The following is a 56,088-nucleotide window of genomic DNA, read 5'->3' as shown; positions in this document are numbered from 1 at the left end:
CTAAGGATCGTCGTGGATTTTCATCGGGGGTGATCCCTAATCAGGTATGTGAGTCTTTAGTGTGGGTTTATCCTTCCCCCCCACATACCAAGCTCGTTTTTATGATTTGAGAAGAGATTGGATTTGTTGTTGAAGTTGTTGAAGTTGTTAGTTGTTGTTGATGTTGTTAGTTGTGTTGTTGAAGTTATTGTTGGTTGTGGGACAGGATTGGGCTGTGTATTTGAGTTGTGATCTATTGTATGTTGAGAGATTGATGATCCTTAGTGTTGGTTGGTTCATACCCCCACACACCAACTCGTTTTCAATTCCAAGAGAAGATTTATTGGTTGTTGAAGTTGTAGTGGTGTTGTGTTGAAGTTCTTGCTGATTTAGTACAGATTTCTGGCTGTGATTTTTGAGTTGAATCTATTGTATAATAAGGGTCTTTATGATTCTAAGTATTGCTGCTGAAACCTTGAGGTTGAGAGGGTTTAGAATTGGAAAGAAACAAGGGGAAAAAGAAGGATTTTTGGGGAAAAAGGGGCTGGGCTGTCGCACCTCTCCTAGTGCCAAGGACACCAATCCTTCCCTTTCATTTACCATTTTTTTCATACATGTTCCTAGGTATTATACCTATGTTTCCTAGTTGTTTCCAACACTCCAAGGTACTTCTAAAAGTCAAGAACTCATCCGTAACATGTGATCAATCCAAATTTCAAATTCAAGTGAAGTTAGTTTCCAATTCAAGTGAAGTTAGATTCCAATTCAAGTGAAGTTAGTTTCTAATTCAAGTGAAGTTAGATTCCAATTCAAGTGAAGTTAGTTTCCAATTCAAGTGAAGTTAGTTTCCAATTCAAGTGAAGTTAGATTCCAATTCAAGTGAAGTTAGTTTCCAATTCAAGTGAAGTTAGATTCCAATTCAAGTGAAGTTAGTTTCCAATTCAAGTGAAGTTAGATTCCAATTCAAGTGAAGTTAGTTTCCAAGTCAAGTGAAGTTAGTTTCCAAGTCAAGTGAAGTTAGAAGTTAAGCTTAGAGAAGTTAAGTAAGTCAAAGCAAGTCTTCAAACTTTTCACGAGTCTTCATTGAACGTTTTAACTTCATTCTAAGGCTTAAGTTCCAAGTTAGTATAGAGTTCCAAGTTAAGTATAGAGTTTCAAGTCGAGTGAAAAGTATTGAGTTTCAAGTCAAGTCAAAAGTTAAGAGTTTCATGTTAAGTTAAGAATTTCACATCAAGCCAAGAGTTCAAGTAAAGTAAATAGTAAAGAGTTGAGTTCATTTTCTCAAAGTTATTAGGGAACTATGTATTCCCAAAGAAGTTTTAAAGAAATGTTTTTACATTTAAACAAGGTTGAAAACTGAGATTTCCAAAAGAGCCTTCGGGCTAGTTTTTGAGTAATTATCTCATATCAGCAGGAAAACATATGTTTTAAAAATATAAGAGCCAGTACATTTTTGGGAGTAGTATTGAGCACCGAATTGGGGGAGCGTTCAAAGAACCCACAGCCCCCATAGAACCATGTTAGCCACCATGGGTAGAAAATGATCATACTTTTTAGATGAATCCTTTTCAGATTAGACTAGTGGATCCATTAGGCAGTTCAGGTCTTATACCTTTGGCCGGGTATAAGATGCTCTGGCAGCGTGAGGTCGATCGCTGTATCATCACTATAGCTCTTATGTGATGGTTGTCGGTTAGAGAAACTCCCACAACAGTTATTGTATTTTTATACACAGAAATTATTGTATTTTATATACATCAGTTCATTTGTATTTCTATATACATCTCAGGCTTATTGTATCCTTGTATACACACAGAGTTTATAGCATGTTTTAAACAGTCTTTCTTTATATCGCACTTGTTTTAAATTACCTTATATTGAAAGAAGTCAGTCAGGTTGAGTTCAGTTATTCAAGAGTCGAGTATCCTTGAGTTAAGTATCTTTGAGTTAAGTATATATCTTGAGTTGAGTATATATCTTTGAGTTGAGTATCTGTCTTTGAGTCCAGTATCTATCTTTTGAGTTGAGTAAGTTTGAGTAGTTTTGAGTATTCCTTGAGTTGAGAAAGTTTGAAAAAGAGGTAAGTTATTCAGTTTATTCCAGTGTTTCTTCTAGCCTATGTTGTTTAGATTTCCAGCTTACATACTCGTACATTCCACGTACTGAGCCATTTGGCCTGCATCTTTTTATGATGCAGACACAGGTATTCAAGATCATCAACAGGAGATTCGTTGATACATCCGGGAGTTCCAGTTAGCTATGACAAGCCTCTTTGCTTCCGGAGGATTTCATTTACCTTTCAGTTGTATCAGTTGTTAGGAGGTCGTGGGTCTTGTCCCGGCTTCCATCTTTATCAGTTAGAGGCTTCATAGATAGACAATAGAGTTTCAAAAGTCTCTTCATTTATTTTGTTAAATGTTTTGAAGACTAAAGTTTCCTTTTATGGCGAGTTGTATATATATTCTATTATCAGAGTTTTCTTTTGAGTTAAAGATTTGTAAAGTTGAGTTTATAAACTTTTTTTTTCAGTTTTAAGCTCTTGTATGCTTAAGTTAGTATTCCGCTTGGAGTCAGCCAGGATGAGGGTTCGCTTGGGGACCAGCAATGGTCTTCGAGTGCCGGCCACGTCTAGGGTGTAGTCTCGGGGCGTGACAAACTTGGTATCAGAGCACAGAGTTCAAGTGTCCTAGGGTGTCTATGAAGCCGTGTCAGTAAGATCTTGTTTATGGTTGTGAGGGCCCCACTTCTATAAATGAGGGACTACAGACATTTAAGAAAAGTCTCCCTTCTTTCACACTCTTAATCGTGCAATAGAGCTAAGTCATAGAGATCTATTCTAACTCGTGTGTTCTCAGAATCTTTCGACTACCCATTATACTAGAGGTGGTTGAAAATCAGAGTCAATTCTTTGTCGATGAGTTGTTCTTAGCAAGAGTCTTGAGAAAGTCATGAGAATTCTGAGGGGCTTAAGAGAAGCCCAAAAGTAAGTTAAGTGTTCAGTTTCGGAGTAATGCCTTCATGTGAATCGTGCATTTGAGATAAAAGTGAGTTGTACTTTCTTCTCTAAGTATTGTTTCAGCTGAGATCCTTACGAGGAGGTACGTTTAGAGCTTGGGTATGATTTTCACCTGAAAGAGTAGCATGAGTTACGAGATCATGAGCAGTAGTAGAGAAAGAGCCCAGAGTTAGAGAGAAAAATATACAGAAGTTTAGTAATTTAAGTAAGGGAGATAGTGATGAGGCAAGTTATGTTATTGTAGTCATGCACCCAGTAAGTTATGAATGAGGAGTTGTCCCTTATGGGTAGACTAAGAAGTGATGAGTTGTGAAGATTACATCATAAGAGGAAGAGTGTGTTGTAGCTAGAAATGAGTTAGTGATGAAGTGTTATTGTGTAGAAAATGACCAAGTGAGAGTGTTGAAAAAGAAAGTAGAGTATTCATGAGGTGTTAGATCTAAGCTAGGCTTATGATTTTGAGAGAGGTCCCATAACATTCAAAGTGGTATAGAATTATTGGGCATTGATGTATAGTGAATGAGTGAATGGTACTCAAGTTGTGAAGGGAAATGTGATAGTAAATTGTGAGTATGAATACTAAGAGGTGAGGTTTGACTATTGGCCATAAGGTCCTAGTGGACGAGAGTTTCTGAATTTGTACCTAGTATTTGTAAGTTAGTATAGTAAGCGAGCAATCATATTAATATTCGGGTTTAGTCATAAACCTTAAGCTTGAATTTGAGATGAGTGTCATGACCAAAGAAATGACAACATGAGAGTGATGATGCTAGTCTTGAGATTTGATCCAGTAGACTTGACATAGAGTAGGTGAGGAATTAAGGTGATTAGTTGCAATAAATATGAGTGGTACAAGTGAGAGACCCTAACCTTTAGATAAGGGCAATGAAGTGTGATTAAGTCACCAGAGTAACAAAAGCGTTAAGAGGTGTACCGAGAGTGTATGTAACCAGAAGAAGTTAAAGGAAACACCTTTGAAAGAGGTCTTAGCACCGCTTATAGAGAGTTTGGTAGGCATGAGATAAATTTCTCCCAAGTGTTAGATTAAAAGAAGAGGTAAACAAGTTAAAGATGTGGAATAGGTCCATAGCTTTCAAGTGTTAGCTTTAGACCTAAGGGGGAGATGTCAAGATGAGAAATGGAGTCAAGTGTTTTAGATTAAGATGGTAATGAATTCAAAGAGTTTGCGAGATATCTTTTCAGAGGTCATTTTAGAAATGGAGTGGTGTTAAAAAGAGGAAGTTGATGTTCTTATCGTGTTGTGATGGTGGGATAGTTCCATTTAAGGTTTTTTAACAATGAGGAAGAAAAGGATGAGGTTTTACTATGAGAAATATTCAAATGAGAGCCCTTAGTTGGATCTAAAGGAGTGGTTAGTAAGAGTCCATGGAGTTGTTAGAATACTAAGCTTTAATGTGGTGTTAAAGAGTTATAGTCTTGGGATAAGATTCCCTATAGAGAGGTATAGGATCCGAACCTAAGGATTTGGGTTAAACTTGAATATGGTAAGAGCAAACCATTAGACGCAGACCTTAGTAAGAGTAGACCTTTCCATACCAAGACTAGCCGTCATTCGAGGACGAATGATTCCAAGGGGGAGATATTGTAACACCCTAGAGAATTTTCGAACTAAGACTCGAGCCGTCCTTTATGTGGAGTGAGATTTTACCGAGGAATAAAATTTCTTGAGTGTTAAGTTAAGATCCCTAGATGTAGCACATTGAGTTCCAAGAAGAGTTGAATTGGAAATAGTCATTTTGGAAAGAATCTGGAAAATTTGGCTATGGAAAAAAAGTGAGTTTTTGGTCAACTTTGAGCAGTCGTAACTCCTAGCTCAGAATGATTTAGGCGAATTTCCAGTTATTTCTGGAAAGCCCTTGGAATGATCTTTCCAACGCCGCCGAGTTTGCTTGATTCTGAGTTCGTATGAGTGAGTTATGCCCTTTGGAAGTTGGGCTGTCGGCACAGTCGCACAGTCGCACAGTGCAGTTTGTTTAGTCCGAAAATTTTAAGGGTATTTTGGTCTTTTCCCTAATAATTTCTTTGGGTTATATTGAGGTGTTAGACTGATGTTTGGATCATTTTTGTCCCATTTTAAAGAGTGAGAGTAAGAGTGAGAGTTAGGGCTTGGAAGATAAGAGAGAAAGAAGAGGAAAAGAAGAGGAGAAAGAGAAGAAGAAGCTAAGGATCGTCGTGGATTTTCATCGGGGGTGATCCCTAATCAGGTATGTGAGTCTTTAGTGTGGGTTTATCCTTCCCCCCCACATACCAAGCTCGTTTTTATGATTTGAGAAGAGATTGGATTTGTTGTTGAAGTTGTTGAAGTTGTTAGTTGTTGTTGATGTTGTTAGTTGTGTTGTTGAAGTTATTGTTGGTTGTGGGACAGGATTGGGCTGTGTATTTGAGTTGTGATCTATTGTATGTTGAGAGATTGATGATCCTTAGTGTTGGTTGGTTCATACCCCCACACACCAACTCGTTTTCAATTCCAAGAGAAGATTTATTGGTTGTTGAAGTTGTAGTGGTGTTGTGTTGAAGTTCTTGCTGATTTAGTACAGATTTCTGGCTGTGATTTTTGAGTTGAATCTATTGTATAATAAGGGTCTTTATGATTCTAAGTGTTGCTGCTGAAACCTTGAGGTTGAGAGGGTTTAGAATTGGAAAGAAACAAGGGGAAAAAGAAGGATTTTTGGGGAAAAAGGGGCTGGGCTGTCGCACCTCTCCTAGTGCCAAGGACACCAATCCTTCCCTTTCATTTACCATTTTTTTCATACATGTTCCTAGGTATTATACCTATGTTTCCTAGTTGTTTCCAACACTCCAAGGTACTTCTAAAAGTCAAGAACTCATCCGTAACATGTGATCAATCCAAATTTCAAATTCAAGTGAAGTTAGTTTCCAATTCAAGTGAAGTTAGATTCCAATTCAAGTGAAGTTAGATTCCAATTCAAGTGAAGTTAGTTTCTAATTCAAGTGAAGTTAGTTTCCAATTCAAGTGAAGTTAGATTCCAATTCAAGTGAAGTTAGTTTCTAATTCAAGTGAAGTTAGATTCCAATTCAAGTGAAGTTAGTTTCCAATTCAAGTGAAGTTAGTTTCTAATTCAAGTGAAGTTAGATTCCAATTCAAGTGAAGTTAGTTTCCAATTCAAGTGAAGTTAGTTTCCAATTCAAGTGAAGTTAGATTCCAATTCAAGTGAAGTTAGTTTCCAATTCAAGTGAAGTTAGATTCCAATTCAAGTGAAGTTAGTTTCCAAGTCAAGTGAAGTTAGTTTCCAAGTCAAGTGAAGTTAGAAGTTAAGCTTAGAGAAGTTAAGTAAGTCAAAGCAAGTCTTCAAACTTTTCACGAGTCTTCATTGAACGTTTTAACTTCATTCTAAGGCTTAAGTTCCAAGTTAGTATAGAGTTCCAAGTTAAGTATAGAGTTTCAAGTCGAGTGAAAAGTATTGAGTTTCAAGTCAAGTCAAAAGTTAAGAGTTTCATGTTAAGTTAAGAATTTCACATCAAGCCAAGAGTTCAAGTAAAGTAAATAGTAAAGAGTTGAGTTCATTTTCTCAAAGTTATTAGGGAACTATGTATTCCCAAAGAAGTTTTAAAGAAATGTTTTTACATTTAAACAAGGTTGAAAACTGAGATTTCCAAAAGAGCCTTCGGGCTAGTTTTTGAGTAATTATCTCATATCAGCAGGAAAACATATGTTTTAAAAATATAAGAGCCAGTACATTTTTGGGAGTAGTATTGAGCACCGAATTGGGGGAGCGTTCAAAGAACCCACAGCCCCCATAGAACCATGTTAGCCACCATGGGTAGAAAATGATCATACTTTTTAGATGAATCATTTTCAGATTAGACTAGTGGATCCATTAGGCAGTTCAGGTCTTATACCTTTGGCCGGGTATAAGATGCTCTGGCAGCGTGAGGTCGATCGCTGTATCATCACTATAGCTCTTATGTGATGGTTGTCGGTTAGAGAAACTCCCACAACAGTTATTGTATTTTTATACACAGAAATTATTGTATTTTATATACATCAGTTCATTTGTATTTCTATATACATCTCAGGCTTATTGTATCCTTGTATACACACAGAGTTTATAGCATGTTTTAAACAGTCTTTCTTTATATCGCACTTGTTTTAAATTACCTTATATTGAAAGAAGTCAGTCAGGTTGAGTTCAGTTATTCAAGAGTCGAGTATCCTTGAGTTAAGTATCTTTGAGTTAAGTATATATCTTGAGTTGAGTATATATCTTTGAGTTGAGTATCTGTCTTTGAGTCCAGTATCTATCTTTTGAGTTGAGTAAGTTTGAGTAGTTTTGAGTATTCCTTGAGTTGAGAAAGTTTGAAAAAGAGGTAAGTTATTCAGTTTATTCCAGTGTTTCTTCTAGCCTATGTTGTTTAGATTTCCAGCTTACATACTCGTACATTCCACGTACTGAGCCATTTGGCCTGCATCTTTTTATGATGCAGACACAGGTATTCAAGATCATCAACAGGAGATTCGTTGATACATCCGGGAGTTCCAGTTAGCTATGACAAGCCTCTTTGCTTCCGGAGGATTTCATTTACCTTTCAGTTGTATCAGTTGTTAGGAGGTCGTGGGTCTTGTCCCGGCTTCCATCTTTATCAGTTAGAGGCTTCATAGATAGACAATAGAGTTTCAAAAGTCTCTTCATTTATTTTGTTAAATGTTTTGAAGACTAAAGTTTCCTTTTATGGCGAGTTGTATATATATTCTATTATCAGAGTTTTCTTTTGAGTTAAAGATTTGTAAAGTTGAGTTTATAAACTTTTTTTTCAGTTTTAAGCTCTTGTATGCTTAAGTTAGTATTCCGCTTGGAGTCAGCCAGGATGAGGGTTCGCTTGGGGACCAGCAATGGTCTTCGAGTGCCGGCCACGTCTAGGGTGTAGTCTCGGGGCGTGACAATTTTCTTGTGAATACAGATAAGAAAGAAGGATTGTGTTACTGCAAGACTGGTTCACAAGTAAATTGCTCAATATAAAAGTCCTTGTTTCTCAGGCAATTCAGTTAGCTATAGAGATTCCTTTTAATACTTGTACTGATCCTGACTTGTCAAATGTCAATAATGAAACTTCACGGATAATATGTAATGGTCTAGCCTATTAGTCTATTAGAACTAATATTGTCCGACTAGGTCCACACAATTTTAAATGTCAATAAAGAAACTTCACCGATAATTACTAAAAAAAAATTGAAGATTCTATGCGCAAATTTCCGATCAAACTTAAACGGTTTGACTCTTGAAAAATGAAAAGTGCCACATAAATTGAGACAAAAAAATTATTAAAAACTTGACTTTAAGAAAACATCAAAATAAGAATACAACTGTAAACTCAACTAATTTCTTATAAGACATTAAACTTAAAATGGTGAGGGAGTAGTATAGAGTAATAACTTCCCTTTACACAGTAGAATATTTCCAAGAGTGTTTAATATCCCCCAACTTGATATTAATATCCCTCAACTTACATAGAAACTTCTGTCACACACTCCGTTCGTGGTTTACTGGATTCTCAATGAATTATTTATATATATTAAATAATTTTTTTCAACACAAAAATATAGAATTTGAGTGAAAGTTATATGGGAAAATTTTCAAAACAACAATATTTTAGCTTTTAGTAGGATTCCTTAACAACAGTTTCATTATTTATTAAAAATGTCATTATTTTAGTTTGTTAAGGGATTAGTTATGTATTTATTTTATTTTGATTAATTTGAAAGAATACAAATAATTAATAACAGAACAGAGAAAATCATGGAACAAAAAAATTCAAAAAAGGTAAACAAGATTTTAAATACAAATTAGTTACGTTTTGAAAAAAAGTATAAATAACCATCTTTCCGTCGAGCATTTTTTTGCTTTCTTCTTAAGAACATCAAAAAAAAATTAAAATAATTTAGTTTGTCTTTCGAATCATTCATTTGATAACTTTCAAAGCTTCTTCAAGTTGAATACGACATATTTTTGAAACAGAATTTTTCAAAATTGACAACTATAAATTTGTCGCATTCAGTGAACAATCGAAAAACAATCAGGTATTTTGTTTTCGATTTTTTTATTTGTTTGGATGAGATATTCGTATATGTCGAGTACAAGAGTGTTTTTTTTTTCTGATTGATTCAGTGAAATCTTTGTATGCATTGAGATTTATAACTTTTTTCGGATGTTTTGTATCCAAATTATGATGTATAACGAATGAATTTTTTTATGTTTTTTAGTTTAGTAGCTGTTTTTTCTGTTTGAATGCATACAATAATTTGTATCCCATTAAGTTAATGTAACTTAATCGATCATGTACTATATGTTGAATACAACAATATATGAATACAAAAGTGAGATGAAAATATAAAGTTATAAATACAAAGTGAGATTGAATATAAAATTGTGAATACAAAAGAAATACTCTCTTCATTTGAAATACAAAGTGACTTTGAAAGGTAAAATACAAACTAATGGATCATGAACTATATGTTGAATACAACAATATATGAATACAAAAGTGAGATGAAAATACAAAGTTATAAATACAAAGTGAGATTGAATGTAAAGTTGTGAATACAAAAGAAATTAAATACTCTCTTCATTTGAAATATAAAGTGACTTTGAAAGGTAAAGTAGGCACATAAAATACAAAACTTGTTGGTATACAATTAGGTTGAATACAAAACAAAAGAGAAATACAAACTTGTTCACATATAAATTGAGATTGAAATACAGAATAAATACCCAATAAAATACAAAATTGTTAGCATACAGTTAGGATGAATACAAATTAAGAAGGAAATACAAACATGTTGGTATACTAATTGAGATTGAAATACAATGTAAAAACAAAAAATGTAAAACTTGTTGATATATAGATAGAATTAATACACAAATAAACTATTGATTAGACATTGTAGACAGACATATGCTTTCCCCAGATCTAAAACCCTAAAAGCAAATATAAATGTATTAAAAATCAAACAAAATAATCATATGAATGAATTTGTAGATTCTAATAAATCTGAAATATTAAAACGAAATCAGAAAAAAATCAATTTTTTTTTGTTTAATCGACTAAAAATCTAAAATATATCAATTTTACATGAATATGTAAACGAACTTGCATAAAAATCAATATTATCAAATATTAAAATGTATTACATATCAAATAAAATAAACATATATATGAATTTCTAGATTCTACAAAATCTGAAAAATTAAAAGAAAATCACAAAAGAAATTGAAAAAATTTGAAAATCATAAATATTTGATGAATATCTAAACAAAATCACATAAAATTCAAAAAATTCGACTGAAAATCCGTAATATATAGAATCCAGAATATACACCATAATCAGTGATTTTAAACAACAAATCAAAATAAATAATGGAAATTACCTTGCCAATCGAGAAATCTGCTTGAATTAATAAAGAGATTATGTTTAACAATCGAGAAAATTTCTTGAATTAAAATATATATTTTGATGAACAATTTGTGAGCACCTTGAAGAAAGAGAATCTGGAAAAGTGAAAAAAGGGGTAGAAATGTGAAAGGTGAAGAAGGAAGGATAATGAGTATTGGTTTAATTTTTCTTTTCTTTTTAAACAGTTATTAATTTAGAATTTGGTTCAATATAAGATTGTTTTCATAAATAAAATTAATTTTAAATACTAAAATCTGAATACATATTATTTTCCAAAATATTGCCATTCTGACATTTTAAATAAATATTTTAAAGTGTTGTTATTTTGACTAATTATATTAGATATTATGACTTAATTGCTAATTTTTCCAAGTTATATTTGATTTTGCCTAAAGGTTAAATCTTGGGCTAACGATTGGCCACCGGCCCAATGTGTACCTGGGTTTGTGGCAACTACAAATAAGACAAGAAAATTCAAGTTTTTGCACCCACTGCATTTATTTTTGATAGGTCTTTTAATTTCTGTCTCTCAAATTTAAAGTTATTAATTTTTACCCATGAGTACTATTTATTTAACAAATTTTTTTGTCCGAAATATTTTTACCTATAACTTAAATTTCTTATAAGAGAATATTTCTTTTGTCTTAAGAAATTCATACTAAAGGCATAACTTGTGCGGGCATACTACTTATGCCTAGAGAGAAAACTTAATGGAGGTGTTAAACGAATGGGTTAGGCTGAGTTTCGACAGGTTAAATTGAGTTGAATTCTTAAATAAGCGTGTGAATCAAAAGCTACTTGGACTAAAATGAGATAAAATGCGGGTCATAAACAAATACTTTTTAATTGCTTCATTTATTTTTAAAATAATTTTTTAATACCAATAAAATGATTTATTTCCTTTTTAGCCTATCGACCGATATTGTCGAGCAACCCTAGCCAGGACTTACTGTTACATATGTAGAAACCTGCTGGGGTTTAAACTTGTAAGATACTAAAGATATCTCATTTAAGTTTCATAATTTTGTTGATCTCTTTTAAATTACGGAATTTATGATTTCTCCAGATTGGATTCTCCCAACCGTTTAGGAATTATAGAGCAGGCTTCTATGTACACGTATATATGTGGTATGACTTGTAAGGAGTTAATTCAAATGAGTATTTTACGGCAGGAACAATGTAACGTTGCTTGGAGGCAATAATGAACAGGCTCCTAATGATCAAGATGGAGGTGCAGATGAAGAACAGGATCATGATCAAAATGGAGGCGCAAATGCTGATCAAGATGGAGATGCTAATGAACAGGTTCCTAAAGAACAAGATTTAGGTGCTAATAGACAAAATGTTGATCAAGATGAAGATGCTAATGGACAAGAGGTAGTCGCTAATAATGATCAAAACTGATCAAGATGGAGGCTGTGATCAACAGGTTACTAATGAACAAGATTTAGGCGCTAATGAGCAAAATACTGATGAACAAAATGGAGGTTGTTGTAGTTGCCTTATGCTGATCAGAAACAGCTTACTACGATTTACGAAGACATACACTTCCACTGAGTACAGTCGCTAGAATTCATACTATACAAGTATTAATTCATAATTGTGTGAAACTCTGCTTTCTTTTTTGGTTTTGGGATTACAGTACATATGAACAGATATTACTTCATTTTTTAGAAAAGCAATTGAGAATTTTACATGTTAGAGCTGGGGTACTGCCGTTCTGTATATGCTGCTTAGTTTGCCTTTAATTTCTTGATGCAAGTCATGTGTCAAGTATTCAAGCAATTGACTATAATCTACTGAATACTGAATCAAGAAGTGACTTTTCTATATCAAAACATTTCTCTTCTCATTTCCATTTGATATTTGTCTTCCAACTCAATTTTGATAGAAAAGGAAACAATGAAAAGCCTTCTTCTTCTAATTCCAATCGAAAATTCAGAATGAGTACTTCTGATTGCACCCAATGCCATAAGTGCAGCACTCGAGTTGCATTCGTTGAGGATTTCGTTGCTCAAGTATGGATTTCTGAATTATGCTCATTTTCTTGTAATCTTGCAGGGTTAGCCAGTAGGTATCACTAATAGAATGTAAGTATCATGATTTCACTCAATTCAATATTACATATGATTTCAGAAAAATTGAACAAGATGTGCAGCACTGTGTTTTAAATGTCTTGATACAAGTCATCTGTCAAAATTGCTTATCAAGATGGAGGCATAATAAACAGAATCACGATCATGATGGAGGTGCTCCAATGAACTGAATGAAGATGTAGACCAACTGGGTGATGGATCAACTAATGATGAAAGTGCAGACATTGATAGCCTACTCTGCTTATTCTGTTTTCCATTTTTGTTTTGAGATTGCAGTACCTATTATTACTTCAAGTTGGAATAAACCAATTGACACTGAACTTTTTACATGTTTGAGCTCGGGTACTATACCGTGGTCTATATGCTGCTTACTGCTTAGTTTTTAATTTCTTGATACAAGTCATCTGTCAAGCATTTGAGTATAACCGATTGGTTAAAAATTAATACTGGATTACTTATTTACTTAGATTTTGCTTGATAGTAAATACTACTAGAATATCTAACTAAAGTGCCAGTTCTCATATTATACTACAGGTTTCCGTAGTCTGCTGTCTAATATATTGCAAATATACAACCTTCTGAAATTTGTACAATTCCTTTTGTCAGGAGGCTATTGCAATGTAGATATGCACAATTGTTGTTCTTGTATATTATACTGACCCAAACAGTCATATTTGAGGATTCTGTCTTGTTTGGCTAAGAAATGATCCTCAAAATTTAACAACTCAGTGCGTTAGACTGACGTGATAACCAACTACGCAGTCCATATAGGTTGTAAATACAGACATGTTTCAAACTGCGGAATGAAGAATCTAAGTCCAAATGAATTCAAGAGGGATGACTATTCGTTTGTTGTTGCCTTATCGCTGCCTAAACTGCCTAAAATCTTATACAAATCCTGTTTGCGTGAATTTGTATAGAGTTGGCCTTCACCACAGCAAGTCTATTTCTGAAGAATGTCAGCCTCTCAAGTTTCAACAAGAGATCCTGACTTCTTAATTAAGTTCCAGCACCAGTATATATACTGAAATTCACACAAGAAATTACACTGATAAGTTTTTACCATTGAAATTCACACAAGAAAATAGTTTTGGAGGGTAGTCTCAAAAAAAGAAAAAAAAAAAAAAAGGATAAACTGTAAAATCTTAATAAGGGGAAAAATAATAATTAATTTTTTTTTATCCCTAGTAAAAGGTTAGAAAATTTTCAGAGAGATTATATAACAGAGCTGGTGAGGCCATTTCAAAACAGAGCTCTTCTCAATTAGTTGTATACAAGAATCAAGAACTGATTTTTCTGTTATAATTCCCACCCATTTCAAAACAGAGCTCTTCTCAATTAGTAGATTCTCATTGATCAACCAACTCTTTTCAGAGCGATTATAAAACAGAGCTGGTGAAGCCATTTCAAAACAGAGCTCTTCTCAATTAGTAGTATTCAAGAATCAAGAACTGATTTTTCTGTTATAGTTTTCACCCATTTTTTGTTTCATTGGATTCTGATTGATCTACCAACTCTTTTCTCCCTGGTGAGAAGGTAGTCTCTTCTTTCCATTGATTTTTTAGCTTTTATATTTCTCTTACATTTTCTTCTTTTTTCTGTAATAGGTGAAACATGTCTTCTGATTACTTCCACTGTCGTAGCTGTGGAACTCGAGTTGCACTCGTTATGGATTACGATCACACTGTAAGGATTTCTACTCTGTATGATTTCTTGCTATCGATTTATGGTTCTTTGATACTCCAAATTTTCGATTAATTTCTTCTGAATTGTTCTATTCGCTTATAAAGAAAAAAACAAATATAACCAACTTAATGTTCTATTCGATCAGTATGATTCAATCCCTTAATTTCTACAGCTAGTTGTATCATGAATTCAGCACTACTTGTTATATTTCTTGACTAAGCTCAGAATCAACTTATTTTTTTGTGTTATGAACATTGCAGGTAGATGACTTAGTGAATGCAGGGTTCTTTACTGAAGTGTAAGTCTCGTGCAATTTCAACATCTTGAGATTTTATTTATTGCCTAATATGCATATATGCAGGTTTAATGTTGAAGAAGCACAGAACGAGCAATATATTCTAGTAGATGGCATGACCCTAGCCAAGACTTACTGTGTCAAATGTAGCATCCCGCTCGGATGGAAACTTGTAAGATACTAGTAATATTAAAGATCATTGAGTTTCATGATAACAAGAAGATTTTGTTGTTCTTTTTTTTCCCTCTTGAATTACAGAATTTATGATTTCTCCAGATTGCAGCCTCCCAACTGTCTAGGAGTCATAGAGCAGGAGGATTCTATATGAGATTGTAAGTTTCTAATCACGAATTTGCAGATTGAGACCGTCTGCACAGGATTATATGTGGTATGACTTGTAAGGTGTTAATTCAAATGAGTATTTTGTGTCAGGAAGGCGGTTAGTTTCTGGAATGATGTAACGTTGCATGATCAAAATGGAGGCGCTAATGAGCAAAATGTTGATCAAGGTGGAGGCGCTAATGAGCAAAATGTTGATCAAGGTGAAGACGCTAATGAGCAAAATGTTGATCCAGGTGGAGGCGCTAATGAGCAAAATGCTGATCAAGGTGGAGGCGCTAATGAGCAAAATGCTGATCAAGATGGAGGCGCTAATGAGCAAAATGTTGATCAACATGGAGGCGCTAATGGACAGAATCATGATCAAGATGGAGGCCGGCCAATGAAACGACCGAAGATATAAATCAACTGGCTGATGGAATAGATAATATTGATGAAAATGCAGACATTGATAGCCTACTCATTCTGATATTCTGCTTATACAAAATGCTATAATTCATAATTGTGTGATATTCTGTTTTGAGATTGCACTACATATGGTATTACTTCAGGTTGGAATAAACCAATTGACACTGAACTTTTTACATGTTTGAGCTCAGGTTCTACCGTTCTCTTTATGCTGCTTAGTTTTTAATTTCTTGATACAAGTCATCTGTCAAGCATTTGAGTATAATCGACTGGTTAAAAGTTACTAATGGATTACTTATTTCCTTAGATTTTGCTTAGTAGTAAATGCTTCTAGTATATCTAACTAAAGTGCCAGTGCACAATTGTTGTTCTTATATATAGTGGACGAAGCAATCACATTTGAGGATTCAGCTTTGGCTAAGAAATGATCCTCAAACTTTAACTACACCCTGATTATTTGTCCAACTGAAGGAGCTAATAACAGACATGTTTCAAACTGTGGAAATGGAGAAGTTAGTCAAAATGAACTCAAGAGGGATGAGTTGCTGTATGTTCAACAATTGCTGATTGAGAGCATGAAGTTTATCGCTGCCTAAAAACTAATACAAATACTGTAGGTTTGAAAAGCACGAATTTGTAGTAGAGTTTTCCTTCACCACAACAAGTCTCAACAAAAGGATCCTGCAGCACAAGTACAGTGTGGCACATAAAGGAAAACTCACTTAAGGAATTTAATCCCTAACCGGGTTTGTGGATTGTTTCCTCTCAATCTTCGTAAGGGAAAAAATAATAATAGATTTTTTTTATCCCTTGTAAAAGGTTAGAAAATTTTCAAAGCAGATTTTTTAATTCTGTAATAGGTGTGAAATGTCTATTAGGAAAAATAAAAATAAAAATTAGGTTGTAAATACAGACATGTTTCAAACTGCGGAATGGAGAATCTTGTCCAAATGAATTAAAGAGGGATGACTATTCGTTTGTTGTTGCCTTATCGCTGCCTAAAATCTTATACAAATCCTGTTTGCGTGAATTTTACCACTGCAAGTCTATTTCTGAAGATGTCAGCCTCTCAAGTCTCAACAAGAGGATCCTGACTTCTTAAGTAAGTTGCCGCACCAGTATATATACTCTGATAAGTTTTTACCATTGAAATTCACACAAGAAAATACTTTTGGAGGTAGAAAAAAAAAAGAAAGGATAAACTGTAAAATATTCAGTTTATCCCTAGTAAAAGGTTTAAAAATTTTCAGAGCTGGTGAAGCCATTTCAAAACAGAGCTCTTCTCAATTAGTAGTATTCAAGAATCAAGAACTGATTTTTCTGTTATAATTCCCACCCATTATTTGTTTTCTTGGATTCTCATTGATCAACCAACTCTTTTCTCCCTGGTAATAAGTGTTTCTCTTCTTTCCATTGATTTTTCCAGCTTTTCTATTTCTCTTACATTTTGTTCTTTATTCTGTAATAGGTGAAACATGCCTGCATACTTCCACTGTCGTACCTGCGGAACTCAAGTTGCACTCGTTCAGGATTACGATCACTCTGTAAGGATTTCTCACTCTGTATGATTTCTTGCTATTGATTTGTGGTTCTTTAATAGTCCAAATTTTCAATTAATTTCTTCTGAATTGTTCTATACGTTTAGAAAAAAAGAAGAAAAAGAACCGACTTATTGTTCTATTCGATCAGTATGTGGTATCTTTTGATGACAATATGTATCATTCGATCCCTGTTATATTTGTATCATGAATTCAGCACTACTCTGTTATATTTCTTGACTAAGCTCAGAATCAACTTATTTCTTGTGTTGTAAACATTGCAGGTAGACGACTTAGTGAATGCAAAGTTCTTCACTGAAGTGTAAGTCTCGTGCAATTTCAACATCTTAAGATTTTATTTATTGCCTAATGAGCCATATATGCAGGCTTAATGTTGAAGTAACAGAGGATGAGCGATATCATCCAGTAACAGATGGCATGAACCTAGCCGAGACTTACTGTGTCCAATGTAAAACCCTGCTCGGGTGGAAACTTGTAAGATACTAGTAATATTAAAGATCATTTGAGTTTCATGATAACAAGACGATTTTGTTGCTTTTTCCCCCTCTTAAATTACAGAATTTATGATTTCTCCAGATTGCAGCCTCCCAACCGTCTAGGAGTCATAGAGTAGGAGGATTCTATATGATATTGTAAGTTTCTAATTACGAATTTTCAGATTGAGACGTCTGTACATGTATATAGATGTGGTTTGCCTTGTAAGGTGTTCATTCAAATGCGTATTTTGTGGCAGGAAGGAGCTTAGTTTCTGGAACGATGAAACGTTGCCTAATTTTCCCTTTGGAGGCGATAATGAACAGGTTCCTAATGATCAAGATGGAGGTACAGATGAAGAACAGAATACTGATCAAGATGGAGGTACAGATGAAGAACAAAATATTGATCAGGATGGAGGTACAGATGAAGAACAAAATACTGATCAAGATAGAGGTACAGATGAAGAACAGAATACTGATCAAGATGGAGGTACAGATGAAGAACAGAATACTGATCAAGATGGAGGTACAGATGAAGAACAAAATACTGATCAAGATAGAGGGACAGATGAAGAACAGAATACTGATCAAGATGGAGGCACAGATGAAAAACAAAATACTGATCAAGATGGAGGTACAGATGAAGAACAAAATACTGATCAAGATGGAGATACAGATGAAGAACAGAATCATGATCAAGATGGAGGCGCTAATGAGAAAAATGTTGATCAAGATGGAGGCACTAATGAGCAAAATGTTGAACAAGATGGAGGCGCTAATGGGCAAAATGTTGATCAAGATGGAGGCGCTAATGAGCAAAATGTTGATCAAGATGGAGGTGCTAATGAGCAAAATGTTGATGAAGAGGGAGGCGCTAATGAACAGAATCATGATCCAGATGGAGGCCCCCCAATGAAAAGAAGGAAGAAATAGATCAAGTGGCTGATGGAATAGATAATATTGAAGAAAATGCAGACATTGATAGCCTACTCATTCTGTTATTCTGCTTATACAAAATGCTAAATTCATAATTGTGTAATATTCTGTTTTCTGTTTCTGTTTTGAGATTGCACTACATATTATTACTTCAGGTTGGAATAACCCAATTGACACTGAACTTTTTACATGTTTGAGCTCAGGTACTACCGTTCTCTATATGCTGCTCAGTTTTTAATTTCTTGATACAATCATTTGAGTATAATCGATTGGTTAAAGGTTTATAATGGATTACTTATTTCCTTAGATTTTGTTTAATAGTAAATGCTACTAGTATATCTAACTAAAGTGCCAGTGCACAATCGTTGTTCTTATATATAGTGGACGAAGCAATCACATTTGAGGATTCAGCCTTGGCTTGTTTGGCTAAGAAATGATCCTCAAACTTTAACTACTCTGTGTTTTAGACTGACGTGATAACCAACTACACCTTGATTACTTGTCCAACTGAAGACGCTTATAACAGACATGTTTCAAACTGTGGAAATGGAGAAGTGTTATTTTAAGCTGATTTGAAGTTTTGATGATCTGACAAACTTCCGGATCTAACAAGAGACCTGGTCAAGGAAAGACTGCTTACGTGAAAAAGACAAAAAAAAGAACCCCTGTCTAAAAGCTGCCACAACTGCCAACTCTGTTGTGACTGGTCATGTCTTTTCATAGCAGTAGGCTCAGGCAATGGCTTGGTCCTAGGGGTTTGTGTCCATTTGATAATATTATCTTCTCCAAAGACAAATCCAAGTTTTGGCAAACAAAGTTTTGAATTCTGAAAATTCATAAGCTTACAAAGAAAAAATCATCTTTAAGGAAGAACACTGCTCATACTCAACAAGGGACCCGATGGAGTGCTAAAGCGCCTTTGTTGTATTTTGAGCTTTGTGTCTTGTGTTCTTATTTTGTAAACTACTTCTAAGTTATAAGAGATATTCCCTCCGTTTAAAAAAAAAAAAAAACCTATTTTGACTTGTAACGGAGTTTAAGAAAAGAAAGAAGATTTTTTAATCTTGTGGTTCTAAATTAAAGTTTTGTCAAATGTACCAAAATGTCCTTTAATCTTGTGGCCTTAAACATGCCACGTGGAAAGTTGAAGTTAAAGTGTTGCCAAAAAAGGAAAGGGATCATTCTTTTTTGAAGACTAAAAAGGAAATTAGGCCATTTTTTTTTAAACGGAGGAAATAGTAGATTGGTTACTTGTCTAAGTCTTTAGGTTGAGTCGGATTAACTGGAGTTAGTTAGTCGAATGATCTATGCTTTAGTCCAGCCTTTTTACATAATTGTTTTGATGTTCTCTTGGGTAGAGTTGCCTAGGAGTGTCAACTAGAGTTAGTTGATGTGTGAGTGCAGCAAAATTGCTGCTTGTTTATGTTCTTATCTTCGAGATCTGAGTTGGTGGCTAGAGTTATCCTTGTTGGGTTCTTGAAGTCTAGATCGACTAAAGGTAGTTGGTTTAGTGGGCAATAGAGTTATTGCTTAGTTATTTTGCTTTTAGTAGAGTTGCTATAGTAAGGGGGAAGGGATTAAAGAGTTTTAATTCCTAGGTTACAAGAGTTTGTAATCTGAAGATTTGCTCTGTTTTGAGTGAAATGGAGTTTAAGTTGAAATCTTGTGATTACAGGTCGTGGTTTTCATCTCCCTTGAGCGAGGAGGTTCCACGTAAAATCATTATGCTTGGTTTATTTAAGTTATTTATTTTCCGCATTATTATTTTGTCGAGAGACCTGGTCCAGTGATAACTGGTGGACGCATGCATTCTAATAAGAAGCTAGTCCAAGTGAATTCAAGAGGGATGAGTTGCTGTATGTCCAACAATTGCTGATCGCTGCCTAAAACGCCTAAAAACTAATATAAATCCTGTAGTCCTGTTTGGCATGAATTTGTAGTAGATTATTTCCACCCAATCTTTGTAAGGGGAAAAATAGAAAATTTTCAGAGCGATTTCAAAACAGAACTCTTCTCAACTAGTAGTATTCAAGAATCAAGAATTTCAGTTTTGAGCAATTCTCCTCTGTTATAACTTTCACCCATTTTTGTTTTTCTTGATTCTCATTGATCACCAACTCTTTTGTCCCTGTTATTTGGTGAGTTGTTAGTCTGTTCATTCCATTGTTTTTTGCAGCTTTGATATTTGCCTTACACTTTGTTCTTTATTCTGTAATAGGTGAATCATGTCTATTAGGATGTGGTTCTTGATTCAACAATTTATGACAATAAACGATTTAGTTGAAAAACCTCCTTCTGATTACATCCATTGCACACTCGTCCCTGTAAGGGTTTCTCGCTCTCTCTGCATTATAGTATCGATTTGTGGTTCTGTGGACTACAGACATTTTCTTTAATACTTCAATGTTTCTATTCGTTTAGAAAATAACTATATGTATGATTCAATCCCTTATTTTCTACTGCTATTTGTATCATAATTCATGAATTAATCACTACTCTGTTATATTTCTTGGCTAAACTCAGAACCAACTTATTATATTTCTTGTATGCTTTGCAGGTTGAGTCAGGAGGGATCTTTAATAGAGTGTAAGTATCATGATTTCATGCAATTCGACATTTCAGCAACTTGAGATTTGTTATTTGCCAACACTTTTTTTCTGCATATATGCAGGTTCAATGTTGAAGTATCAGACGATGTGAATAATCATGAAACACTAAATGGAAGTACCATAGCCAATGCTAACTGTGTCCAATGTGGAACTATGCTCGGGTGGAAATTTGTAAGATACTAATATTTAAGAGCTCATCAACAAGAAGATTTTGTTGCTTTTTTAAAAATACTGAACTTTTTTATTTCTCCAGATTGCAATCCATCAACCGGAGATGTATGTCAGAGAAGGAAGATTCTTTATGAATTTGTAAGTTTCTAATTACAAATTTGCAATTTGTTAGCTGTATGACTTGTAAGGTTTAATACAAATGAGTGTGGCAGGTACAAGCTTACTTGGTCGAATGATCTACCGTTGCTTCGTTTTAACGAGGAACAAGATTTAGGCGCTAATGAGGAAAATGCAGATCAAGATAGAGATGCAAATGAGAAAAATGCTGTTCAAGATGGAGACGCTACTGATCAAGATGGAGACGATACCGACCAAGATGGAGACACAACTGATCAAGATGGAAATGCTAATGGGCAAAATGCTGATCAAGATGGAGACGCTACTGAACAAAATTTAGGCGCTAATGAAAGGCCTTCTTCTGATTATATCCACTGTCATAGGTGCAGCACTAGAGTTGCACTCGTCGAGGATTACATTCTGACTGTAAGGATTTCTCACTCTCTCTGCATTATTATAGTATCGATTTGTGGTTCCGTGGACTACAGACATTCGTATCATGAATTCTGATTAATTAAACATGTAATTCAGTACTCTGTAATATTTCTTGACTTTTTTTCTTGTGTCGTACACATTGCAGGAAAACAACTTATTGATAGCAGGGTTCTTTGATAAATTGTAAGTCTCATGCAATTTCAACATCTTGAGATTTTCTTTATTGCCTAATGAGCCGTATATGCAGGTTTAATGTTGATGTAGCAGAGGACGTACCTCAAGTAGTATATGGCAATACCATAGCCAAGACTTGCTGTGTCCATTGTAGAAACATGCTCGGGTGGAAACTTGTAAGATACTAGTAGTATTAAAAAACGACTTTGTTGTTCTTCCCTTTTCCCTCTTAAATTACAGAATCTATGATTTCTCCAGATTGCAGTCTCCCAACTGTTTAGGAATTTCAGAGAAGGATTCTATACGAGATTGTAAGTTTCTAATTACGAATTTGCAAATTGAGACTGTCTGTACATGTATATATGTGGTATGACTTGTAATGTGTTAATTCAAATGAGTATTTTGTGGCAGGGATGAGCTTACTTACTGGAATGATGTAACGTTGCTTGATTTTCTCTCTGAAGGCAATAATGATCAAGATGGAGGCGCTAATGAGGAAAATGCTGATCAAGATGGAGATGCTAATGATCAAGATTTAGATATCGCTGAGGGAATGGGCAATATTGATCTAAATGCAAACATTTGAATCAACTATTGATGAAAATACAGACATCCATACTACATAGCTTATTACGATTTATGAAGATATACACTTCCACGGAGTACAATCACTAGAGTTCATATTATACAAGTATTAATTCATAACTGTGTGATATTCTGTTTTCTTTTTTTGTTTTTTGGATTACACTACATATTGTTATTACTTCATTTTGGAGAAAAGTAATTGAATAAAGAATTCGAATAGTATCTAATTCATGTTCATGTTAACAGAAGAGCGGATCCAATACCAAGACGCTTGAGAGAAATTATCTTTTAATTTCTTGATGCAAGTCATTTGTGTTAACTACCATTATTTGTTAACTGAAATGGTATAATTGAGCCAAACTTGTAACGGATAACATAAATGAGTGAGTTTTTTTTTTTCAAAGTTTGATGACATATTTGAATGTTTCCCTTTTAAAAATAATGATTTAATTAATGGCATGGCCGAATCATTATTGACCACATGTAACAAAAGATTTTGCAAACGGAAACTATTTTTAGTTAACAAATAATGACATGGATGAGCTTTTTCTCAAATGAAAATGGTATATATGAGCCAAACTTTTAACAGATGACAAATATGAGCCTTTTGTCAAAGTTCGATGACATATTTGAGCCTTTTCCCTTCCTTAAAATATGACATAAATGAGTCTTTTCTCAAACGAAAAATAACATGAATGAGTCTTTTCTCAAACGAAAAATGGTGTGAATAAGCCTTTTCTCAAACGAAAATGACATATATGAGTTTGAGCATTTTCCCTATAATATATCAAATAAAAATGTCTATTTGAAAACCCAATTTTTTATAGGCTGAGCTAATTAATCATTTTCCATGGATTAGCTGTGTCACTTTTAATTGCATCCATAGCGTATCTTTTTTTGAGCAAAGTTTCTGATTTTTGAGATTGAAATTCACTTGACAATAACATTTGTTAATATACAATTGCTCTTTTTTTTTTTAAAAAAAAAAGCAAAACAGAAATACAAGGGTATTAAGTCGGTGCATAAATATGAATTATGATTTGGAGGGTAAATTGAAGAATCTTGTTAATGGGAAAAATAAAATAAATTGTTCAAATTTCCCTCCGTTTTGAATTAACAGTAAATTCAGGAATCAAGAAGTGGCATTTCTATATATATATATATATATATCAACATTCTCTTGTCATTTCCATTTCTATATCAATATTCTCTTGTCATTCCCATTCTATATCAATAGTTGTGTTCAACTCAATGGATTCCATCCATTGCCGTGTGTGCAGAACTCGAGTTGCATTCATCGAGAATCTCTTTGTTACTGTACGGATGCTCACTCTTTCTCTCTATGCTTCTTGAAACCAAACAATTTTGATGAATTTGCTACTGATTTCAATATTTTAGATTCTACTCTGTTATATTACTTGACAAAGCACAGAACCTGTACATTTTGCAGGTGTGGCCAGGAGGGATCTTTACTAGGCTGTAAGTCTCATAATTTCATATTACATATGATTTTAGCAAGTGACATATCTTTATATATATGCAGGGTTAATATAGAGAACGTGAATTATCATGAATCAGAAATTGGTAAAATCATAGCTGATACTCGCTGTGTCCAATGTGGAATAATGCTCGGGTGGAAATTTGTAAGATACTAATATTAAAGAGCATTTTGTTTTCATCAATAAGAAGATTTTGTTGATTTTTTTGTTTCTCCAGATTACCCCACACAGCATGCTTTTCAGAGAAGGAACATTCCTTTTGAGATTGTAAGTTTCTAATTACAAATTTGCAATCTGAGAGTGTATGACTTGTAGGGGTTGATAGAAATGAGTATTTTGTTGCAGGGACTGGCTTAGTTTCTGGAATGAACAGGTTCCTAATGAACAAGATTTGCGAATGCTACTGAGCAAGAAGGAGATAGAACTGGTCAAGAAGGAGTTAGAACTGATCAAGATGAAGAAAGAACTGATCAAGGTGAGGGAAGAACGGATCAAGAGGCAACTGATCAAGATGGAGACAACTGATCAAGATGGAGATGGTAATGAACAGGCTCCTAATGAACAAGATTTAGGAACGCTACTGATCAATATGGAGATAGAACTGACTAATAGGGAGATAGAACTGGTCAACGCAAGGGCAGAACTGATCAAGATGAAGGAAGAACTGATCAAGACGGAGACAACTGATCAAGAGGGAGACACAATTGATCAAGAGGGAGACGTTACTGATCAAGATTTAGGCGTTAATGAGCAAAACACTGATCAAGATTTAGGCGTTAATGAGCAAAACACTGATCAAGATTTAGGCGTTAATGAGCAAAACACTGATCAAGATTTAGGCACTAATGAGCAAGATGGAGGTACGGTCTAGATCAACTAATGATGAAGATGATAGCCTACTCATGCTGATGTTCTGCTTATACAAAATGCTATAACTCATAATTTCTGTGATACTCTGTTTTCCATTTCTGTTTTGTGATTGCATTGCATTACATATCATCAGTACAGTTTGGTACATAAAAGGAAAATAATGTATCAAAAATATGGCTTCGCCCGGACTCGAACCGGAGACCTTCAGTGTGTTAGACTGACGTGATAACCAACTACACCACGAAACCTTCGTTATAGAAACTACTTCAGTCTTTATATGTCTTACATGAGTTAATTTCGCCTGTTCATCTCTCCCTCAATCTTGTGTCAATTTACTGTTCCATATGTACTCATGATTTCAAATCAAAGTTTGGATATGTAAGTTGAGAATATAGTTTCAAGTTTTAAATTCTCTAACAAGTATGATTTGGGATTTCAATTTTTTCTATAAATGTAAGCCCATAAGTATATTTTTTTGGGGAACTTTCGCATATAACCACTCAAAAATAGATTAATTATGCTCCATAGCTATAGTTTGCTAATTACGATTCGTAACTACATGTTATACAGAGGAGAGTGGCGAGCGAGATTGGGAGAGGGAGGAGAGAGGCGAGCGAGATTGGGAGAGGGAGGAGAGAGGCGAGCGAGATTGGGAGAGGGAGGAGAGAGGCGAGCGAGAGAGGGCAATAATTTGTATAATTCACGTATGTTTTGTATAATTGAGTAATACAAAGTCTGAAATTATACAAATATGATAAAACTTGAAATATCGAATTGATACAAACATAAACATATGAACTTAATTTAAATAGTTATTCAATTTATATTATACAAATTACATTATATAAATTATATTATACAAAATCCAAAAATTACACGTTTATACAAACTTTAAAAAGTTATACAAAAAAGATTGAATGTATATGGTGATAAATCTGAAAAATCAAAGGAAATCATTGTCATATACAAATACAAACCATGATATACAAATGCAAATCAAATGAAGAATTGTTTGTTGCGAATTATACAAATGTGGCTAATTATACAAATTTGAAGTCAGCCCACGTAATTAATGATTAATGTTAGTCGCGAGTGGTAATTATAGCAAACTATAGTTATGATGACTAATTAAGTAGTATAAATTTGCTTAACCGCATAATTTTCCCTATTTTATATCATATCATCACATCATATTCATATTAAAAGTGGAAAAAATTTTAGGCAAAAGTTAGATTACGATTTTATATATTAAATTTAAATGCTATCAATTATTTAATAAATTAAATATTTATAAATCAAAATGTTTTAAAGTCTTTTCACCTCCTAGATTTATAGCAAACTAAGGAGTAATCCTAAAGAAATCATACATTGATTTAGGAAGTAATACATTGAATCAGTTATTAATTTAATTAGCACACGTAGTTTAATAATTTTATATGAAATTTTTTTTATTAAGAATTTAGATAGTACAATCAATGTATGCAAACTAGATTTTAAATTGCTTTTTTTTGTCGTATTAATATAGCTTAATGAATCATCCACAATAATCTTATAAGTTACTCCATAATATTTTAAAAGTCATCATATTTACTTCAATCTTTCAGCCTTATATTACTTACTTATGATGAGAAGACCAAGTTACTATCTTAATTATTCAAAAAAAAAAATAAAATCATTTTTCTTCCTAATTTGTTCAATGTGAAGTAGTTTCAAATTTCCCTCCTTTTTGAATTAATGGTAAATTAAAGAATCAAGAAGTGGCATTGCGTTTCTATATATATATAAGTATTCTCTTCTCATTCCCATTTCTACATCAACGTTCTCTCTCGTCATTCCGTTTCTATTCTATATCAGTATTTGCCTTCAACTCAATTTTGTTGTGGAAGAATGGCTCCTGCTGATTGCAGAACTCGAGTTGCACTCTTCGAGGATACCGCTGTTCTTGTATGGATTCTCACTCTTTCTCTCTCTGCATCCACTTTTCCAATGAATATTTTAGATTCTTCAACAGATATTTGTATCAATAGCTTATAGAGTATTTTGTTTTCATGAACAAGACGATATTGTTGCTCCTTTTTATTAATACTGATTTAATGATATCTCCAGATTGCAGTCACCCAACCTTCCATGTTTATTAGAGAAGGAAGATTCTTTATGAAATGGTAAGTTTCTGATTAAAATTTGCAAATTGAGACTGTACATATGCGGTATGACTTGTAAGGGCTAATACAAATGAGTATTTTGTGGCAGGGACAAGCTTAGTTTATCGAATGAAGGCGCTAATGCTGATCAAGATTTAGGCGTCAATGCTGATCAAGATGGAGATGCTAATGAACAAGATTTAGGCGCTAACAATATGAGATTGTAAGTTTCTAATTACAAATTTGCAAATTTTGGACTTGTAGGGTGTTAATTCAAATGAGTATTTTGTGGCAGGGACGAGCTTATTTGCTGGAATGATGTAACATTGCTTGATCTTCTCTCTCGAGGCGATACTGAACAGGCTCCTAATGATCAAGATGGAGATGCTCATGGAGAAAATGCTGATCAAGATGGAGATGCTAATGAACAGGTTCCTATTGATCAAGATTTAGGTGCTAACGAGCAAAATACTGATCAAGATGGAGATGCTAGTGAACAGGATTTAGGTGTTAATGAGCAAAATTCTGATCAAGATGGAAATGGTAATGAACAGGTTCCTAATGAAGAAGATTCAGGAACACTACTGATCAAGATGAATAAAGAACTGATCAAGATGAAGGCACAGCTGATCAAGATGGAGAGACAACTGATCAAGATGCAGGAAGAACTGATCAAGAGGCTACAGATCGAGACGCTACTGCTCGAGACACTACTGATCGTGATGGAGACAATTGATCAAGATGGAGACACAACTGATCAAGATGGAGATGCTAATGAACAAGATTTAGGTGTTAATGAGCAAAATCCTGAACAAGATGGAGATAGTAATGAACAGGTTCCTAATGAACAAGACTTAGTACCGCTACTGATCAAGGTGAAGACAGAACTGATCAAGATGAAGGCACAACTGATCAAGACGGAGAGACAACTGATCAAGATGAAGACAACTGATCAAGATGGAGACACAACTGATCAAGATGGAGATGCTAATGAACAAGCTTTAGGCGCTAATGAGCAAAATCCTGATCAAGATGGAGATGGTAATGAACAAGATTCAGAAACGCTACTGATCAAGATGAAGACAGAACTGATCAAGATGGAGAGACAGCTGATCAAGATGGAGAGACAACTGATCAAGATGAAGAAAGAACTGATCAAGAGGCTAATGATAGAGGTGGTACTGATCAAGAAGCTACTTATCAAGATGGAGACAACTCATCAAGATGGAGACACAACTGATCAAGATGCAGGCGCTAATGAGCAAAATGGTGATCAAGATGGTGGCAGTAATGAACAGAATCATGATCGAAACGAAGGCGCTCCAATGAACTGAATGAAGATACAGACCAACTGGGTGATGGACCAACTAATGATGAAATGAAGACATTGACATTCTGCTTATACAAAATACAATAATTCATAATTGTGTGATATTCTGTTTTCCATTTCTGTTTTGAGATTGTACTACATATGGTATTACTTCAGGTTGGCATAAACCAATTTGAGAGTACCATTCTTTCTGTATATGCTACTTAGTTTGTTTGTAATTTCTTGATACAAGTCATCTTTCAAGCATTTGAGTATAATCGATTACTGATATTTCCTTAGATTTTGCTACTCAACTTTAGTTTGTGGATGACTAATTTTTGAAAGCCACAGAGGAGTATTTGCTATCTTAAGTGCCAGTGCTCATATTATCCCAAGTCCGAAAGTCCATGTTAGATGAGTATGCTACATGTATATATTTAAAATGCAATTGTTAGACTTCTGATCCCGTCTTTAGTAAATAAAATATGACTATTTAATTAAATTTATTGCTTAATTAAATATTTAATCAGATATATATCTAAGAACAATAACTATATTAACAACGGCATGGATAGGGGAAAAATGAACTGAGATACTGAAATTTGAGGCAAGTTATGATTACATGATTTAGACAAATGAGAACTGAAGTTAATGAAGATTAGAACTAGATAATCAGTAGAAGAAGAAGAATAAGAAGTAATAGACGAGGAAGAAGAAGAAGAATCAATCTGATATAGAAGAAACTGATTTATGAGATTTAGAAGTTCTCTCACAATTCTCTCTTATTGATTCATTGAAACAAATAAGTACAAGAGTCATTATATATACAACACTTTTGGAACTTAGTTAGTTAGAGCTCCTAACTAACTTTTGGATAGGTAGTTATGTAACCAACTAACTAACTTATACACTTCCTATTTTGAATATTGAACTAACTAATTTTGCTCACTAATCTTAACAAGAATAATTAAGCAGGGTTAATATAGGGCGAGGCGGACCGGATTGAAAATGTTAAAAAATGTTATGCAGTGTGGTTTACTTTGGACTCAAATGGGTTGGGCATAATGGGCTTAAAAATGGGTTGGGTCTTGACCCGCCTAATTTGACCCACTAAATCTCAATAATTTTAATATGTTGTTATTTAAATTTTATAACCACAATTTGAATATCAACTCAACAATTTTTTTAATAAGAAATTACTAATAGATAGATAAATCCTAAAAAATATAAAATAGATAATAATTTATACTTTCAATATAGGAATATATATTAAATCAATGCAAATAAAGAGTCTCAAAATGGATTGGAATTTGAGATTAAAAAAAGGAAACATAATTGGTTTTTTATCCTCTATACAGTTTTGATCCAAATAAAATATGAATATGTCAGAAATTAAAAAGAAAATTGTTTTGGAGGGAAAATGGATTGAGAATTAACTGTAACTTCAAGAATCAAGAAGTGACTTTTCTCTCTCTCTATATATATATGAACATTCTCTCTTGTCATTTCCATAAAATTCATTCTCTGCATTTTCGTCTGAGTTGCTGCTTCTTCATTCAACAATGTTTAGATACAGTCTCCTTGATCACAACACTCATGCGCTCCCTTCTAATGGTAGCATCCACTGTCCTAATGTTCGGTGCAGAGCGCATATTGCATGGTTCAAAGATTATGTTCGGCTGGTAACGATTCGAATATAATTTCTTCGTTTAGGAAGAATTATTTCATGAAACTGCTAATGATTCCAATATTTCGTATCATGAATTCTGATTAATTAAGCACTACTCTGTTATAGTTCATTTTCTTGTCTTGTACATTTTGCAGAGTCAATCAGAAGAACTAGGGCTCTTTAATTGGGTGTAAGTATCAACAACTTGAGATATGTCGTATACACTTTTTTCTGCGGTCTAATGCTCATTTATATATGCAGGTTTAATGTTCGTGTACAAAACAACGTGATTTATAGTCAAACAGAATGTATAACTAGCACAGCCAAAACTTACTGTAGCAAATGTGAAAAGATGATCGGGTGGATGATTGTAAGATACTGATATTAAAGATCATCAACAAGAACATTTTGTTGCTTTTCTTTAAAAAAAGTACTGAATTTTTTATTTCTCCAGACTGGAGTCCCCCGAGAGAACGTGTATATTAAAGAAGGAAGATTCTGTATGAGATTGTAAGTTTCTAATTACACTTACACATAAGCATTATGACTTTTAAGGGTTAATACAAATGAGTATTCTGTGGCAGGGACAAGCTTACTTATTAGAATCATCTACCGTTGGTTCGTTTAATTCCTGAGAACCAATTTTTCCAAGCTAATGAGGAAAATGCAGATCAAGATGGAGGCTCAGATGAAGATTATGATGACGATATTCCTGATTACATGATGCATCTTATCAGGCTAAATGCTTATCTAGGTACTGACCATACTGTTGATCAAGTTGTAGGAGGTGGTAATGAGCAAAATGCTGATCAACATGGAGGCGGTAATGAGCAGAATGTTGGTCAAGATGAAGGCGGTAATGAGCAAAATGCTGATCAACATGGAGGCGGTAATGAGAAGAATGTTGGTCAAGATGGAGGTGGTAATGAGCAAAATGTTGGTCAAGATGGAGGCAGTAATGAGCAAAATGCTAATGAACATGGAAGCAGTAATGAGCAAAATGTTGGTCAAGATGGAGGCGGTAATGAGAAAAATGCTGATAATCATGGAAGCAGTAATGAGCTAAATGTTGGTCAAGATGGAGTCGGTAATGAGAAAAATGCTGATGAACATGGAGGCAGTAATGAGCTAAATGTTGGTCAAGATGGAGGTGGTAATGAGCAAAATACTGATCAACATGGAGGCAGTAATGAGCTAAATGTTGGTCAAGATGGAATCGGTAATGAGAAAAATGCTGATGAACATGGAGGCAGTAATGAGCTAAATGTTGATGATCAACATGGAGGCAGTAATGAGCTAAATGTTGGTCAAGATGGAATCGGTAATGAGAAAAATGCTGATGAACATGGAGGCAGTAATGAGCTAAATGTTGGTCAAGATGGAGGTGGAACTGAGCAAAATACTGATCAACATGGAGGCAGTAATGAGCAAAATGTTGGTCAAGATGGAGGTGGTACTGAGCAAAATACTGATCAACATGGAGGCAGTAATGAGCTAAATGTTGGCGGTAATGAGCAAAATGCAGATGAACATGGAAGCAGTAATGAGCAAAATGTTGGTCAAGATGTAGGCGGTAATGAGCAAAATGTTGGTCAAGATGGAGGTGGTAATGAGCAAAATGTTGGTCAAGATGGAGGCTCGCCAATGAAACGACCAAAGATATAGATCAAGTGGCTGATGGAATAAATAATATTGATGAAAATGCAGACATTGATAGCGGACTCATGCTGATAATCTGCTTATACAAAATGCAATAATTCATAATTGTGTGATATTCTGTTTTGCATTTCTGTTTTGAGATTACACTACTACATATTGAATTACTTCAGGTTGAATAAACCAATTTGAGACTGTATATAGTGCTTAGTTTGTTTTAAATTTCTTGATACAAGTCATCTTTCAAGCATTTGAGTATAAGTTACTACTGGATTACTAATTTTTGAAAGCCACACAGGAATGTGAATGCCAGTGGTCATCTGTTTTCTCCCCTTTTTCTAAGGAATGGGGTTTTTAGGAAACTGTTATAGTATATGCTAACATAAGTGTCAGTGCTCATATTATATTAATTTGGATTTCTGCTGTTCAATTGTTTAATATAATTGCAAATGTGTAACCTTTTGAAATCTGTACGAGGGATGATTATATACGTGTGTTGTTGCCAACAATTGAAGTTTATGGCTGCATAAAAGCTAGTAATACAAATCCTGTAGTCCTGTTTGACATGAATTCATAGTAGAGTTTTCCTTCTACCACAGCAGAAGATGTCAGCTTCTCAAGTCTCAACGAGAGTATCGATCCTAACTTCTTAAGTAAGTTGTCACGCCCCGAGCCTACACCCTGGGCGGGACCGGCACCCGGAGACCATTTCTAGCCCCAAGCGAACCCTTGGCCTGGCTTTCTTAACTCAGCGGAAACCTCAACAGAATAACTCAATGCAATGCAATATTACAAAACAACTTAACTTATAAAATATGGCCATAAAGGCAACTCGAATCTCAAAATAGAATATTTACATATATATAGATGAGAGACTCAAAACTAACTGACTGACTGTCTGTCTATGAAGCCTCTAAAATACTGAGATGGATGTTGGGACAGACCCCGCAACATCCTAATAAAACAAAAACTAAGAACACAAAATAATTGAGTCCTCCGGAATGCAAGGAGGCTCACCACTGACTCTGGAGTGCTCAGCTGGATCAACGACGTGCAGGATGCTGATCCGGGGTACCTGAATCTGCATCATCAAACGATGCAGGCCAACTGGCATCAGTACATGGAATGTACGAGTATGCAAGCTGGAAAACTAAGCAACAAAGGCTAGAAGGAAAACTGGAAGAAACTGAATAGCTTACCTGGCTCAACTTAACTCAACCTGACTGACTTCTTTCAATATAAGGCAATTTAAAACAAGTGCGATATAAAGAAAGATTGCTTAAAACATGCTATGAACTCTGTGTGTATACAAGGATACAATAAGCCTGAAATGTGTATAAAAATACAATGAACTGATGTATATAAAAAATACAATAATCTCTGTGTATGAAAAATACAATAACTGCTGTGGGAGTTTCTCTAACCGACAACCATCACATAAGAGGTATAGTGATGATACAGCGATCGACCTCACGCTGCCAGAGCATCTTATACCCGGCCAAAGGTATAAGACCTGAACTGCCTAATGGATCCACTAGTCTAATCTGAAAAGGATTCATCTAAAAAGTATGATCCTTTTCTACCCATGGTGGCTAACATGGTTCTATGGGGGCTGTGGGTTCTTTGAACGCTCCCCCAATTCGGTGCTCGATACTACTCCCAAAAATGTACTGGCTCTTATGTTTTTAAAACATATTTCTTCCTGCTGATATGAGATAATTACTCAAAAACTAGCCCGAAGGCTTTTTGGAAATCTCAGTTTCCAACCTTGTTTAAATGTAAAAACATTTCTTTAAAACTTCTTTGGGAATACATAGTTCCCTAATAACTTTGAGAAAAGAACTCAACTTTAAACTCTTTACTTTACTTGAACTCTTGGCTTGATGTGAAACTCTTAACTTAACATGAAACTCTTAACTTTTGACTTGACTTGAAACTCAATACTTAACTTGGAACTTGAGCCTTAGAATGAAGTTAAAACGCTCAATGAAGACTCTTGGAAAACCTTAAAGACTTGCTTTGACTTACTTACTTCTAAGCTTGACTTCACTTGACTTGGAAACTAACTTCACTTGAATTGGAAACTAACTTCACTTGACTTGTAGTTTTACTTGACTTTTGGAAGTACCTTGGAGTGTTGGAAACAACTAGGAAACATAGGTATAATACCTAGGAACATGTATAAAAAAAGAAATGGTGAATGAAAGGGAAGGATTGGTGTCCTTGGCACTAGGAGAGGTGCAACAGCCCAACCCCTTTTTCCCCAAAAATCCGACTTTTTCCCCTTGTTTCTTTCCAATTCTAAACCCTCTCAACCTCAAGGTTTCAGCAGCAACACTTAGAATCATAAAGACCCTTATTATACAATAGATTCAACTCAAAAATCACAGCCAGAAATCTGTACTAAATCAGCAAGAACTTCAACACAACACCACTACAACTTCAACAACCAATAAATCTTCTCTTGGAATTAAAAACGAGTTGGTGTGTGGGGGTATGAACCAACCAACACTAAGGATCATAAAATCCCTCAATATACAATAGGTCACAACTCAAATACACAGCCCAATCCTGTCCCACAACCAACAATAACTTCAACAACACAACTAACAACATCAACAACAACTAACAACTTCAACAACAAATCCAATCTCTTCTCAAATCATAAAAACGAGCTTGGTATGTGGGGGGAAAGGATAAACCCACACTAAAGACTCACATACCTTGATAGGGATCACCCCCGACGAAAATCCACAATGATCTTGACAAATCTTGTTGATCTCCTCTTTCTTCTCTTCTTCTTCTCCTTCTTCTCTTCTTCTTCTCTTGAACCCTAACTCTTTCTCTTTCAAAATGGGACAAAATGATCCAAATATCAGCCTAATACAACAATATAAGCTCAAAAGAAATTATTTGTGAAAAGACCAAAATGCCCTTAAATTTCCGGAACGGAATCCCTGCCAACTGCCCAACTTTCAAAGATCATAACTTGCTCATACGAACTCGGAATCGAGCAAACTCAGTGGAGTTGGAAAGATTGTTCCACAAGCTTCGAAACCATAACTGGAACTACTCCTAAATCATCCTGAGCTAGGAGTTATGACTGCTCAAAGTTGGCCAAAAACTCACTGATTTCCACACTTAGCCAAATTTTCCAGATTTTAAATTTTTCCAAAAATGACTATTTCCAAATTTCAAGCTTCTTCATATTCATTTTTAAATTGTCGGATGTTACATAAGTTGCAGCACCACTACAGTTTTGGCACATTAGGAAAACTTTTTTTAAAAGAACCGGAGACCTTCAGTGTGTTAGACTGACGTGATAACCAACTACACCACGAGACCTTGGTATTATATTGATTTGCCTGTTTATCTCCTCAATCTTATGTCAATTTACTTTTGCTATAATCTAACAGTAATTGATTAAGCTTGCATTTAGACATTCGATATTATCATGCTTGTTAGTGAAAAGACGTGGTTGTTGAACCAGATAATCAATCTTCATTTTCAATTACGACGTTTAATTAGATACTAAACTATATAAGCTATGAAGGATATGCAAAGAAACAAAAAATTCACCAGTAAAATTACTCACTGTATGAAGAAGATCTCTTTAGAGCTGGAAATTTCTCCTTCTTCATCTCTATTAACTCCCACTGAAGTATTCTTTTATTGTTACTCTCATATCATAAATTAATTTAGTTGGTTTATAAATACCAGCTTCAAAAATTAAATGCAAAGAATATCGTTATTAATTTAAAAGCAAAACAATCATTTAGATGAATAAAATAAAATAGTTCAGAGTACTAAACACTTTTAAAAAAAAAAAGTTCAATTAGTATGCATTAAGTAAAAAAAAAGTTTATTTATTTTTTAACCATTGAAATTCACACAACAATAACATTATTAAGATACAAAGGGAAAAAAATTGATATTTTATTCTCTAAACAATCTTTAAGTCTGTGCAGATGTGTAAGAATGCAAAATAAAATGTCAATAAGATTTAATCTTCTTATGGGGCAAATTAAAAAAAATAAATATTTTTCTTCATAATAAAGGTGGAAAATTTGTTCAATGTGAAGCAATTTCAAATTTCCCTCCTTTTTGAATTAACAGTAAATTCAAGAATCACGAAGTGACCTTTCTATATATATATATATATATCAACACTCTCTTCTCATTCCCTTTCTATTCTATATCAATATTTGTCTTCAATTCAATTTTGTTGTGGAAGAATGTCTTGCGTGCTTTGCCGTTTCTGTGGAACTCGAGTTGCATTCGTCGAGGATTACATTAGTATTGTATGGATTCTCACTCTTTCTCTTCTTCTTCTTGAATTATTGATGGATTTGGTACTGATTTCAATATTTTAGATTCAATGCTTAATCATGAAATTGAGAACTCTGTTATAATTCTTGACTAAGCACAGAACGAAATTAAGCATGGAATCAAGTACATTTTGCGGACATTGCCTGGAGGGATCTTTAAGAGGGTGTAAGTCTCATGATTTCATGCAATTTGATATTACATATATATATATATATATATATATATATATATTGCATATGTTACAAACCTTTATATGCAGGTTTAATGTTCTTTTACTAGACAAAGTAAATTACAATGGAATTACCGAAGTTCAATCACTATTTGGAACTACCGTAGCCAGTGCTAACTGTGGCCGATGTAGAACGAATCTCGGGTGGAAATTTGTAAGATACTAATATTAAAGAACATTTTGTTTTCATGAACAAGAAAATCTTGTTGCTTTTTTTTTTTTAAAAAAAAAATACTGATTTTTTTTATTTCTCCAGATTGCAGCCACCCCACAGATCATGTGTGTTAGGGAAGGAATATTCCTTATGAAATTGTAAGTTTCTAATTACTAATATGCAAATTGAGAAGCAGCAGAATTGATACAAATGAGTATTTTGTGGCAGGGACAGGCTTAGATTATGTAATGAGGAAAATGCTGATCAAGATTTAGGCGCTAATGGGCAAAATGCCAATCAAGATGGAGATGCTAATGAGCAGGCTCCTAATGATCAAGATGGAGATGCTAATGAACAAGATTTAGGGGCTAATGGAGATGCTAATGAACAAGATTTAGGGGCTAATGGAGAAAATACTCATCAAGGTGGAGATGCTAATGAAGAGGTTCCTAAGACAGAACTGATGGAGATAAAGATAGAACTGTTCAAAATGGAGATAGAACTGATTAATATGGAGAGACAACTGATCAAGATGGAGACGCGACTGATCAAGATGGAGACAACTGATCAAGATGGAGACGCGACTGATCAAGATGGAGACGCTACTGATCAAGATGAAGACACAACTGATCAAGATGAACAGACAACTGATCAAGATGGAGACACAACTGATCAAGATGAAGAGACAACTGATCAAGATGGAGGTGCTCCAAAGAACTCATGAATGAAGATTTAGAGCAACTAATGAAGACATTGATACTCTGCTTATACAAAATGCTATAATTCATAATTGTGTGATATTCTGTTTTCCATTTCTGTTTTGAGATTGCACTGCATATTATTACTTCAGGTTGGAATAAACCAACTGACACTGAACTCTTTACATATTTGAGTTTTCCTTCACCTATAGTCCTGTTTGGCGTGAATTCGTAGTAGAGTTTTCCTTCACCACAACAACTCTATTTCTCACTAGTAAAGTCTCAACAAGAAGATCCTGACTGTTCAAGTAAGTTGCAGCACCACTACAGTTTTGGCACATAAAAGGAAAATTTTCAAAAAAATAAATAAAATAAATTAAAAATGGCTTCGCCCGGACTCGAACTGGAGACCTTCAGTGTGTCAGACTGACGTGATAACCAACTACACCACGAAACCTTACTGATAGATATTACTTTAGGGACCAATTTGGTAGAGTCCATATATTATGTATGGTATTATAATTAGTACATAGTATTATAGGATGTATCACTAATACATTTCATTTAGTGGTATTAATAATACATATGATTTAATATCATGAGATTAATTTATATGAATACAAATATACCCTCAATTTTTTTAAATCATTTTATTTATTTTCTTGATTTTATATTTTATATTTGTACTAGTAAATTTATATAAATAAATTAGCTAACAAATTTAATTTTATTATTTAGAGAGAGTTGTTTGTTGATAAATAAATTCAATACAAATCAATACAATATTTGAAATGTGAGTTGTTTTGTGAGTGATTAATTTATTAAGATGACAATTATTTACCCTCAAATAATTCAAGTGAGAAGATAGCAAACATGACGATTTTGTTCTTTTCCTAACTAGTTAGAAGGTCACAAAAAAAATATTGTATTACAATTATCTACCTTGACGTAATTATATAAAATAGAATATCTCATAGTAATTCAAGGGTATAATTGAAAAGAAGTTTTTTGTAGAGTTTTAATCCAATACAAAATTAGGTGAGAAACAATAAATCAAACACTTAATAAAAAATAAACTGTACATTATTAATTCCTGCATTACTAATTTCTATGTTATTAATCATTGTACCAAACGGCCCCTTAAGTCTTTACATATCTTACATGAGTAATTGGTTATGCTCGCCTTTAGACATTTGATATTAATTGATCATTTCAACTCAATAATTAAATGTGTGATTTGAAATCATAATTTAAAATCTTAAATTCTTCAAAAAGTATGATGTGGAATTTCTAATAGAGCTACATTATATCATTTTTCCATATAATAATATAGGAGGGGTTTTAGTATTCGGAGACCTAAGGTACTGATTTTATTTGTCATAGTTGTATTATGTGCTTACATCAAGTCGGCCTAATATATTTTGGTTAAGTGATTCTATGTAATATTAAAAAAGAAGTAGTCTGGAGCAGAAAACAATATGTTACATTAGCAGTGCCAAAGGATAGACCGCACTATAAAGAATGTGATTTAGACATTCTATCTTAATACAAGAGTTAGACGTGACACTTTCCATGGTTCAAATTCATTGCTCTAAGATTTCGTCTTGATATAGTGCAACAAACATATGTTAATTAATCATAATTAAATAATACGTCATTTGATGCAAACATTGAATACAAATATTTTATTTATTTTTACCGTCGAAATTCACACAAAAATAACATTATTAGGATACAAATGAAAGAGGGGAAAAGGAAACATTATTGGCTTTATCCTCTGTACAATTTTAAGTCGGTGCATATGTGTGTAAGGATGCAAAATAAAATATAAATATGACTTTAATAGTTTTGGAGGGAAAATGGATTGAGAATTAACGGTAAATTCAAGAATCAAGAAATGACTTTTCTATATATATATATATATATCAACATTCTCTCTTGTCATTTCCATCAAATTCATTCTTCTGCATTATTTTTCTTTTTGAGCAGTGCTTCTTCATTCAACAATTATGAAATGCTATTCAGTTCAACTCCAGGATGTTTTCCCTCTTTATCATGCCATTCACTGTCGTAGGTGCGGAAATCAAGTGGCATGCACCCACGATTATATTCGGTTGGTAAGGGTTCAAATATTATTTTTTCTGAATTCTTCTATTTCCTACTGATTTCAATTTTTTAGATTCAATGCTTCTTAATTCTCAGTACTCTGTTCTTGAACTTATTATGCTCATTTTCTTGTACATTTTGCAGTGGCCAAAAGGGCTCTTTCATAGGGTGTAAGTCTCATCATGATTTCAGAAACTTGAGATATGCATACACTTTTTTCTGCAGTTTAACGCATATATATGTATATATGCAGGTTTAATGTTGTTGTACGAGACAACGTAAAAATCATCAACGACTATTAGGAACTGCCGTAGCCAAGGCTAACTGTGTCCAATGTGGAGTGACACTCGGGTGGAAATATGTAAGATACGAAGCAATTTGTTTTCATGAACAAGAAGATTTTGTTGCTTTTTAAAAAAAAAATACTGGTTTTTTTAATTTTTCCAGATTGAAGTAACCACGCAGAACAGTCTTATTAGGGAAGGAAAATTCCTAATGATATTGTAAGTTTCTAATTACAAATTTGCGAATTGAGACTGTCTGTACACGTTATATGAAGTATGACTATTTTGTGGCAGGAAAAAGCTTTGTTTATGGAATGATGTACCGTTGCTTCGTATAAAGAAGGTACAAGAATTACACACTTATGAGGAAAATTCTGATCAAGATGGAGACACGTATGAGGAAAATGTTGATCAAGATGGAGACACGAATGAGGAAAATGTTGATCAAGATGGAGACACTAATGAACATGAAGTGGGTGCTAATGAGCAAAATGTTGATCAAGGTGGAGGCGGCAATGAACTGAATCATGAAGAAGATGTGGGGGTTATTCGGTTCATTGTTCGTAATTTCTTGACGCATTTCATCAACAAAAATGCTTATCAAGGTGGAGGCGGTAATGAACTGAACCATGAACAAGATGTGGCCGCTAATGAGCAAAATGCTGATCAAGATGGAGGCGCTAATGAGCAAAATGCTGATCAAGATGGAGGCGCTAATGAACAGGGTCCTAATGATCAAGATGGGCCCGCCAATTAAACGAAGGAAGATAAGATCAACTGGCTGATGGAATAGATGAAAATGCAGACATTGATAGGCTACTTATTCTGATATTCTGCTTATACAAAATGCTATAATTCATAATTGTGCGATATTCTGTTTTGAGATTACACTACATATTGTATTACTTCAGGTTGGAATAAACCAATTGACACTGCACATTTTACATGTTTGATATCTCAGGTTCTATATATGCTGCTTAGTTTGTTTTTAATCTGTTGATACAAAATTGCTGATTGAGAGGATTGGCTACAAATCCTGTTTAGCGTGAATTCGTACTACATGAGTTACTTTCGCCTGTTCATATCTCATGTGAAATTTACTTAGCTATATCTAACAGTAATTCATCAAGCTTGTTTTTGGATATTTGAAATGTAGTCGTGATTTCAAATTAAAACTTGAATATGTAATAAAATTCTAAATTCACCAAAACGTATTTTTTGGGATTTCAATTTCAACTTTTATAAATAAAAAATTCATGTTCATTGTGAAAAGATTGGCCATTTATGTTGATGTAATAATCATATCCATTAATTAATCATAGTCAAATAGTATGTCACAAATCTATTGTTTGATGTATATACCCGATATCCATTAATTTGTTTATTTTTACTATCGAAATTCACACATGTGTAAGAATGCAAAATAAAATGTGAATATGTTATATGACTCGTGTCATAAATTAAAAAGAAAGAAAATAGTTTTGGAGGGTAAAAAAGGTGGAAAATTTGTTCAAATTTCCCTCCTTTCTGAATTAAGAATAAACAGAGAAGTTGGATTCAAGAATCAAGAAGTGACTTTTCGGTCCCATTAAATTCAGTCTTTTGCATTTCTCCTCTGTTATAAATTCCCTCCCATTTTTCATTTTATTGGATTCTCATTGATCACCAACTCTGTTACATTTCATATTTTGAGCAATGCATCTATCTTGATTCAACAAGGTTGATACAATGACAAGACCCACTTTTCCTGAATCCTACCTTATCCCTTTTCATGATCGCATCCACTGCGTAGGTGCAGAATTCGAGTTGCACTTGTCTCGGATTACGTTCAACCCGTAAGGATTCTCTGCATCATTTCTTGTAATTTGTTTGTGAACTACGTACATTTTCTTCGATACTCCAAATTCAGGACAATCTTGAGTTAATTTCTTCTGAATTGTTCTTTTGATGAAATTGCTGCTCATTTCATAAAGACAGTATGTAATTTCTCAGCTATCTATTGTGATTAATTAAGCATAAATGTTACTTATATTTCTTGACTAATTATAGATCCAACTTATTATGCTCATTTTCTTGTCTTTTACACTTTACAGGTGGGGCCATGATGAAATAGGAGCAGTAACTTAGGTGGACCTGAGTGTAGATGATTGTAATTAGCTGTACATAATTCCTAACAGATTTTGTTTTAGTTTGTTAGTTAGAATAAATGTATAACCACTAATAGAAGATTCTAGAAGGATCTTATGCAATTGTATATAAGGGAGAAGATGTAACTAGATTCTCCAAGTAATTCATTTTCACATTTTGTACAAACGCTTCTTCACAGATATGAAGATGTTATCTTCTGTTTCTTAGCTCATTGTTCTTCAATGGAGGTAAATTGATTCGTTAACATGGTATCAGAGCTGTGTGGCCATTGATATGGTCTGATTGAGCGAGTTCGCAGAAGAAACATGGCGATTGTAGTGGATAATGAGTTGCCGGAAAAATTAAGCCATAATCATCCTTTATATCTGAATTCTTCAGATACTTCTGGAGTGATGTTGATTTCAATTCAACTAACTGGATCTGAGAACTATTCTGTATGGAGCAGATCAATGAAGATTGCTATACTTGGAAGAAACAAGTTGGGTTTCATTGATGGAAAGTGCAGAAAAGAAGGTTTTGGTACAAATTTGGTTGATCTATGGGAGCGTTGTAATGCAATTGTTCTCTCATGGATAATGAATTCTGTCTCTTCCGAATCTAGAGATTCTTGCTAGAGTGCCTGCAGGGTTGTTTACTACAGTGTAAGTATCATGCAATTTCAACATCTTGTGATTTTATTTATCGTCTAATAAGGCACATATGCAGGTTTAGTGTTCAAGTAGCAGAGGACTATCGAGTAATAGATGGCATGACTGTAGCCGATACTTACTGTGTCCAATGTAGAAACCTGCTCGGGGGGGAAATTGTAAGATACTAGTAATATTAAAGATCATTTGAGTTTCATGATAAAAAGACAATTTTGTTGCTCTTTTTTTTTCCCTCTTAAATTACCGAATTTATGATTTCTCCAGATTACAGTCCCCCAACCGTCTAGTAGTCATACAATAGGAAGATTCATCATGATATTGTAAGTTTCTAATTACGAATTTGCAGATTGAGAGTCTTTGACACGGATATATGTGGTATGACTTGTAAGGTGTTAATTCAAATGAGTATTTTACGGCAGGAACAGGCTTGTTTGCTGGAACAATGTAAGGCTTGTGTCAATTTTCAGCTGAATGCCTCTCAAAGTGAGAGTCTTTCCATTATATAGAGAAAATAAAGATTACACATCCCTAAAGATCCGCCATTCCTATCCCTAAAGATCAGCTATTCTATCTATACAAATCTGCCATTGAATCCCTCTAAATCTACCTTGCTATCCCTCCAAATCATCTATTCTATCACAATATTTATTCATATGATTCTACAACAAATGTATATGATCATGCTAATTTATATCACTATATAATTACATTAATATATACAATCATTTAGTTGTCTATCATTCTAACATCCCCCCTCAAATTGATGTTGGTGGATCAAGAAGCATCAATTTGCCTACTAGAAACTGATGGCGTTGCCGTGCCATGGATTTTGTAAACGCATCAGCTATTTGAAGATCACTGGACACATGTGGAAGAGTAATTACTCTTTTATCTACAGCTTCTCGTATATAATGACAATCCACTTCGATGTGTTTGGTCCTCTCATGAAAAACTGGATTAGTAGCAATCTGAATAACACTTGTATTGTCAGCGTGGAGAGGAGTAGGATGAGATTGGGGAAATCCAATCTCAGCAAGTAATCCACGAAGCCATACAACCTCGGAGCAAGCAGTAGACATGGATCGATATTCAGCCTCTGTTGAAGATTTTGACACACGATCTTGATTTTTACTCTTCCAAGATATCAATGACTCTCCAAGAAACATGCACCAACCAGAGACTGAACGAAGAGTATCAGGACATCCTGCCCAATCAAAATCACTAGAAGCATTAAGACGAATTGGAGAACCACTTAGAAAGAACAATCCACAAGTAGATGTTCCTAGAAGGTACCGAATGATGCAACGAATAGCCACCAAGTGGAGATGACGGGGAGCTTGCATAAATTGACTAACTTGTTGAACTGCAAAAGAGATATCCGGCCGAGTAATAGTAAGGTAATTTAGACTCCCAACTAATTGTCAAAATATAGTTGGATTAGGAAAAAGATCGCCTTCCTCACGACGATACTTGACATTCATTTCCAGTGGAGTATCTACGGAGGAGGAAACTTGAAGACCAACCAAAGAAATCAGATCCTGAGTATATTTGTATTGGTTTAGAAATACACCTGAAGCAACATTATGAACTTCCAAACCCAAAAAATAAGTAAGAGTACCAAGATCTTTCATATGAAAAGAATCTTTAAGCTGCTGTTGGAGGCAAGTGATTAGTGAAGAATCAGTTCCTGTGATAATAATGTCATCTACATACACCAAAAGAAGAACACAACCTGTAGATATTTTTCGAAGAAACAAAGATGAGTCATATTTGCTCTGCTCAAAAGAAAATTGTAGCAAAGTAGACCGAAACTTATCAAACCAAGCTCTTGGAGCTTGTTTTAATCCATACAAAGACCGCTTCAACTTGCATACATCTGATGTAGGCAATGAGAACAAACCAGGTGGAGGTTTCATATAAATATCTTCTTTAAGATCACCATGGAGAAAAGCATTTTTGACATCCATTTGATAAAGAGACCAGTTTTGTGAAGCTGTAATGACAATAATAGTTCGTACCGTAGTCATTTTGGCTACGGGTGCAAAAGTTTCCTCATAGTCCACCCCATACTCTTGTCTGTTACCAAGAACAACCAATCGAGCTTTGTACCGATCAAGAGTTCCATCAGAATGAAGTTTGATTGAATAAACCCACTTACATCCAATAGGGCGGACATTTGAAGGACATGAAACAATGTCCCATGTGCCATTTTCTTTAAGAGCCAAAAGTTCTTCCTCCATTGCTTTCTTCCAACATTCATGCTTGGAAGCTTGTGAATAACAAGATGGAACAGATATGTTGGATAAAGTAGAGGAAAAGTCATACCAATTGGCAGTACGAGATACTCTTGTAGATCGCCGAGTAGGCTCAAGAGGACCAGATCTTGAAGAATTCTCAGATTCTAGTTGTGGTGCAGTTTCAGGCGGCGGATCAGTGTCGGGATAGGGTAAAGTTGGCCGACGTCGTTCATACACAAATCCAGGTTTGAACCTCTTAAAAGAAGATGATAAATCCTCAAAAGTAGGAAGAAGAGGAGAAACAGAAGATGAATCTACAACCGTAGGAAAGAAATACTGATTCTCAAAGAAAACAACATTTCTAGAAATACGAATTTTGTGAGAACATGGATCATAACAAATAAAACCTTTTTGTGAAGTACTATAACCCATAAAAACACATTTAGTAGATTGTACAGAAAGTTTATTGCGTTGTGAAGGAGGCAAATGCACAAAACAAACACAACCAAATGTATGAAAATCACTATAGTTAGGATTTTGGTGATAAAGACGAAAATATGGAGACTCAAGATTTAGCACTTTAGATGGCAATCTATTAATTAAATAGACAGCAGTAGACAAAGCTTCCACCCAATATTTAGATGGTACAGATGACTCAATCAATAAAGTACAAGTGACATCTAAAAGATGCCGATTTTTTCGTTCAGCAACTCCATTTTGTTGTGGTGTATATGGGCAAGAGTGTTGTGAGACAATCCCTTTGTCAAGCAAGAATTTTTTGAATTCATAAGACATGTATTCTCCACCAGAATCAGATCTTAATAATTTGATGCATATAGAAAATTGAGTCTCAATGTAAGCCAAAAATGTCTTGAACATGGAAAATACCTCAGATTTGGATCGAAGAAAATACACCCATGTAAACCGACTATAATCATCTATGAATGTCACAAAGTATTTGAAATGAGCATGAGAAATAATTGGTGAAATGCCCCAAACATCACTATGAATGACATCAAAACACTTTGTAGCACGACTACCAAAATTAGGAAAATGAAGAGTTTTACTTTTGCCTAATTTACAAGTAGGACAATCAATGGAAGCAACTGAAAATTTATTTTTATTTCCCAATAAACCAGAATTTGATAAATGAGACAACACAACAGAATTTGGATGTCCTAAACGCTTATGCCAAACCTCAGTTTTACTAGCAGTAGAAGTACAAGCAAAAGATAGAACAGGAGGAATGGAAAAGTGTATAGGAAACAATCGTCCAACTTTAGGCCCCTTCGCGATTATCGTCCCCGACACCTGATCCTGCACAAGACAACCATTACGAGAAAAATTCACATCACAATTGTTATCTACCAATTGTCCAACTGAAATAACACTAGTTGAGAGCTTTGGTGAAACAAAAACATTCTTGAAAGTTGGAGTAATGTCCCCAACCTTGGTAATGGGTAAATTACTACCATTGGCAATCTGTATTTGTGATGGACCTTGATACTTACGAACATTTTTTAGGATGCTCGTTGAGTTGGTCTTATGATTGGAAGCGCCTGAATCAACAATCCAAAAATTAGATGTAACATCATTACCTTGTAATCCCAATGCTGAAAAGGCTGACACGATCATTTGTTGTACCATTTCAGAAGTAAGAACTTGTCCTGAAGATGAGTTATCATCAGTGGAACCATTTATCCTAGCTTGAAAAGCATTGATCCTACGATTTTGAGGGCGCATGAGACACTCTTTGATAATGTGTCCTTGTTGTTTACAATAATTACAGAACTTCTTGCTACAATTGCTAGCAATATGACCATATTCCTTGCAACTGTAGCATCGAGTTCTACTCTTATCCCTGCCCTTTCCTTTACCTTGAGCAGCAAATGCAACAGTGACATCATTTTCTTTCTTAAAAGCATTTTGTGTGACAAGACGTTGCTCTTCACGAAGTAATTCCCTAAAGCAAACATCCAAAGAGGGAGACGGGTCACGATTCATCAAGTTAGAGTGAACATTCTCAAAGTCGGAGCGTAATTTCATCAAAAATTGGTCTCGCTTGCTTTGCTCATGAACTGCCTGAATCACTGATAGGGATTCAGTAGGTATTTTGGCATAGACAATATCTGTAAATTCAGCCCATAAGTTTTGAAATCCAGAAAAATAATCCTGAACAGAAAGACCTCCTTGAGAGTAATTAGCAATTTCATACTCCAACTGAAAGCGTCTTGCGCTATTATCTTGGTTGTAAACCTTTTGTAAGTAATCCCACATGGCCTTAGCTGTCTTGTACGGCCGGAGATTAAGAACAATAAGAAGGTCAATTGACCCTAGAATCCATGTCATCACCCGAGCATCTTTAATCTTCCATTCACCTAGCTTTGTTGCATCAGTAGGAGCAGGATCACTTCCATCTATATGGCCCCATAGTTCTTTGCCGGTGACAAACAACTGAAATTGAAACTCCCAAGAAGAATAATTTTTTCCAGTGAAACGAACACTGAAGGATTCAAAGTGATGTGAATTCATGCTTTTGAATAGCTATAAAACTACAAAGACTCAAGAAAGCAACTAGAATGACCAAGAACAAAATTCCCAGGAGGTAGCCAAAAACCAAGATTTAAAAAAAAAATTAAAAGGAACCACAAATGATGTAACATCCGGCAATGTGAAATAATTGAAGAGGCTTAGAAGTGGAAATTTTCATTTTTGGAAAGGATTTGAAAATCTGGAAAATTTTGGCTAAGTATGGAAAAGGTGAGTTTTTGGCCAACTTTGATCAGTCGTAACTTCTAGCTCATGACGATTTAGAAGTATTTCCAGTTATGGTTGCATAGCCCTCGGAACGATCTTTCCAACGCCGCTGAGTTTCCTCAATTTCGAGTTCGTATGAGCGAGTTAGGGCCTTTGAAAGTTGGGCAGTTGACAAGGAAATCCGTCCGGGAATCATTAAGGGCATTTTGGTCTTTTCCCTAGCCTTTTATTTTGGTTGTATAAATGTGTTAGGCTGATCATTTTGATCAGTTTTACCATTTTAAAAAGAAGTGAGAGTGAGGGTTTTGAGAGAAGAAGAAGAGAAGAAGAAGAGAAGAAGAGAAGAAGAGGAGATCAAGCAAGGAGATCATCGTGGATTTTCGTCGGGGGTGATCCCTATCAAGGTATGTGAGCTTTTAGTGTTGGGTGATCCTTTCCCCCACACACCTAGCCCATTTTATTCATTAAGAAAGGTTTGGTTATGTTGTTAAAGTTGTTTGTTGTTGTTGTTGGAATTATTGTGGGTTGTGGAACATGATTGGATTGTGTTTTTGAGTGGTATTCTATTGAATGTTGAGGGATATTATGTTTCTAAGTGATTGGGGCTGGAACCCTTGAGGTTAGAGGATTTAGAGTTGGAGACGTGAAGGAGAAAGTCGGGCAGCTTGCGAGGAGCACGTCCGCGTCGCGGACTTGTTCCCTCTGTGAACAAAATCTTCTCCGCGTCGCGGACAGGACGCGGACTCCACTGTTTTCAGAATTTATGTTCGAAGATTTTCTTTAGTTTGGCTGTCCCAAATCATTCCCAAATCATTCCTAAACACCACGAGGTCCTTCCAAATATCAATCAAGTCCTTGAATCCATAATTAAATTCAAGAAAGTTAGGATCAAGTCAAGTGAAGTTAGAAGTCAAGTGGAGTTAGAGCCAAGCTTAGAAGTTAAGCAAGCCAAAGCAAGTCTTTAAAGCTTTTCAAGAGTCGTTATTGAACGTCTTAACGTCGTTTCAAGTCTCAAGTTGAGTTAGGAGTATCAAGTCAAGTCAAAAGTAAAGAGTTTAAGTAAAGTAAGGAGTAAAGAGTCGAGTCCATTTCTCCAAAGTTATTAGGGAACTATGTACTTCCCAAAGAAGTTCTAAATGTTTTTACATTTAAGTAAGAAAGGAGCCATGTTTTCCAAAAGAGCCTTTGGGCTAAGTTTTGAGTAATCGTCTCAATCAAAGAAAGAAGTTATTTTAAAAGCATGAGCCAAAGTATTTTTGGGAGTAGTATTGAGCACCGAATTGGGGACACGAGTTCATATTAACTCGACTCTCCATAAGAACCATGCGCCAACATGGGACTTGATGTATCATTCTATTTAGATGATCACGTAAGATTAGGCTAGTGGATCCACTAAGCAAAAGTAAGGTCCTATATCGATGGCAAGGTATAGGATGGTCCTTTGGCAACGTGAGGTAAAACGTTGTATCATCACTAAGGCTCGTAGTGGTGGTTGTCGGTTAAAGAACCTCCCACAAAAGTTGTATTATGTTTATAAAAGAAAAGTGGAGTTTGTTGTCATTTTATCCTTAACGATCTAAGTTGTTTACATTCTTTTACAAGCTTTATATGTGTGGCTCGTGTCTTATTGCTCTACTTTGAGTCCAGTTATGTATATGAGTCGTTTAGAGTCAAGGTAAGTGATCTCTTGTTCTCCTTTCAAGCTTAAGTTGTGGTTCAGCTTTTCCAGCTCACATATTCGTACATTCCATGTACTGATGCCAGTTGGCCTGCATCGTCTTATGATGCAGATACAGGTACCCCGGATCAGCATCCTGCATGTTGTTGATCCAGCTGAGCACTCCAGAGTCTGTGGTGAGCCTCCTTGCATTCCGGAGGACTCAATTATTTTGTGTACTTAGTTTTGTTCTATTAGGATGTTGCGGGGTCTGTCCCCACATCCATCTCAGTATATTATAGGCTTCAATAGACAGTCAGACAGTCAGTCAGTCAGTTAGTTTTGAGTCTCTCATCCATGTATATGTATATATGTGTAAATATTCTATTTTGAGACTCGAGTTGCCCTTTGGGCCATATTTTTTATTAGTTAAGTTGTTTATGTCTTTGCATGACGTTGAGTTATTCTGTTGAGTTAGGTTTCCGCTGAGTTAAGAAAGCCATACCAAGGGTTCGCCTGGGGCCAGCAATGGTCTCCAGGTGCCGGTCCCGCCCAGGGTGTAGGCTCGGGGCGTGACAAATGACTCTATGAAACAAGACAGCCAAAAGAAGGCTCTAATACCATGTCAATTTTCAGCTGAATGTCTCTCAAAGTGAGAGAATCTTTCCATTATATAGAGAAAATAAAGATAACACATCCCTAAAGATTCGCCATTCCTATCCCTAAAGATCAACTATTCTATCTATACAAATCTGCCATTGAATCCCTCTAAATCTGCCTTGCTATCCCTCCAAAACAGCTATTCTATCACAATATTTATTCATATGATTCTACAACAAATGTATATGATCATGCTAATTTATATCACTATATAATTACATTAATATATACAATCATTTAGTTGTCTATCATGCTAACAGCTTGATGTACTCCTTGAAGGCAATAATGAACAGGCTCCTAATGATCAAGATGGAGGTGCAGATGAAGAACAGGATCATGATCAAAATGGAGGCGCTAATGAGCAGGTTCCTAATGAGCAAGATTTAGGCTCTAATGAGCAAAATGCTGATCAAAATGGAGATGCTAATGAACAAGATTTAGCCGCAAATGAGCAAAATGTTGATCAAGATTTAGCCGCAAATGAGCAAAATGTTGACATTTGACATGTTTGAGCTCGAGTACTTCCCTTCTCTATATGCTGCTAATTAGTTTATCTTTTGACTATAATCTACTGCTTAAAAGTCACTGCAACTGCTGTGCAATTGTCTTTGTTTCAACAAGTGTAGTTGCTTCACTAGTATGGGAGATTTAAAAATGTTTGATTTGGAAAAATAGGCATAAAGCCCTTATTATTTGCTGGAACAATAATAATCAAGATGGAGGCCCGCCAACTAAACGAATGAAGACATAGATCAAGTGGCTGATGGAATAGATAATATTGATGAAAATGCAGACATTGATTGCCTACTCATTCTGATATTCTGCTTATACAAAATGCTATAATTCATAATTGTGTGATATTCTTTTTTCCATTTCTGTTTTGAGATTGTACTACATATGGTATTACTTCTGGTTGGAATAAACCAATTTGAGATTGTACTTTGTATTTAATTTCTTGATACAAGACATCTGTCGAACATTTGAGTATAATCGACTGGTTAAAAGTGATTACTGATATTTCCTTAGATTTTGCTACTGAACTTTAGTTTTTGAATGCCACAGAGGAGTGTGAATGCCAGTGGTCATCTTATACTAATTTGGATTTCTGCTTTCTGTTTAATATAATTGCAAATGTGTAACCTTCTGAATTCTGTGCGATATCCCATGTTGTTTTGGCAATTTGAAAGCCTTCCAGTTTAAACTAACTGATGCAATAGTAAGGAATTAAGATGAAAGATGGAAATAATAATTAAGAATAACTAAAAGAATTAACAATGCCATAACTGAAGAAGTAAATAGGAGATCAAAAACTTAATTAAAAGAAATGAAATGAGTAAAACAAGTCCGAAAGTCCATGTTAGATGAATATGCTACAGCTATGAAATCAATTAAATGAATTCAATGTATCAATGCGACTCTTTGTGAGAATTTGTGGAATGAAGCAAGATTATATATATATATATACCAAATTCTAACTCCTTCAATTATTTAAAATGCAATTGCTAGACTTCTAATCCTGCCTTTTAGTAAATAAAATATGATTATTTAATTACATTTTTATTGCTTAATCATATTATATTATAGTAGTATAGGGTTATAATTGTAATTTAATTTTGAAGTTACAAGCTTCCCCTTTTATATATATATAACTACATTAACAACTGCATGCATAGGGGAAAAATGAACTGAGATATTGAAATTTGAGGCAAGTTCTAATTACATGATTTAGACAAATGAGAATAATTAAGCAGGACGGGTATATGTGGGACAGATTTATGTGGGGCGAGGCGTGTTATGACGGGTCAGTTCTATTTTTTTTAGGTTTAGCCTCCAGGAATCCTACTTGAAATTGACCACATATTGTAGAGTCCCAATTAAAATTGAAGTCCAACAAAATCTCAATCTCTACAGCCAAATCCGGATCCTAAAATATAGCTATACTACTGACTTATTAAACTAGAAAATGTATATGTATCTATACTTCCATAAAATTCATTCTTGTGCATTTTTAATTTTGAGTTGACGCTTATTCATTCAACAATGAATAGATACTATTCACTTGAATTCAACACTGATGCGATCCCTTCAAATGATAGCATCCACTGTCATACTTATGGGTGCAGAACGCAAGTTGCATGCTTCAACGATTATTTTCCGATGGTAACAATTCGAATATAATTTGGAAAAATTATTTCATGAAATTGGTACTGATTTCAATATTTTGTATCATGAATTCTGAGCAATTATGCTCATTTTCTTGTGTTGTACATTTTGCAGTCTCGATTAGGAGAACTAGGGCTCTTTGATAGGGTGTAAGTATGAGCAACGTAACTTGAGATATGTATACACTTAGCACTACTCTGCTAAGGCTCATTTATATATATATATATGCAGGTTTAATGTTCATGTACCAGACAACGCGAGTTATCATCAACCAGAAATTGGAACTACTGTAGCCAAAGCTTACTGTTGCCAATGTAGAAAGATGATCGGATGGAAAATTGTAAGATACTAATAACAACAATATTTTGTTGTTTTTTAAAACAAAAATACTGAATTTCTTTATTTCTCCAGATTGGAGTCCCCGGACAGCACACGTATGTTAGAGAAGGAAGATTCTGTATGAAATTGTAAGTTTCTAATTACAAATTGAGAGTGTATATGACGACTTATAATAATATGGTTAATACAAATGAGTATTTTGTGGCAGGGACAAGCTTACTTTTTCTAATCATATACCGTTACTTCGTTCAATCGAGGAACAAATTGAGAGAAATGCAGATCAAGATGCAGACGCAGCTGGTCAAGATTTAGGCGTTAATGAGAAAAATGATGGAGACGCTAATGAACAAGAAGTGGGCGCTAATCAAGATGGAGGCAGTAATGATCAAGACGGAGGCGCTCCAATGAACTGAACGAAGATGTAGACCAACTAATGATGAAAATGCAGACATTGATAGACGAAATTCTGCTTAGTTTGTTTTAAATTTCTTATCAAATAATCGACTGGTTAATAGTTACTACTCATGGATTACTAATATTTAGTTTGAATCTATCAAGCATTTTAGTAAAATAGTTGTCCAACAATATTTGTTTAATTTTAAAAATTCAGAGATAATTTAATTTCTGTGTCTATTTTACCCTTTCTATTAAATATTATTTATCATCTAATACATTTCTCAAAACTTTATATTTAATAAAGTCAAAAGATAATATAGTAATACTCCTACCCTTATTATTTATTGTTTCTTAAGAGGTATGTCAAGTCAATAGTGGACAACTATTATTAAACAGACCTAACAAGAGGGTGAATTCAAACACACCCAAAATCCATAAGAATCGTACGAACATCTATGGAGCGTAGCAAGGAACCTTGGCTTCAGCTCTCGTCACCTCACTCAATCCTACCGCGGAAACTCGAGTCGAGGTGCTACAAGCGAGCAAAGAAGCACTTCTAGTAACTGTTGACACCCAATTTTGGCCCTCCCCGATGATAATTAGTTTCCGAGCTTCTTATTTTTCAAACGATTTAGAATAGTTAGCTTTATAAAATTCAAAGCTTGTTTTAAATGATTTTAGTTGATTTTTATAATTTTTTAAATAATAAATATATTTCATATAGTTATATATGTAATTAGTATATTTTATAAATATTTGAAAATCATATCAAAAGATTTCCACATGGTTAGGATATGTATTTTATTTTTATTTTGTTTTAGTTTGAATATAGTTTTAATTTTGAATTAATTAGTTTGTATTTAAATTAAGTTAATTATTTTATTTCGCTAAGATTAAGAAGCTCGTAAATTAATTGTATTAATTCATCTTATTCGACTACTAGCCGAGTCTATCCTAATTAACTAAGGTCGGCTATATTTTTAATTTTTTAATTGGCTACGATTTAGACTCATATGGCCAAACCTTAAATCCAACTCTATCATATTCAATTTAAAAGACCAAATATTGGACCCTTTTTCCATTCCCGTGACCAACCCAATTTTCCTTAATTCCTAGCCCACCAAATAACCCATAACAGCCCAATAGTCTCCTTTTCATTTCATACCAAAATAGACCCATTTTACATCAATACAAGAAACCCCAAAATGACCCCTGCATCGTTCTTCTTTTTCTCTGCAAACCCAGACGCGAACCAGCAATATCATCGATTCCAGCAGCCCAAATCGCGACCAGAAACGAGCCAGCAGCCCAGAAAACGTACAGCAAGCAGCAGTCACGCGTCTGTCTTACTTTCCCCTTCCGGAATGAGTCAAAACCTCAAAGGAAAGGTGTTTAGCCGGAAAGGTGAAAGGAATTTATGGGGTTTGAATTTCAAATGGTCCCTTGTCCTCCCTCCTATCGAAAAGCTATGGGTTTCCCCCCAAAAAAAATTGGAACCCCATTTCCCTTCTATAAGTAGTTTCTTATTTCTTATCGTATAGGGGAGGATGGATTTTTTTTCGGAGTTTAAAATATTCTTGTGTTAGAGAATCATTAAAGAAAGTAAAGAAAATATTAAGAGGAAGTTGTTGGAATTTGGGAGGACATACAGAAACTAAAATCAGAGAGTAAGAATTTCGGTTTGATAGAGTCTTTGCTCGTTTTCTCTGGTTCGTTGTCGGTGTTCGTGGTCGTGTGGTGGAAGAGCTCGCTCCAGCTCGGCTGTCCCAAGTTCGCTGCTCCCCGAAAGGTAAACTTCTTTTGATCTTAACTCGTTTTAGTTGGCGTTTCATTTGGGAATTGAAGCTCTCTGTCGGTTCTTTCTCTCCCTCTCATGAATGCATCTGTTTCATTTTGATTCACTGTTAAAGTTCGATAATCGCTCGGTTTAATGTCTTAGTTGATATTTTTCCTTAGTTGTTGGAGATGAAAGTTTGATAGTTAAAAGTTTTAGTTGTCTTACTGTTGGTTTGTTTTATTCTGTTTTGAGGAAGTCGGCTGAATCCATGACTCGTTTTGCTTAAAATAGTTTGATGTTCAAGTGCAAGTTTAGTAGCTCGTGATTTTTTTTATTTTTGTGTTTTTTCTCTTCCTTCCATTTTTTTTTATTTAGGTTTGATATTAGAGTTAAATCTTTGTGTTTGTTGTGAAAGGAATAATGCATTCTGTCATTTATTGTTCATAATGCTCATTCCTTTTTTTTTTACATATCTAACTTGCCTTACTGTAAAAAATAAAAAAATAAAAAAAAAGATGAATCTTCCTTACTCTTGGCATTCTCGTGATATATATATTATGTCATAGTAGTATACATTCTTTAGTTTACTTCATTATTTTATTAGATATCTTGTGTTAGTAGTATTTCGATTAGTTCATATATTCCTCTATGTGTTGTTATTATTAAAAAATGGATGAGTTCATGGTTGCCTCTGTTTTTGTTCTCGCATTTTTGTCAATATGCCTCCATCTGCTGCCTTATTCTCTTGTGAAGTTTCAATTCATTAAGTGGAACTTCGGTCAGTTTGAGCACAACTATTATATGTTATAGTCCAAGCATGATTGTAGCATATTTAGTTTTGTAGTCTAAGCATGATTTTAGCATATTTAATTTTCTTTCGAATGACCAATTGGTGATTTTCTTTTCCTCAACTCTTTTTATTTTTTTTTCTTATTGTATATAGTTGCGAATTTTGTTAAAATAATTCATGGTTCGCCCTTTAAGTGTGAATATTAATCTTTGTTGTATTCCTTTTGTATGTGACACTTGCTTTGAGTCCACGAGACTCTTTCCTTGCATTTGGAGTCGGATTGAAACCCAACACCGTTATCGAGTCAATCACAATGAAGTACAGGTCCCAAAAGTGAAATTCAGGGCTGTAAATCAGGTTTTGAGGTTCCGGGAAGCTGAAAATAGACTAATATACCTGCTGTATACAACGATATACAGTCAAAAAATATGGTATACAGGTCAAAACGTGAATGTGCAGAGTAAAAAATGCAGAATTAAGGAATTTAAAACAAAATACAGGTTTGGGAGTCCGAGAATTAGTGATATACATGGTGTATACATCGAATATACACTTGGCGTATATCGTGAGCAAGGAGGATGGAAAGGGGGCCAAAAGCCCAATTTACTTATTTTTTTTGCAGGTTTAGCAGATTTGTGGATTTGGGCCAAAAGGCCCAAATTCAATATTGTCTTTCCTTTCCCTTTCCTATTTATTTTGATATTGTATTTGACTAACACTTTGATTATCCTATGGTTTAATTTAATTAAATTCCTCAAGATAGCCATTTTTTTTTAATATTTTTCATTAATATATATATACACATATATATTTAAATTAAAGTATCTTTGTGTTATACTTAGCTTTAATTTATTTGTCTTGTCACTTCGGTTATTTCCCTTTAGAAAATTCCCCTCTAGTTCATTTCCCTTTAGATAAATAAAATGATAAAAAATAATAATAGTAATAAATAAGTAGCTTAAAATAAAATGAGTTTTTACTTAGTTAAAGTTTCCCAAAAAGTCAAAATAAATGAGTCCTTCTTACCTAGTCAAAATTTCAAAAAGTTGGTTTAAATAGATTTTTTTTTACTTGGTTAGAATCTCGATAAAATTAGTTAAAATAAATTGAGTTCTTTACTTAATTAAAATTTTAAAATTAGTCAAAGTCGTTAGGAGTTCATTTACTTAGTTAAAATTTCAAAATTAGTCAAAATCATTTTTTAGTCAAATCGTCGGTCAACCGCAAGTTAGCGGGCATTCTGAGGGCCTAACACCTTCT

The 56,088-nt window shown here is 34.4% G+C and overlaps 2 protein-coding genes, 1 long non-coding RNA gene and 2 other non-coding genes across 5 annotated transcripts; 3 read left to right on the top strand and 2 right to left on the bottom strand.

Moving 5' to 3' along the window:
• The first annotated feature begins 16,726 nt into the window (after window positions 1-16,726).
• On the top strand, window positions 16,727-18,219 carry LOC125807711 (protein yippee-like At3g08990). The gene is made up of 6 exons (XM_049487441.1): window positions 16,727-16,795; window positions 17,074-17,111; window positions 17,176-17,284; window positions 17,387-17,442; window positions 17,544-17,704; window positions 18,158-18,219. The coding sequence occupies exons 1-6, from the start codon at window positions 16,727-16,729 to the stop codon at window positions 18,217-18,219; spliced, it is 495 nt and encodes a 164-aa protein (XP_049343398.1).
• A 6,637-nt stretch (window positions 18,220-24,856) lies between these two features.
• Window positions 24,857-24,930, bottom strand: TRNAV-AAC (transfer RNA valine (anticodon AAC)). Its single transcript has one exon. It is a non-coding gene; the product is annotated as a tRNA-Val (tRNA).
• Window positions 24,931-26,809: 1,879 nt separating this feature from the next.
• LOC125807710 (uncharacterized) lies at window positions 26,810-28,157 on the top strand. Its single transcript, XM_049487440.1, has 3 exons — window positions 26,810-26,844; window positions 26,933-27,046; window positions 27,119-28,157. The coding sequence occupies exons 1-3, from the start codon at window positions 26,810-26,812 to the stop codon at window positions 28,155-28,157; spliced, it is 1,188 nt and encodes a 395-aa protein (XP_049343397.1).
• Window positions 28,158-35,702: 7,545 nt separating this feature from the next.
• On the top strand, window positions 35,703-36,189 carry LOC125807363 (uncharacterized). Its single transcript, XR_007441659.1, has 3 exons — window positions 35,703-35,758; window positions 35,887-35,951; window positions 36,046-36,189. It is a non-coding gene; the product is annotated as an uncharacterized LOC125807363 (long non-coding RNA).
• A 1,061-nt stretch (window positions 36,190-37,250) lies between these two features.
• TRNAV-GAC (transfer RNA valine (anticodon GAC)) lies at window positions 37,251-37,324 on the bottom strand. The gene has a single exon. It is a non-coding gene; the product is annotated as a tRNA-Val (tRNA).
• Window positions 37,325-56,088: the final 18,764 nt, after the last annotated feature.

The sequence above is a fragment of the Solanum verrucosum genome, unplaced genomic scaffold (genome assembly GCF_900185275.1).
Source record: "Solanum verrucosum unplaced genomic scaffold, falcon-dt-bn FXZP01000183.1, whole genome shotgun sequence".
Lineage (NCBI taxonomy): Eukaryota > Viridiplantae > Streptophyta > Magnoliopsida > Solanales > Solanaceae > Solanum > Solanum verrucosum.
Note: the sequence above shows the minus strand (reverse complement) of the source record. Positions and strands in the feature narration are given on the sequence as shown.

Coding starts and splice junctions, on each gene's coding strand:
- LOC125807711 (XM_049487441.1), top strand. CDS start 16,727: ATGCCTGCATACTTCCACTGTCGTACCTGCGGAACTCAAGTTGCACTC. Junction 17,112..17,175: donor GCAAAGTTCTTCACTGAAGT/GTAAGTCTCGTG, acceptor CCATATATGCAG/GCTTAATGTTGAAGTAACAG. Junction 17,443..17,543: donor GGAGGATTCTATATGATATT/GTAAGTTTCTAA, acceptor ATTTTGTGGCAG/GAAGGAGCTTAGTTTCTGGA.
- LOC125807710 (XM_049487440.1), top strand. CDS start 26,810: ATGTTTATTAGAGAAGGAAGATTCTTTATGAAATG. Junction 26,845..26,932: donor GGAAGATTCTTTATGAAATG/GTAAGTTTCTGA, acceptor ATTTTGTGGCAG/GGACAAGCTTAGTTTATCGA. Junction 27,047..27,118: donor GGCGCTAACAATATGAGATT/GTAAGTTTCTAA, acceptor ATTTTGTGGCAG/GGACGAGCTTATTTGCTGGA.